A 72,089-nucleotide genomic window follows, 5' to 3' on the forward strand; every position below is an offset into this window, starting at 1 on the left:
CGGCTGCCTTCTCTCGGACCGCTCTCTCGTTGGCTGCTTCCCCCTTTCACCGGATGGCTCTCCCCCTCTTTTATAGACACCTTCAGCATGTTGAAGGGAAGACAGAAGGACGCTGCTGGGATTTGAATGCTTGGGACTCTTCGGCTGCAGGAACGGATGGGGGGTTGTTGAGGCGGGATGCGAACGGACGCTGCTGGGAAGAAACGCTCGGAGATGACGAACGTTTGGAAGCTGCGATTGAGAAGACTCCTCAGATGGCTGGAACTTATTTGCTGGAAAGGGAGTGGAGGACTCGGCTGGATGAAGTCGAATCGCTTGGGATGCTCTTCTTCATGGCTGGGACGCGTGGAATAAATTGGATGTTGAATACGGCTTGAATGTTCTTGAAACAGGGGAGACGAAAGCCATGGATGCGATGTGGCTTGAATTGAAGAGCTGAGTGCTGGGTTTGTTCCAATACTGAGGAAAATGAATGTTGCCACGGTTGGTTGGAGGACTTAAACATTTGGAAGTTGATACCAAACGGATACTAGGTTTGAGAAGCAATTGGATTGCTTTGGGACTTTCGAGACGGCACAGGGACACTTGAAAATGTTGGGAAATCACTTGCTTCAGCTCATTGATGGAAATTTTATGTTAGAAACTGTTGAGTCGCCTCATCACGGTCACTGGGGAATTCGTTGAGCTCGAACTACCAGGCATTGCGCTAAAATCCAGCATTTTTGGGTCTTTTGAATTACATGCACTCCGACACAAATAAAACATTAATTAATTAATTTTATTAATAAAGATTAGCTATAATACTAATTAAGATAATATGAAAATTTCACTTTTGTACTCTCATCAGAAACCTTAGCTGGTGCATGGTCTAGACTTCACTAAGCACTCAAGTATAAATAAGTATTACAACTCCCTAGCAGAAATCTTAATAACTTCAACTTAAATTGCATACTAACCTAGAATTTGGGCTACCTAGTAATTAAAACCTTGTGAGCTTTTGAAATTCTTATCAGTTATGTACTTGAAATTAGACTTTCATTTCGAAAAAAAAAAAAAAAAGGGATTGAAGTTTGTGGGTAACTTCACTGCAAACCCTCACGAGACAACACTCGTCCACTAGGGTAACCTAGGGGTTTAAAGGCTTGTTGCACGTGCTAAGTGCAATCGTAATGCTCTACGAAAATGAGTATTTATCTTAGTATATTTATATAATAAATTACACTTTTGCACTCTCATTTTATCATTTTCGCACTAAATTGCTAGAGACTAGCAATAAGCTAGTTGGGGGGTGTGATGAGAGCACAAAAGTGCAATCATTGTACCATCTTAATTAGTATTATAATTAATTTTTAATGATAAAATTAATGAATTAACATTGTATTTGTGTTTGAGTGCAAGGAATCTAAGAGACCCAATAACATTGGGTTTGAGCCCAATGCTCGACAGCCCGAGCTCAACAAATTTTCCAGCTGCCATGCAAGCATGAAATCCCACGCCGTCCATCAGATCACCTTCCAAATCAGTCCCACATCAAGACCCCGCGATCATTTCCTTCTCAGCCATCCGCCCAGCTAATCATCAACATCCCAAATAAATCCACTCCGTCCGCATCTTCAACGAGTCCTCCTAGCATCCCACGGATCACGGCACCATCGCAGCCGTCCATCTTTTCAGCTCCAAGGATCTCGTGATCGGCTCAACCTCCCATGCCCGTGAAGCATCCGCCCCCGTCCGACTGCAGCGTGATCCAAGCTCCTCTCAAATCCCAGCTTCCAGCCGGATCAGCCTCCAAATGATCCCGAGCGATCTCCAAGCCTCCGACGTCGCGTCCGTGATCCACGCCTCCTCCCAGGCGCCCGTTCGAAGCAGCTTCTTCCAACCGTTTGTCCGCATCGCAACGCCCGCATCTCCAGCATCCCACGATCAGCGTCAAGCTCCTTCCATCCGCAACGTCCCAACTTCATTCCACGCATCACCGGCAGTCTGCCCTCTCCTTCCGCCCGTGATTCAGCCATCCGTGAATCACCCCCTCCACGGATCAAGCTCCCGCGTCCGCGTCCAAGGATCCGGCCATTCGAGATGTCCGCCCGTGATTCTCCCCCACACGCCACGGATCAAGCTTCCACGCCTTCCTCCAAGAAATCCCCGCTTCTCCCTTCCGGATTCAAGACCCCCCTCTGCCTCTGCTTCCGCCCATAATACGGATGCTAATCCCGGCATTTCAGCCTCGTCCGTTGTCCATGACGCGTCCGTGATCCCGCCACCGTTTTGATTCTCAAGCCAGCTTCAAAGTGGGGGCGAGCTATAAAAGGAGGTGGTGCTCGGCTGTTGAGGAGGAGGAAGAAGAAGGGGGCCGGCGGGTCCACAGAAAAGAGAAGAACAGGGGAGAGGGCTCGGTTTGGGAGAGAAGAAAGAAAATCAAAAAGGAAATCAAACAGGGGAGATGGCTCTGTTTTGTGAAAAGAAAGAATAAAAAATAGGAAGGAGGAGGGTGGGAGCTCGGAGGGAGTGGCCGGCGGGTCCAAGGCTGGTGGTCGGCGGGTCCAAGGAAGAAGAAGGCTCGGCTACTTCGGTCCACAAAGAAAGAAAGAAAAAAACAGGGGAGGCCCTGTTTTCCGAGAAGAAGAAAGAAAGAAATTCTATTTTAATGTTTTTTTTCTTCTTTTCTTTAAGTGTTTAACCGAGTTACTTGTTCCTTGTTCTTTATATTTTATTTTATTTTTTATATTTTTCTTTTCTTTCTTACTCTTGTAAGCACTTGTCCTTTTATGCAATCCATAAATTTATTTTATGCAATCTATATTCCAGTCTGCAATTTTCCTAGCACTATTTTCATCCAATTTATGTTAAAGCTTTAATTTCTATTGTTTTTAATTTCTGTATTTTCAAGTTCCGCTCTTCAACTTCTGTAATTTTTCTTTTTATGCAATACAATTAAATCTTCCTTCATGCAATTTGTGTTCGCTTCAATCTTCTTATTTTTATCCATTTTAATTTATGCCAAAACTCTTCTTTGATTAATTAAATAAATGCTTTTCGAATTTAAATACCTGTCTTTTAGTTAATTTCAATTAAAAAATATTCTCCGGTAGACTAGAGAATCCATCAACATCCTCAAAATAATGTTTTTCTTCTATCATTCAAAAATCGATTTTAAATCCGAGTGAACATTTTAATTTTTATATAACTCCAATCGCCTCCCTGTGGATCGACCTCTTACAACCGCTATTCTTCGAGGTGGAAAGGTAAGAGTATAATTTAAATTCAACTTTTGTTCGTCGGTTCTAACAACGATCTGTCTAGCGTATTTTTAGGTAGGCAGGAATCGGACGAACAGCTGGCTTTCCGTCATCTCCATTTTTTGATAGGCATCGTAGTACAAAATATTTGCCGAGCTTTCATTATCAACTAGGACGCGTTTTACATCAAAATTATTTACAATTATGGAGATGACCACAGCATCATCATGAGGAGGTTCAACTCCTTCCAAGTCCTTGTCCGAGAATAAGATGGCTTCGGAGGTGCGTGGGCGCTTCGGAGGGGTCCTCCTCTCGGTTGGATCTTCAGCTGCGCTCCCTCCTCCAATAGTGTTGATGGTGCCGGCGATAAGCCCGTTGTTATTTGGATTTTCGGGCAATGCGGCATTTTCCACTGGCCTTCTTTCCTCATCCGGGTCCGCACGAACCGGTTGAGTACTCCGTGATGGATAAGCGCCTCGATCTCATCTTGGAGCTAGAAACAATCCTCTGTGTCGGCCGAGGTCCCGGTGGAAGCGGCAATACTTTCTAGGATTGCGCCGAGCTCCCGGGTCCCGCATCGAGGGTGGAGGTCGGAAGTAGTCTCGACTCTCAATCTCCATTAGGATTTGCGCCCGAGGAGCATTAAGGGGAGTATAATCCTCATACTTCCCCGAGGGCATTCGTGGCCGCGGTGGAGATCTCGGTCGAGGCGAGGATCTTGGTCGAAGCCATCCTCGCTGTCGGGGTGGGCTCCTCAGCCGAGGCAGGTTCTTATCTCGGCGAGGAGATCGGCTTCTCGAGCGACCGCGCTCTTCGCGGCGCTTCTTTTGCTTCTTTGAGGCCTGCTCGATCGTGCCCCGCCTGGAGGCGATAGCCTCCTCAGCCTTCGTATACTTCCGAGCTCGGGCCAGCATTTCAGTGAAGTCGGCGGAGAAGCTCTTCTCGATAGAGAAGAGGAATCTGTAGGAGCAAGCCCCAGTCTTTAGTGCCGACATGGCTATCGATTGGTCGAGCTCGCGGACCTCCTAGGTTGCAGCGGTAAAGCGGTCGAGGTATTCTCTGAGGGATTCCCCCTCCTTCTGCTTGACGTCCAGGAGAAAATCTGACGTTCGCCGCTGGCGCCGGCTGGCATCAAAGTTGGTAGCGAACTGCCTGCAGAGCTGCTCAAAAGAGGATACCGTGTTCGGCTTCAGTCCATAGAACCAAAGCCGAGCTGTTCCCCGAAGAGTCGCTGGGAAGGTCTTGCAGAGCACAGCCTCCGAGGACCCTTGCAATGCCATAAGGGCTCGGTAACTTTCCAAATGGTCGAGGGGGTCGGTGGTTCCGTTGTAGGGCTCCACTTGGGGCATTTTGAACCTCGGTGAGACCGGCTCATCCTCAATCTGGCGAGAAAATGGGGACTTAGTGGTAAAATCAAAGTCGCCCTCGCACCTTGCCTTCTTGCTGTGGAGCGCCTCAATCTGGTGCTCGAGCCTCTCGACCTTCCTATCGAGTTTTCCATCCTGGGGGATCGCCACGGTAGTCTGCTCTGGTGCAGGCTACCCCGGGACTGACTCAGCTTCTAATAGCTGCGGCCCATTGCCTAGGCCCCTCCCCGGCGGCTCTCTCCAGGGAGACGCTCGGGCTGAACCTTGGCAGCAGCATCGCTCATCGTTGTTGGCCCTCGAGGAGCCATGAAGATTTTGGCCTTGGGGTGCTAGTCCGTCTGGGGGAAGTACTGGCTGGACCTGGGCTTGTAGAGGCGGTAAGGGCTCCACACGTTGCAGGCCTTGGACCGCCGTGGCCAAGGCCTGAACTTGCTGTACCAGAGTATCGAACTGCTTCGACTGGACCTGGGGGACTGGGTCTGCCGGAGATCTCGGCGGCGATTTCTGGACAGAGTGCCCAGGGCTTGACGGGGGACGCCGAGAGACGTTGGAGGCTCCTTTGCTTCTCAACTTCATAACCACAACTCGGTCCCTTCCTCTAGCACCAGCTGTTGCTGGAATTTGGACCCGGAGGCGGCCGTCGACTGAGAAGGAGGAGCTCCAGCGTGAGATGGGAGGTGGCGGTCCGTCAGCGAGCGGCGTCCTCCGGAAGACCTGCAAAAAGCCGATGGCCGGGGTTTCCGGCGCCTGCCCTCCGATGTTTAAGTCAGAGGGAGCTAATGTGTAGAAGGAGGGAGAGAGAGTTCTCTCTAAAGTTTCAGAGTCCAACCCCTTCTAAGGGTGAGGGGGTTTTCTTTTATAGAGGGATACAAGTGTACCTGCGATGCGACGGGGCGAACGGGTTACCATCATGATTGAGCATGATCGTGTGAATTAATGCATTACCCTGGGAGATCAGGCCAGAGTCAGTGAGTCGTCGTGGCTGATCAGACGTGGCAGGGTAGCTCAACTATCTATCGTGGGGAGCCTGAGGTCCGTAGATGGTATTAATTGTTGAGTAAGCAGAGGCCAAGCGCATTAATTGTTGAGTGAGCCGGAGATCAGTAGAGGCCATGCGCATTAATTGTTAAGTGAGCCGGAGATCAGTAGAGGCCATGCGCATTAATTGTTGAGTGGCGGTGGCAGGGCATGGCCCCTGGTCGAGTTGTAGAAGGATGTGACCGCAGCAGGTGGAAGGTAAGGTCGGGCCTCCAAAATCGGGCTTCCGAGGGAGATCAGGCCGAGGCCGAGTGCTTGGATGGGACATCTCAGAGTCGAGCGCCTGGTCGGACGTCGGGCTCGGCTACACGTCTTAAAGTCGGACGCCCCCAGGTCGGGCACCTCCAGGTCGGGCGCCTTCAGGCACGTGGTGGTCATGCGCCCAGGTATTACGGGACGACTCATTTTTCCCCCAACAACTATAATCCCCACTTGTAGGATATTAAAGTACCAATATATAATCATCACTAGCAGGGTATCAAAATGCTAACATATAACTTCATTGACAGAGTATCGAAATGCCAACATATAATTTTAATTGACATGGTATCGAAGTGTCAATGTATAACCCCCACTTGCAGAGTATCAAAATATAAGTTGACTATAAATCCAAATCCATCTCAAATAAAAACTCTTTTTCTCAAAAACATATTTTCTATTTCAAATTGAAAGATACATAAAAAATAAAAAATATCAAAAATCGATCAAGCATAATCCATATTGAAATCAACATGTTCGACCATGAGTCCTATAATATACTAGAAAAAAGCATGTTCAATAATAAATACTATGCATCAAGTTCATAAACCATAGATAATTTAACTAAAAAATATTTTTTATTTTTTGATAAATCTAGAAAAAGTGTTGCATTATTTGTCTTGTGAGTACAAACAACCGTTAAATCTTCTAACTCTAAAATTCTCCCTTAAAACTTAATATTTAAAATTTATATTTTTATCAAAAAATAGCCTTGATGTATTTAAGAATAAAATTTTATATCCCAAACACTTTTACAGGCGGGCCAAAGTGGCAGTGTCCAATACCCTAAGTTGGTTCGATCAAAATAATTTCATCTAATGAAAGTCAAATTAGGGTACTGATGGCCCAATAGTGATGGAGGATAACCAAATCTAGTGATGTCCAGCAAGTCAAGCAAGGGGTGGGATTTTTTTTGGCAACATAGAGGAGGAAGGCCTCCTCTTGCTGTAGACAAGTAAGAGGAAGAGGAGAAGGTAAGGGGTGGCAGTGGTTTGGCGAGGTGCGGCGGCGCCACTGAAGGTCCAGCAGCATGTGGTGAAGCATGGCTGGTGATGGCGATTGGTGCAAAATGGTGCAGAAATCAGCCAAAAAATAGGGCTGAATAGGGATTGTTTTATGGCTCGGTAAATTCCAAGTTCCAGCATGCTCGCTAGGAGTTGGGACACCAGCACAGGCCAAGGGTGGAAGTAGGGGAGCGGCTGAGAGCCTCGGCGATGATTGCCGACGGGAGAAATGGCCGAAACAAGAAGAAAAGAAGAGAAAAGATGGGAGGAGAAATAGAGGAACGACTATTAGGTGAAATCCGGCGATTCCTTAATCGTCGATAGGTGAGAGAAGAGTCCTCATTACCTCGTCACAAGCAAGTTTTGGCAGTGGTGAAAGCGGATGCAGTAACATGGCATGGAGGACTATGGCAAAAGTTCTACAATAAATTGAGAGATAGATAGAGAGAGAGAGAGAGAGAGTTAGAGGCCTCTCGAGGCGGTGGGTGATGGGATAGTTAAATAGGCAATGAGATCTGCCGAAGTTAGTAGTGATGAGAGCACAAAAGTGCGATCTATACATCACTTAAATTAGTATTATTGCTAACATATAATGATAAAAGTGCTGCATTAATATTATATTTTTGTCGGGTGCAGATGATCGTAAATCAAAGTTAAAATGTGCATCGGGTTCAAAAATATGCATCACTGCAGGTGACCAACCAACCATATGGGTCAACCCCAGTTGCATACTAGAAGGAGGTTAAGTTCAACCTTTCAAGTTCACCGTAGCCAATTCCAAATAGCCCGTGCAACCGTCTACGACTTCATCCCAGCATCCACGCTCCTCCCTTCCGATCCATCTGCCTCTTCAGCGTTGGATTCCCCAACGATTTCATCTCTTGGAACCCGCGATCAGTTCTTTCTCCCGTGCGTCCACGAAGCCTCCCAATATCCCGAATCTCAGCTTCCGTCCGTTAGCTCCTTCCCGTGATGCATTCCGAAGCTTCCACGCTCCAACACTCTTCAAGATCAAGCTTCATTCGTCCAGGCCTTACGAGTCCAAGCTTCAGCTTCAGCTCGGTAACCATCCAGCGTATCATCCGAGTCCCAGACCATCGCGTCCGCGTGCAAAATCCAGCCGTCCGTGATGATTTTGTGCATCAGATCCCCCAGCATCCCGTGGAGCGTCTTCCCAGCATCCGATTCTTCCGGATCTACAGCTTCATCCAGATTTCATCCGCGTCTCAGTCCCCAGCAAAGATCCAGATGCCATCCACGCGTCCCAGTTCCAACGATCAAGCCCAGCCGTTCAGCATCCCATGAAGCATCTCATCCGCATCCGTCCGCGTTCAAGCTTCCGCGCCTGCATCCCAGAGCTTCCCAGCCATCCACGATTCAGCTTCCACGCATCCTAACCGATCCTTAGCATCTACGATCACAGCACATCCCAGCAGCCTCCCGGATTCGCAATCATCCGAGTCCCAGTCAGGTTTCCGCGTCCAATTCTCCCGCATCCACAGCCTCATCCAGCCGACGTGTCTCCACCGCGTGCGATCAGGGGAGGTCGAAGGCGAGGGGGTTATCTCTCTCTCGATTGGGAAGGAAGGAAATCATCCTTCATTCGGAAAAACAGAGCCTCAGCCATTTTGGAAAGAAAAAAAAAGAGAGGAAGAAACAGGGCATCCCCTGTTCTTCCGAAAAGAAATAAAAAAAAAAGAGAGGCTAATATTTTAATGGAGGGCTGATATCTTGTGAAGGGTGATGGAGGAACCTTTGATGTCTTATTTTCTTTCAAGTAAATTCTGAACATTGATCTCTTTGCTTTACATCTATTAAAATGTTTTTGATTCTTGCATGCTTATTTATGAGATAGATCTTTTATGGTTTATATTTCTTGATTCATGGATTGTTTCGATGTTTGATTTGTCGTAGACGTAATCGGCACGATAAATACTTAGATCTTGAATTCATGTTTTCAAATTATATACTCCATGATTAGAACTATTCTATCTGATTGATCCTTAATCAAGAATCACGGAATTTAATTGTTGAAAATAATATCATCAAGGGAGATTCCAGATCCCTACACCATCTTAATCTATCCAACTTCGATTCTCTGTTTACTGATTTATTTTCTATTTGCAAAATATTATTTTAAGCCGTAAATTCATTGAATTAATTAATCTAAAATTATATTAAATAATCTCATATATATTTCGTTCCCTGAGGATTCGACCTCGGACTTCCGAGAATTTACTACTTGTGCGATTCTCCTATACTTGGGAGATTAGTTTCGCGAAAGCATTTCTGTGACGTATCAAGTTTTTGGCGCCGTTGCCGGGGAACGGCTGATTTATTAGTATAATTTTAGATTTAATTAGTACTTTAGTAGTTAGTCTTTTTCTTTCGAAAACAAAAAAAAAAATTCTTTACTGCTGTTTTTTATTCCCTGCACAGTCTACATCAAACTCTGATATCAAAGTAATTAACCGTCTGATTGAACTCAAATTTGGTCTGCAGGTGCCGGACCTGTGTTTCTTTCATCTGAACGGTCTGATTGACATTCTGAAACTATTAAGACTATTAGATTAATACGAAACCTTGTTACTTTCTGTTTTGAATTTTCTGCATTTAATTGTTTTAGAATCAAAATTTTATTGTTATCATATCTCATTAACCCTTGTTGCTAATTGAAAATTTTAAAAAAAAATTTAAGAAAAGATCGAGGATGATTATTCAAAAATTATATTAAAAAAAAGAAAAGAGGAAAAACCTAAAATTTCAAATTTCAAATTTCAGAATTCAAATTTCAAACTTCAACTCATAAAATTTAAAAAAAATAAATAATTTGCTTTGATCACCTATTCAATAAAATTTAATGTCATGTCATAAAACATTAAAAAAAAAATCTCTTGATTGTTGCATATAGTATAAGGCATCAGCATAAAATATTCTAAGGGCTGAACCCATATAAAAAGATAAGGTCGGGATTTCATCACTCGTCCTTAGCCCAAAAATCACCCCATTGCATAAATATCCTAAGCTTAACTAAAATCAACTAGACGTTGGCCCCTAAGGACATTCGAGCTCAATAGAACGAAGACCACCGAAAGTTGCACCAATTTCGCTCTGTGGCTTAGTTGATGTCTAGGCAAGCTTTGTCCCTATAAGGGAGACAGTTCATCTGTTCGAGGCAAGTGGGTTTTAAGTGGGACCTTTGCGAACGCATCGTGACCCCTCCACTTACCTGGGAGCTTACCTGGTCAACTCGGTTCATTAGACCGGATTGGAGGCTTAGGTGCTCTCTTCAAACCAGTTAGGAGCTGTCTAGCAATTTAAGAAAAACATTAGAAATTGAGGTGTAATATTTTGTTGCATGTTTGATTGTGAATAGATTTTTGTTTTTGGGTGTCGTTTTAGGGTATCTTTAGTTGGTACTTATATTTATTTATAAAAAAAAAGGAAAATATTTTGCATGCTAAAGTGGAATAGGGATGACACCGGTCGATTAAGTCGTACAACTTTAGATCATCCCTTAGGACACATCCTTAAAATTCCTTCGCAGTATCTCACACCTTGTGAGATGGCAAATTTTCCTGATGATGTAGGAAGTCACTATGGTGATGAAGGTAGACCCCCAGTTATGACACTTCGACAATACTTACATCCCACTAGGACTAGTCAACCTTCATGCATGATTATTCCTGAAAATGTAGGACACTTTGAAATCAAACCAGGAGTAATTCAATTGCTGCCCAAGTATCATGGGATGGAATCCGAGAATCCTTATCTTCATCTTAAGGATTTTGAGGAAATTAGCATCACATTTAGAGTGCCAAATGTATCGGAAGACGTCCTTAAATTGACCTTGTTTCCTTTTTCCTTAAAGGATAAAGCCAAAACATGGCTGAACTCCTTGAGACCTAGATCGCTAGGAACATGGCATGATATGCAAAGAGAATTCCTGAAAAAATTCTTTCCCGCACAAAGGACTAACTTTTTGAAAAGGCACATTAGTAATTTCTAACAAAAAGACCATGAAACATTTTATGAATGCTAGGAGAGATTTAAAGATTTGCTTCTCTCTTGTCCTCATCATGGGTTTGAAACATGGAGAACCATTAGTTTCTTTTACGAAGGGCTGTCTCCACAGTTAAAACAATTTATAGAGACTATGTGCAATGGTCTATTTTTGGAAAAGCAACCCGATGAGGCATGGGACTATTTAGATTCTCTCGCAGAGACTGCACAATTATGGGATACAGGGGATAGAGTGAATAAACCTTTACCTAAGCCTACTAGCGTTGGACACGGGGGCCTTTACAATCTTAGTACTCAGGATGATATTCAGGCTAAAATGGCAGCCCTTACTAGGAAGGTAGAGGAAATTGAACTTAGAAGGATTGAACCCGTCAAGACCGTAGAACATAACAGCGAGTGTTGTAGGATTTGCGAGATGCCTGGCCATCTCACCACTGATTGCCCCACAATACCCGCATTCAAGAAAGTCTTGCACGATCAGGCCAATGTTATGAATACCTATCAAAAATCTTTCAATAATCCTTTTTCGGGTACTTACAACCCTGGATGGAAGAACCATCCAAATTTCAGGTGGAGGAATGACCAACCTCAACAAGTATATAACCCAACTCCTCCACCTCCGCAACCTCATTATGCACACGCACCCCCTCAAAAACCCAGTCTCGAAGAAACTTTGCAATCTTTCATGCAAGGTCAAGCTAAAATCAATGATGAATTAAGAAATCAACTGACAACGTTGACCACTGCTTTAAAGTGCTCAAGAGAAAGGTAAGCTACCAGCTCAACCACAACCTAATCCTCAAGTCTATGGCGGTAGCAATGCATCATCTTCAACTTCGCATAAAGAACAAGCGAAGAGTATAATAACTTTGCGAAGTGGAAAAGTTATTGACCGACCAGTCCCAGAACAAACTCAAGTCATACCTGATTCTGACCCTCCCGAGACAAAAGAAAAGGATAACGAAGAAACTGAAGCACCAACATCTACTGAAAAAATTGAATGTCCTTTTTCTGCACCATTTCCACAAAGATTAAAGCCCTTGCAAAAGCTTGAACCAAACTCTGAAATTCTTGAGCTTTTTAAGCAAGTAAAAATCAATGTACCTCTTCTTGATGCAATCAAACAAGTGCCTTTCTATGCAAAATTTTTGAAAGATTTGTGCACTGTCAAGCGTCGATTAAATGTCAAGAAGAAGGCATTTTTGGCTGAAAATGTGAGTGCAATTTTACAGCATAACATTCTTCCTAAATATAAAGATCCAGGTTGCCCAACTATCTCGTGCATCATTGGCAATTTTAGGATTGAGCGAGCATTACTAGATTTAGGAGCGAGTGTGAATTTGTTGCCATATACGGTATATGAGCAACTCGGTTTAGGTGAGTTGAAGCCAACAACTGTCACCTTACAATTAGCTAACAGGTCAGTGAAGGTTCCTAGAGGGATTATCGAAGATGTGTTGGTCCAAGTGGACAAATTCTATTTTCCTGTTGACTTTATCGTACTAGACACACATCCGGCTTCCAATTCACCAACTCAGATTCCGGTCATCTTAGGACGTCCATTCCTTGCAACTTCTAATGCATTGATCAATTGTAGGAATGGTGTCATGAAGCTTTCTTTTGGCAATATGACCTTGGAACTGAACGTCTTTAGTATAGGTAAACAACCCAGTGATCATGAAGAAAGTAAAGAAGTTGAATGGGTTGAAACCATTGCGGAAGAATATTTGTTAAAAAAAACATTTACTGAATCGGCCGACAATGGTTTAATAGATTGGTGTTCTGAAGGTACTGCTAATGATGTGGTCCCACCTGGTTTAGATAATTCGGATGTTATGATGGTCAATGGGTGGAGACCGAGAATAGAGGAATTTGAACAGTTGCCACCTCGAGAAACAAAGATAGTACCATCCCATGAACAAACACCTAAGCTCGAGTTGAAACCTTTACCGAAGGAACTCAAGTATGCCTTTCTTGGATCCGAGGACACTTTTCCTATAATCATCTCATCTGACCTTGATAATGCCCAAGAAAGAAAATTACTCGGTGTTCTAAAGAATCATAAGGGAGCTTTAGGGTGGTCTATTGCCGACTTGAAGGGGATTAGCCCTTCAATTTGCACGCACCGGATATATTTGGAGGACAATGCCAAAACCACAAGGTAAATGCAATGCAGGTTGAATCCTACGATGAGAGATGTGGTTAAGGCAGAAGTCCTCAAGTTGCTTGACGTGGGTATTATTTACCCAATTTCCGACAGCAAGTGGGTAAGTCCTACTTGTGGAGTGATTGATTAAAACCCCGTTTAATTTTGATGAGCTCAAAGCATTTGAGTATATCTTGTGATTACTAATGAATTCAATGGAGTGTTTCAGTGAAAATCCTGCTCAAGTGTTTCTAGACTTGGTTCATAGTATTTTGGATAAGTTAAGAAGTCTGCTGAACCAATGTCTGAGACTCGAGTCGACTCCCGAGTTTCACGAGTCGACTCCAAGCGTACCAAGGTCACTGGCACGAGCTCGAGTCGACTCCTGGTCAGTAAGAGTCGACTCCGACTGAAAACAGACAGAAAAGTCAGAGAGCAGTTTTCGGGTCTGAGATTTGAGTCGACTCCAGTGGAACGCGAGTCGACTCCGATGGTTGGCAGGTCGACTCCAAAGAAAGTAAGAGTCGACTCTCAGAAGAACACAAAGAAAAAGTCAGAGAGCGTTTTATGGACTCTGAGATTCGAGCCGACTCCCGAAGTACACGAGTCGACTCCGAGACTGAGCGACCATCAACAGACAGAAGATCAAGTTACTGCCTCTGAGATTCGAGTCGACTCCCAGACAGCTCGAGTCGACTCCAAGACAAGCTTCACGTCAAAAGGCAGAAGACCAACTTTCGGAAACTGAGAGCCGAGTCGACTCCAAGGAAGTTCGAGTCGACTCCAAGACTGGATGAGCCGAAAGACAGAGAATCGGGAGTTCGGGCTCTGAGATTCGAGTCGACTCCCAAGATAGTCGAGTCGACTCGTGTGGACAAAATTCAAATTTGGGTCCACGGACTTCAGAGGATGAGCCAACTCCAAGATTGCCAGGTCAGCGCCAGAAGTTGGCGAGTCGACTCCAGAACAAGACGAGTCGATTCCCAGTCAAGACGGCAACTTTAATTCAAACTTGGAACAGTTGCCGAGTCGACTCCGGAAAAGCTCGAGTCGACTCCTGCTACAGCAGAGTCGACTCCTGATCGCGCGAGTCGACTCCAACCCACCAACGGTCACATTGTCAGGCTGCGCAGAGTGTGCAGAACGGCCAGAAAAAGCAGAGTAACGGCTAGTTTTCGTGGGGGTTGGCTTAAATAGCCACAGAAGACTGTAGCAAAGCAGAGACTACAGATTCCACACCAAGCATTCAAGTCTTCAAGCTCTCTAAGTGCTCTTCAACAAGAAAAAGGGGAGATCTGCATTTACTGCTCAACCAACATCTTTCCAGCATTAAAAGCTTCCTCCTCCTGCTTTCAAGTCGACCACTCTTTCAAGAGGAGACCGGAGTTCCAGAAGCCACACCTCTTCACCAGCTTAAAAGCGTTTGAGGGCTTCTAACTCCTTTACGATTATATTGTTTTAAATCTGCTTTTTGAGAAACTATTTTCTGTTTTTCTTCTATCTCGTGTATTTACTTGATTCAATCGGGGGATTGAATCAAGGGGATTAAGGTTGGTTGGTAAGCCGGTGTAAAACCAACAAGTGTAAGGGTTTGATTGTGAGCCCGGAAAAACAATCGGGGACGGTTCTAGTCGGTGAGCCTGGGAAAACCGACCGAGTTCGTTGTGAGCTCGTAAAACAACAAGTTCGGTTGTGAGCTTGCAAAACAACCGGCTGTAATCCAAGGGGGTTATAGTGAAATTCCCAAGTGAGACTTGGGGAGTGGACGTAGGAGCAAGGGTTAGCTCCGAACCACTATAAAACTTTGTGTTTGTAGTGCATTGTCTCTCATCTTCTTCCCCACACATTACTCACAGCACTTAGCTTTAATTAAATAACTGGCTATAGTATTTAGTTAATCATTCACAAAGTTTTAATTAGCTAAGTTAATTTAAAAACCCAATTCACCCCCCCTCTTGGGTTGTCTATCTGGGCAACACTACTCAAGTCGTTCCTAAGAAGTCGGGTCTGACGGTAGTCAAAAATGAGCAGGGTGAGTTAGTTCCGACTCGCGTTCCGACGAGTTGGCGCATGTGTGTTGACTACCGAAAATTGAATTTGGTCACTAGGAAAGATCACTTTTCCCTACCCTTCCTAGACCAAGTTTTGGAAAGAGTTGCAGGACACAAATTCTATTGTTTTCTCGATGGCTATTCCGGGTACTACCAAATCGAAATTTCACCTGAGGATCAAGAGAAGACTACCTTCACTTGTCCTTTTGGCACATTCGCTTTCCGTCGGATGCCATTCGGGTTGTGTAATGCACCTGCAACATTCCAAAGGTGTATGCTCAGCATTTTTGAAGAAATGAACGAGAAATTTTTAGAAGTGTTTATGGATGATTTCTCTATTTTTGGCGATTCTTTTGATGATTGCCTGTCACATTTACAAGCAGTCTTAGCTCGATGCATGGAAAAGAATCTGATACTGAATTGAAAGAAATGCCACTTCATGGTGCCAAAGGGAATTGTCCTAGGACATATTGTTTCATCGAAGGGCATGGAAGTTGATAGAGCTAAGATTGACTTAATCGCCAAGCTACCTGCACCCAAGACGGTTAGAGATGTTAGATCATTTTTGGGTCACGCAGGATTTTATAGAAGGTTCATCAAGGACTTTAGTGTCATAGCTCGACCATTATGTAACCTCCTATCCCTTGATACACCATTCAATTGGACTGAAATCTGTCAAGAGGCATTTGAAAAGTTAAAGTCTATGCTTAGCACTGCACCCATCGTGCGACAACCTGATTGGTCATTACCTTTTGAGATCATGTGCGATGCTAGTGACTATGCGATAGGAGCTGTCCTGAGACAACGCAAGGATAATAAGCCATATGTTATTTACTATGCAAGCAAAACTTTAAACGATGCTCAAGTGAATTACACTACCACCGAGAAGGAATTGCTTGTAGTAGTATTTGCATTAGACAAATTTTGCTCTTATATCCTTGGTGCTCCTATTGTTATCTTTACAGATCATGCAGCGCTAAAATATTTATTGGATAAGAAAGAGGCCAAACCACGCTTAATACGATGGATACTTCTACTCCAAAAATTTGACATCACAATCAAAGATAAAAAGGGAGTGGAAAATGTAGTTGCTGACCATTTATCACGGCTAGTTGTTTATGATTTGGTGCCACAGTTGCCCCATCAAGGACTCGTTCCCTGAAGAGCAATTGTTTGCACTTTCTACTATGCCATGGTATGCTGATATTGTAAACTTTCTTGTCACGAACCGGATGCCGGAGCATTGGGGATCGAATGATAAGAATAATTTCTTGCGTGAAGTAAGGAGTTATTATTATGATGCCCCCTATTTGTTCAAGTATTGCAATGATCAAATCTTTAGAAGATGCATACCGGATCATGAGATACAAAGTGTACTCTCTTTTTGTCATGCCAGTGCTTGCGGAGGACACTTTGCATCTAAGAAAACGGCAGCTAAGGTGTTGCAATGTGGTTTTTATTGGCCTACACTATTTAAAGATGCCCACGAGTTATGTAGGACATGTGACCCATGTCAACGAGTTGGAAGTCTAACTCGTAGGCAAATGATGCCTCTTCAGCCCATTACTGCTATTGAAATTTTTGACATGTGGGGCATCGATTTTATGGGCCCATTCCCACCATCTTTTGGATATGAGTACATTTTAGTTGGTGTTGAGTATGTATCCAAATGGGTAGAAGCTGTGCCTTGTCGAACAAATGACCACAAACCAGTTTTAAAATTTCTTAAAAAAAACATATTTTCTAGGTTTGGGATGCCCAAGGTTATAATTAGTGATGGAGGAAAACATTTCTGTAATAAACCTTTTGAGATCCTGTTACGAAAGTACGGTATCACTCATAGAATTGCAACTCCTTATCACCCGCAGACTAGTGGCCAAGTAGAGTTAGCCAATCGGGAGATTAAACGAATTTTAGAGAAAACGGTGAATCCATCATGCAAAGACTGGTCTTTAAAACTTTCTGACGCATTGTGGGCTTACCGTACTGCTTATAAAACTATTCTTGGTATGTCCCCGTATCGGCTAGTCTATGGCAAAGCATGTCATCTACCTGTTGAAATAGAGCATAAATCGTATTGGGCCATTAGAAAATTAAACTTTGAGCTATCAGATGCTGGTTTAGCTAGAAAAATACAACTAAGTGAGTTGAATGAAATTTGTCGGGATGCGTATGACAATGCTAGACTTTGTAAAGAACGAATGAAAATTAGGCATGATAAATCAATTCTAAGAAAATCTTTTGAACCTGCACAAAAAGTTCTTTGTTATGACTCTCGCTTACATCTGTTTCCTGGAAAGTTACGATCAAGATGGACAGGTCCTTTCATTGTAAAAACTGTTTTTCCACACGGGGCAATTGAAATTGAGAATCCACAGGATGACAAAATTTTTAAGGTAAATGGACACAGATTAAAACCTTTTCTTGAAAATTTTGCAGATGAAGAGGACTCCTTTTCCTTGGAGGAGCCTTCTTATGACTGAGCATGACGGCCAAGGTATGTGTATATTAGTTAGAATTCAATTTTTTTTTTCTAGTTTTCTTCTTATTTTGTAGGTCTTCTTTTCTAAAAATCAACAGCTCAAGGTATTCTTCTGCTCTCTATTATTTTCTCTATTGTCTCTCATATATAGTTTTCTTGCATTTTTTTACATTGAGGACAATGCAATGTTTAAGTTGGGGGGAGGGAAATATTTTAATCAAAAAAAAAAAATTTATTTTTGCATTTGATTTATTCTATTACTTTTTTTTTGAGCAAATGCACATGTATTTTCGTATTGAGTTTGTGCAACTATTAAGGCAAGGAACACATGCATACTATGATTGATCAGAGACCTATTATTAGATCCCCACATGTGTACTTAATGATAATAGGAAAGCCTCAGAAGTTCACATTTGTTAACTGCATTTTTGTTAGCCTTATCCGTAAAAGAAGTACGAGTATCCTTGTTCGTACCATAAGGTTCATGATTTGGTTTTCACATAAAGATAGAGGTTGAATATCCCAGTTAGATTACTTAGGTGCCTTATAATCCGACCTTGGTTGACCTATAGTCACGATGCAGTCACATATATAATAAAAAAATATATATATGGTACAATCTATCTTCTCTTTTCTTGCATAATTATAAAAAAAAAAATCCTTATGATGACAAGTCTGGCCTCGTGGCGTAGTCTGGTTCGAGTAATTAAGTCCGAGGGGTGTTTCACCTAATGTCTTGAGCCAACTGGATCGGGGGTCATTGGCTGAAAGCTCGCTACATAGACCTTACTAGAGCCTAATGGGGTTGGATAGCTGTAGTCGTCATGGGTATTGAAAAAATAATAATAATAATAATAAATAATAATAATAAAAAATGAAATAACAATAAGCATGAATGAGTTGGTCAGGCTGAACCTAGTGACATGTGGTAATGACTGGTTGGACTCTATTGTGTTGGACCTCTGTGTACCCGGGTTGTTTAGTTGGGATTGATAGCTCTTTCTTTACATGCCAACCATTCTTGACAAATTTAGACAACATGTGATATTCTGAAAATTTGATGGATCAGGTTCTAACAAATTATAGAAAATACTTGTGAACTTGAGTAGTGCACCTAAAACTCAGGCGGTACCCTGTTGTGGTGGAGGTATTAGTACTCTGAGAAAGTCATGCGATTTGATGCACACTCAACTTTTTTTTTTCCTTGCTTTGACAGTTGCCATGCTTGAAAATATATATCAATTAATTACATGTGTATTAGCTTAGGATTTATTTCATATTTTTATTAGAATCTCATGTCATTCATGATGTTTATGGGTAACATCCCTGAAAACCCTCACGAGACAACACTCGTCCACTAGGGTAACCTAGGGGTTTAACGGCTTGTTGCACGTGCTAAGTGCAATCGTGATTCCTACGAAAGTGAGTACATATCTTAGTTTTATATCTTTAGCTTCAATAAAAAGTTATAGGTTAAACCACACCTTTTGCACTCTCATTTTATTATCTGCTCGTTAATTGCTAGAGACTAGCAATAAGCTAGTTGGGGGGTGTGATGAGAGCACAAAAGTGCGATCCATACATCACTTAAATTAGTATTATTGCTAACAAATAATGATAAAAGTGCTGCATTAATATTATATTTTGTCGGGTGCAGGTGATCGTAAATCAAAGTTAAAATGTGCATCGGGTTCAAAAATATGCATCACTGCAGGTGACCAACCAACCATATGGGTCAACCCCAGTTGCATACTAGAAGGAGGTTAAGTTCAACCTTTCAAGTTCACCGTAGCCAATTCCAAATAGCCCGTGCAACCGTCTACGACTTCATCCCAGCATCCACGCTCCTCCCTTCCGATCCATCTGCCTCTTCAGCGTTGGATTCCCCAACGATTTCATCTCTTGGAACCCGCGATCAGTTCTTTCTCCCGTGCGTCCACGAAGCCTCCCAATATCCCGAATCTCAGCTTCCGTCCGTTAGCTCCTTCTCGTGATGCATTCCGAAGCTTCCACGCTCCAACACTCTTCAAGATCAAGCTTCATTCGTCCAGGCCTCACGAGTCCAAGCTTCATCTTCAGCTCGGTAACCATCCAGCGTATCATCCGAGTCCCAGACCATCGCGTCCGCGTGCAAAATCCAGCCGTCCGTGATGATTTTGTGCATCAGATCCCCCAGCATCCCGTGGAGCGTCTTCCCAGCATCCGATTCTTCCGGATCTACAGCTTCATCCAGATTTCATCCGCGTCTCAGTCCCCAGCAAAGATCCAGATGCCATCCACGCGTCCCAGTTCCAACGATCAAGCCCAGCCGTTCAGCATCCCATGAAGCATCTCATCCGCATCCATCCACGTTCAAGCTTCCGCGCCTGCATCCCAGAGCTTCCCAGCCATCCACGGTTCAGCTTCCACGCATCCTAACCGATCCTTAGCATCTACGATCACAGCACATCCCAGCAGCCTCCCGGATTCGCAATCATCCGAGTCCCAGTCAGGTTTCCGCGTCCGATTCTCCCGCATCCACAGCCTCATCCAGCCGACATGTCTCCACCGCGTGCGATCAGGGGAGGTCGAAGGCGAGGGGGTTATCTCTCTCTCGGTTGGGAAGGAAGGAAATCATCCTTCATTCGGAAAAATAGAGCCTCAGCCATTTTGGAAAGAAAAAAAAGAGAGGAAGAAACAGGACATCCCCTGTTCTTCCGAAAAGAAATAAAAAAAAAAAGAGAGGCTAATATTTTAATGGAGGGCTGATATCTTGTGAAGGGTGATGGAGGAACCTTTGATGTCTTATTTTCTTTCAAGTAAATTCTGAACATTGATCTCTTTGCTTTACATCTATTAAAATGTTTTTGATTCTTGCATGCTTATTTATGAGATAGATCTTTTATGGTTTATATTTCTTGACTCATGGATTGTTTCGATGTTTGATTTGTCGTAGACGTAATCGGCACGATAAATACTTAGATCTTGAATTCATGTTTTCAAATTATATACTCCATGATTAGAACTATTCTATCTGATTGATCCTTAATCAAGAATCACGGAATTTAATTGTTGAAAATAATATCATCAAGGGGGATTCCAGATCCCTACACCATCTTAATCTATCCAACTTCGATTCTCTGTTTACTGATTTATTTTCTATTTGCAAAACATTATTTTAAGCCGTAAATTCATTGAATTAATTAATCTAAAATTATATTAAATAATCTCATATATATTTCGTTTCCTGAGGATTCGACCTCGGACTTTCGAGAATTTACTACTTGTGCGATTCTCCTATACTTGGGAGATTAGTTTTGCGAAAGCATTTCTGTGACGTATCAAGTAGGAGGTGAATTTGGTCTCCATTTTTGTTTCCGTCTCCATTTTGCCGGACTTGGCTAGACTGGCTAGTCAATGGACCAGGCTGGATCTTACAATATTGTTTCATTTTGTTTCTTATTCAATTCACCCAAAAAAATATTAGTTGACACGGGTTATAGAGATGGGAGTATTAAGTTGGGTCATATTGCATCGTGAAGAATATATGCTAAGTTAAAGATCTAATTCTATGATGTGAAGAAATCTTTATAGATTTTGAGCTAGACATAAAATATAATTATCCCATGAAAATGTTTGAGTTATAATTGATACCATAAATCACATGCATGGATATTATTGTGATTTGCGAATTCCTTCCATTGCTATGTTTATGGTGTCAAGACAAGATGTACACTTATCAACTACTGTATGGTGTTTGCAATCATGCTCCCAATTATTGAATCCAAAATGCACAAATTTTGTACAAAGTATAGCAACCAACATGGTGATAGAATCCCACAGACACTCGTTACAGTTGCACAAATATTGAATCAAATTTGCAATAGTTTATAATAGATTATTGTCACTACTATGGTTATTCTAGCAAACACTACTTGAAGTAGCATTGACTGGATCTCAAAGCGAGGTCCCTAATGGTAATTGCATAATTACTTCTATTATAAAGGTATAACTATCAAACATAATGCGCCAAAGTTCTACATAGATTACAATAACTAGCATACGGATTTTTATTACTGCTATTGTTACGCTTGCATAGTGATATAAATTGCACAAGTTTTGGCATAAATGTAGCAACATGCATGGTGATAGAATTGCATAATTATTTTACTTGGAATTATGCAAATACTTGCTCAAATTTTATAGAAATAATGATAACCCACATGGTGAATACACAGGTCTCCTATTAGATTGCACAATTATTGAATCTAATTTGCACTAATTTTGCCTAGATTATATTTATCAACAAGTAATGAGTCATCATGATTATTTATGTTCCAGTTGCCTAAGTGTGAAACTAATTTGCACGAGTCTTGTCCTAGATGTGCAACCTTATGGTGAAAGTTAAACAATTACTTATGTTTAACACTAAATCTAGTTTGCACATATTTTGTGCGGATTATAGTAACTAGTATCTATCATGCTTAGTAAAAAATATGTGTAATGAGTTCATATAAATTACTATGTATCAAACTTATACATCAATGTAACATCTAATAATGCTTGATAATAATTTTGTATGGTATGTTTATATGAACTGTGTAAATTTGTAGCCATATTGCATGCACAAACATTGCAATACCCTAGCAAACATGACAAAATTATTAGATTAGATTAGGGTAGTATTCAAGTAGGCATGAGAATAGGAAGAGAAGAAAACTATCTAGAGTAAGAGAGATGTAAAGAGAGAAGCATCAAAGGGTTTGTCTAGAGAGGGAGGCATTCAACCAATATTATAGGGGTCCTTACAAATAGATATTTCAAGCCTTTGATAGAGCCTCAGTAGAGGGAAGAAAGAGTTTGGATCCTCTCCAACTTAGGAATTGAAGTTGATGGTCTAGTTTGGCAAGCATGACTATCTGTGTATCGTCGAACAGCCTGCCTCATGCCATCCCATGATACACAGACATGATTGCAAATCCGACCATCCAAATTTGAGAGGATCCAGACTTGAAATATATGAGAAGAGAGAACAGGGGCAAAGAAAGCGACAATGAAAGAAGAGGAAGGAAAAGATGTGGTTTAAAGCAAGAGTCATGAGGGGAGCTTGCTTTATTAATTTTAGAGTTTTTTGTATGAATACCCTTCTAAAAATTTAAATTTATATGAATATCCTCTTAAAATTTATAGTTATTTTTGTACCCTCATGAAATACTGTTTTTACACAAATGCTCGTAGTATAAAGGTTCTTCTAACACCGTTAATAAAAACCATATTTATTTTAATTAAAAATAAAATAAAATTTTGAAATTAGTCTTTTGTCCTCCATCGCGATCGTTTTATAAATGTTTCTTTTTGCATATCTATTCATTAAGAATATTTTAATTATTTTAATTTAAAACCATTAATTTTTTATCGACGTTAGATGGCGTACGTACATATGTGAAAATAAGGATAAAAAAGGGCAAAATAGCAAAACAAGTGTTTTACGAGGATATACATATAAATATCAATTTTAAGAGGATATTCTTGCAAAATTTGATCTTTAGGAGGGTATTCATGCAAAAAATCCTTAATTTTACTATTTTGAATCATATGTCAAGCCTATTAAATATGGTTCTCTTTTAGCCAATTGCAAGTGCAGGATATATAGGCCAATATGGAAGGTTCACATCATGAGCATGGCAAGGGTTTAGGGGAAATCTTATGAAGATAAGACAACAGGTATTGAATTTGTAAATTAAATAAAACAATGCTAGATTTGCCAACTAACAAAATTATATTTTTCTTGCAAAATTCTGATATCTAAATAAATTAATTTTGGAGAATAATTTTTTCAAAATAGGAAAAATTAGGTCAATTTTTATCTTGATAAAGAATTTGGTAATAATAATTTAACATTGTATATCATACTAATATTATTGTATAAAATGATATTATAAAAAAGGATTTATTTAAAATTGTATATCATACTAAATATTGAAATTTGTATTAATAACCTTCTAAAATTGATATTTATATGTATATCCTTAAAAATACTTGTTTTGCATGTATATCCTTTATTTTTCTTTTTTCTTGCATATGTGCCCACACTATCTAACGCCGTCAAAAAATTAGCAGTTTAAAATTAAAAATAACTGAAATATTCTTAATAGGTAGATATGCAAAAAAATATTTATAAAAATATATATGCAAATAATACTTTGTGAAGATATTCATGCAATTTCACATATTTAGGAGGGTTTACATACAAAAAAAATTAATTTAATTTTTTCTATTTCAACATATTTTAACACTCAGATTTGTCTAGTGCCCGCTCTTCAATGTTTTCCATAAAAAAGTTACTTAAGAAAAAGATTGATTCGATATAGATAACAAAAAGAGTTACAAAAGTTCTTTCATAAATTATGGAATTCTACTTTATTCTTCTTCATTTATAACGACCACTATATCTTATTTGATCGAAACATAGCTTATTATATTTATTGTTATAGATGCATATATGAGGGCATATATTAGAAATAGAAAAAGACTAGAATCTATTAAAGACGCATGTTAGATTGCAATAATCAAGCTTCATTACTACTGCTATGCTTATGGGTGGAAAAACAATATTAATCATCCCCAAGCAAAATCATTAAAGAATTTCGAACCTTTCAGACTTATTAACAACCTCTATAACCATGTGGTAGAATGCCACCCTTTACATTGTATACCTTAAGCTACTTTTTTTTGGAGTTTCAATTTTCTAGAAGAAGAAAAGATCTAGTGTATGGGGCTCATCTTGTCATAGTAATTCTAAATCAGCCACTAGCCTACACATGAAAGAATTTTCAACTCTAAAGATAAACATTGCAAATCTCATACACTAAAAGATAAATATTACAAATCTTTCGCAGCATTTTTTTAAAAATAGTTTTAAAGTTAAAGGCATCACCTGATCATCTTCGTGTTAAAAAAGATACAATAAAGGGTTGTCTATGGCAGAGAAGGAAGTCGAGAAAATGATTTTGATTTTGGACAGAGAAGTGAAAGAGAGGGTCGAAAGAGATTGAAAAATTTCTCAAAATAGGTCTAGATATCAGTTTTCAGTGAAACATGTTAACCTATTACCTGCTTCAGAAATAAAAGATACTTTTATAATTTTAATTTAAATAAATATGATTTTGGTTAATCATGTTAGCTAACTCGCTATGTCTAAGGTATTCATATAAAAATAGTTTTTTGTAAGGGCATGCATGTAAATATCAATTTGGAGGGCATTCGTGCAAATTTCAATATTTAGAAGGTATTTATCCAAAAATCTTTTTTTTTTGTATGTATACCCTTTTGAATATAAAAAATTACATGAATATCCTCCAAAATTACTATTTGCATGTATATTTTTATAATTTTTTTTTTGTATGTTTACCCATTAAGAATTTTTTCGTCATTTCAATTTTAAACTACTAACTCTTTAACTGCATTGATGATATAAGTATATATATATAAAAAAATATACATGTAAAATAAATATTTAACGAGGATGTTAATTTTGAAAGAGTGTTAAGTAAATTTTAATATTAAAAAGATATATGGGCGCGGATCGGCTATTACCGCTTCACAGTTATTTTATTCTATCTAATCACCTATCCACCCGTTTTTGGTAGTGATTTTAATCTCTGCTCCCTACCAATGCTATTATGAACGAAACACCAAACTTGTGATTAGATAGGCGCGTTCCACGCGTCTGTATGGTATTAAAAGAGGGGCACGGATTGCTTGTGACAGGGGACTCGCTTTCCCGTCTCGGTTTCTTGCGCCTTTATCTATCGCAAGCACTCCATCAGTAGCAAGCACTCCGATCCCCCAAAATTCCCCTCTATTTCCGTTACGTTCTCCCATCGATTTCTTTTCTGGGCGAGGAATTATTCTCTTGCATCCATTGATCGATCGATCGATCGATCCAAGGTCGGTCAGATTTTCGTTGCTGCGAATCGGTACGTCATCTTAATTTCTTGTATCCCATTATGTTGTCATCTCGATCGATCTGCGATGTTCTTTCGTCGTTCCTCCGTCGTTTTCCTGACATGGGAATTTGCCTGGGCAATCGCAGGAGAAGGAGATCCATGGCGAGGAGTTCTTTTAAATTGGAACATCCTCTCGGTTTATTGCCCTATGCCCCTCTTTTTCCAAAAAATTCCTAATTGATGTTGCTGTTTGTTATTCTTTCTCTTTCGTTTGCATTATTTTCCTTTTGTAATCTTTGTTTAGAGTTTGACGTATGGTTCGCCATGTGGCGGTAGATCTTGTATACTTCTAGGGTTTTCCCCCGTTAGCTTGTTGTGGAGAATTTGCTTGTATGCTAGCTATGGTGGGTTCTGTTTTGGAATTTTATGAAGGAAGAAGGATTTGAAGTGTATGAGGTGATCAAGGTTGTGAAATATATGTTTTAGACTAGTTGTAGTATCAATATCCGTGTGTTCTGTTGTAGAGCGATGCACTAGAGAATTAAGCTGTAAATTGGGTACAGGTTTGGCAAAGCTAGTATGAAATTGAAACAGAAAGAACCCGATTATACTCACTTTGTATGTCTTTTGTTTATATCATTATGAAGTTTGAGGTTGCTATACTTTGAAAAGGATTTGGAGAAACTTGCATACCTGCAAAACAAAATTATTGTGTTCAATGAACGCTGATTTACTGGAAAGAATGATGACTTGTTTTTGTTTTTATGATGGAGGTACTGCATTGACAGGGACCCTGTCCTCATGTTTTGTTGGTGTCCTTCCATTTTCTTCCGACTATGCTTGGTCAGCTTACAATGATCCGAGAATACTTGTTTCACATTCTTACAGCTTTCATGAGTATTCAGCAATGATAGATAGAGTTTGCAGGCTTTTAGTTTGTCTTTTCAACATCATTTGTATCTTCATGATTTCTTATGTTGTTATATATACTGTTTCATTATTTAAACAAAATTATGGTTGCGGATAAAATTTGGTGATTGATTATAAAAAATTTCCACATTATGCCATCATGTAGCTTCTTGGATCCTATTTGAAAGACATAGCGTTCTAGCAATGATGCAGTTCTTAGCCTTTGAGGTGCTCCTTTCTGCTATTTATAACACCAGAGACTCTTCCATTCCATATTATTCTTTGCAGTTTGCAATGCAGAGGAAAATTCACGCTTCTTTAATTTTGTATTTGTAGATTACAATGATATGTGACTCTAGAGCCTTAAGTATTTCAAGCATATTTAAGTTATTAGTATGTAAATTAGATCTTTTTTTTTTGGGGTTTAATTTCTATATAGCATGGCAACCAGATAGTGTTTTTTAATAAAATTTTGAAAGTATGCAGTTTAGATTCCTTAACCCCCTGTCAACATACATTGTGAACCCTTTCTTGAATATCTATGCTAGGATTTTGCTTCTTTTTCTACCTTTTCTGCCTTGTTCTCTTTCTTTTACATTTCAGTCTTAGTCAAACGTTTGATGCATGGTTTACCTCATGGCTGACACAATGTTGGAATTTTTTGGTGTTCTCTGGTAAAGTGATCTGGAGGTTTTGCATCGTGTACTCCAGATGCTTGGTTGGCTTTTTGCTTGAAAATATATCAGAAGGATTTCAATTCTATCAAATAATCAAGATTGCTGAAAACATGATTTATAAGTTTTTAATATCTTGGTAATTAGTGATTATTTGATGATGTGGTGTGTTAAACAATAAATTAGGTACTAGCTTGAGAAAGTTGGATCAAAATTGAAACAAATGAACATAATGATGCTAACTCCATATGGGCTTTTCTTGAATTGCCTTTATAAATTTAGGGTTAACCTTCTAAATATTACGAGAAGCGTAAAGCTGTATTGAAAGTTATGGATTGTGGTAGTCTACACTGTCATTATGTTGAGGTTTATAATGAATTTGCAAATTCTACCATGTGTATGAAGACTGATTTACTGAAAAAAAATGGTAAGATTTTCTGAGAAATGCACCTGTCATTGTTTGTATGATGCGAGTTATATTAGTAACATCTTTTTCTTTTGTATTTTCTTTATTGTCCTGTTTCCTTCTACCTATGCTCTATTAGTTTATGGTGGTCCAAGGATGCTTGTCTCCTACTCTTACAGCTTTTCTGAGTACTTTAGATAAGTGCAAGCTTGCTATTTTTCGTGGCCATTTTATATATTTGTTCATGAATGGTATGATTAATCAATCATTGTTTGAATATACTGTTTAAATTTTGAAACTACATTAAAGTTGCCGAGGGAGAAATCCACTTGATGCTGTGATGGAGCTGCTTCGGTCAATTTCAATACATATTCATTTTCGGCAATGGTGGAGTTCCTACACTTTATAGTGTTTCTTTTTGATATGTAGAGCTCTAGAGATTCTTCGATTTGTTGCTTTGCAATCTGTAGTGCAGAGTAAAAGTTGATTGTTTTATCTTTTTAATTTCTTGTAAATTACTATGGTATGTGATTCACTAAGCTTTATGTATTATAAGCATATATAGTATTGCAACTGGATTAAAGGTTGAAAATATGCAGTTTAGATCCCCATCCCACATCCCCACTAACATCATGAACCCTTTTATTTGAAGTTCCCATTATATCATTATCCAATGGAAGCATTTGTTAGACCATCTAGAAAATATGTTCTACTATATGATGCAAACTCTTATGATGTTCTTGTGCATAAGCTGTGTTTGACCTTCACCTCTTCCGCATTCCAGACATTACATTTTTTTATCCCATCAAAAAATGGGTAATATAGTATAGGTTTTGAAAGGGTGCATGAAGAGAGAAATGAGAAAGATTATGCTATTTTAGAGTTCTCGATGAAATATGACCTAGTATTAGCTAACATTTGCTTTAAAAGGATTCTCTCTAGATAACTTTTAAAGCGGGCATAATACTAGTCCATAAATTTCTTTCTTGCTAGAAGGACTGTTCAAGTTTTGTTTAAAAGTTGTGTGGCTATAGCGAGTGAGAGTTTAATCACCTAATGTAGATTAGTGGTTTTTGATGTGTGTATTAGGAAATGGAAGAGAAGGATTAAAAAAAAGGAACCCGAGGAATAGGTCATAGATTTTGTTAGGGGAGAAACAATATTTAAGGATAGACTATTGAAGGAAGAAAAATGGGTCTAGATTAGGAAATCAATATCATTTGGGATGAGATGGTCAATAGTATTAAGAAAGTAGCTACAATGGTATTAGGAAAGTCAAAGGGAAAATTGTCCTATGGTAAGGAAACTTGGTGGTGGAATGAGAAAGTTTAGTTGGCAATGAATTCTAAAAGGAGTGATATGGAAGACTAACTAAATATGGGAAAAGAGAAGCATATGAAAACTATAAGGTGGCTAAGAAAGAAGTTGAGAGGTGGTACAAGAGGCTAGATTCAAGGTCTATGAAGAGTTTGTCGCAAGTTAGTAAATAAAGATGGGGTGAAATATATCTATAATATTGCAAGACTAAAAGAAGGGAAAACTAGAGACTTAACTCATGTTAGATGCGTCAAAGATGAAAATCAAAATGTTTTGGTTTAGGAGGACGAGTTGAAAGTTGAGTTGTCAAAACATGGGTAACTCTAGGATGTTTGGCCTTTAACCACAAGGTGAAGGCATAAGTCCTTCCTCACATCTGTCATCATTTTTTATTTAAATAGTTTTTAATTAAAAATATTTAAAAATATGATTGCATCTCATTATAGTTATATCATTTATTAATTTAATTTTTAATAAAAATTACATGTCTTACAAAAAAATAAAAATAAAAACACGTGCATAGCACATGCAGTTTAGGTTTAACCTTGCATGTTGAACCCTTTTCTTCAAATTTTATATCCTTCTCTAATGGAAGCATTTTTAATGGCAAGTGGAAAGTGTATCTTTTAATTGAAGTTCAAATTATATCCTTCTTTAATGGTAGTGTTGTAAGTTATAGATAATTTTAGCATTAAGATTAAGCTATAGGATAGAAATGTTCTTGTTTTGTTCTGCTCCATGTTCCTCATTTTTAGACCCTTTCTAAATGGAGGATAGTGCGTATATCCTTTCAAAGGAGGCAGAACTTCCAAGACATGTTTGCCCATGTTACATGGACACTCTAATTCTATAATATTCCTTGATGTGTAAGTTTTTTGGATGCTTGGACAAGATATGTTTTTTGAAAATGGTTGTCTTAGAACAATGTTTTAGAGTGTCCTGCAAGGAATAACCTGATGCAGAAAAGTTGGCAGTCTGTCCTATCCTCTCCATATCAAATGATGTAGCTTTAAGTACTCTAATAATTCTGGTGAAATGCCACAACATTTTATTTGTATTGTTTCTAAATATATTGTATCATATGGGCACATTATTGTGTCAAGTGCCAATTCTGGGTTTTTTTGTAGTTGAATTTCTGGACACTTCGGTTAGTTTAAAGCAAGTGTCCAAGTAACACTACTTTGCTGCTTGCCTGTTTTATTTTTATGTGCAATCCATAATAATATGCTGAGATTTTATTATAAGAAGCCGATTATTTTCATACTTTTCATTCTGATAGTTGGAAAACATTTAGTAGCATTTCTGCATGTCTAGGGTTGTTCCTGAGAATAGCTCATAATTTTCTATTTCTGAGCTGTTAATGATATAATTCTATAGTATTGTAAACTAGTATATGATAAAATAACTACCAGGTGACATATATTGCAAGCAGAAGTTCATTCTCACTTTATAGCAACTGGATAATTCGAAATTTCGAATGGATCCATAGATATACTATTTTTTGAAGTAATTTATATTGGATGCTTGTTTAGCTTATTCTTTTCCTCTTGTGGATATTGCTGAATTGTATTGCCATTGTTGTAAACCTGAGCATAATGTTGCATATTTGTCTGTCCTCCCCACATATTCGAGATGTTCACACAATCATTGACTGACTGTGGTAAACAATATTTGCGTAAAAGCTTTTGAACAGTTTTGGTTGGTTATGTTTGTACTGAGTATTTCTGGCTTCTTAGGATCTCAAACTAACAGTGAAATATGTGCACTTGAATATGAGTATATATTGATACATCATCGGGTCTGATGCACTCAATTTTAGTTGGGGTGCTGCTCTGCAACAATGACTACATGGGACTTGCATGTTTGTTTCCACCTGACATAACACATGTAGGGGGCATCTGATTTATAATACGTTGTCTGTTAGTCCTGCCACATAAAACCATGTTAAATAATAAATGTTGCTTATCTCTACTTATAGAGTAAAAGAATGCTTGATTTAACTAGAACAACAATGAAATGAGCCGCAGAATGTAACAGGTCTGAGAATTTGCTAGGCTTAATACTGTATTAAAATGGAGCCTAGTAGTGTGGCCCTACTGAGTCTACACAGTCTGGCCAAACCAGGCCAGTAAAGAGGGAATTAAGTTGGATGCTAAACTAGGACTTCTAAAAGTTTGTTATTTGGATACCTTCAATTTTCAGTATTTTTTCTCTAGTTTTTGTTAGAGAAAACAGAGTCCAGGGCTTGCCTGCTACTTGTAGTCACAGAGCTACAGTTCTGTTGGTAAAGTTCACAGCATAACCCTTGCATTTTATGAAGGAATTTGTTTATCCTGTTATTCTCTCATCAGGATGTCATCTGTCAGGATATAACCATTTTAATCTTTTGTCTTCTATGTGGTTAAAGTAGTCCTACAATCAGCTGTTAGTTCCAGATTTTCCATCAACTTTACATATAATGGATTTGTTCTTTTTCCCATTCTAGTGTCATTCTAAACTATGCCTCTGTACCTCAGAGAGGAGACAGGCAGAAGCTGCTCGTATCAGAGAGAAGTACCCTGATAGAATTCCTGTGAGTTACTCTTGCATTCTTGTCTTACATGTTCTATGACCAGTCTGTTTAGTTCCTTATCTAATTTTTTATTAATATAGGTGATCGTTGAGAAAGCTGAAAGGAGTGACGTACCAGACATTGACAAGAAGAAGTCAGTTAACTGCATGCACATTTAGTATTAAAGGAACTTTTAATTATTCATGTTCATGCTTATTATTATAACAACTACCATTATGTAGAACAAAATTTATTGTCATGACAGTTGTTTACATGTCTGGGACTCTATTCACCTTTAATAGTGATTGCTGAAATTTATAGTGGCTGAAGGGCAAAATTAGACTAAGTTCTTTATCTTAATTTCTATCTAATACGATAACTATTTGTCTGTGGAAATTGTACCTTTTATGGTTGCTTGTGCTAATTTGCTCTGTCAATTTATGACTTGGTTCCTTTGTTTGATTGGTTGATATCAGATTCGTATAGGATTTCATATTCAATAGATTTTGCTGTACGTTCTGATAATGCTGATTAAACATAGACACATCAGACCAAGGTCTGCTATCTTGGTATCGGGTACCGTACAAGTATCTTACTAGTTTGGTACAGTATGGTAGATATGGTGCAGTATATATCTTGTACTGAAATAATTCTCTAATCATTTTTTTAAACTTTTTAGCTTGGTAGGGGTTGGAACACCTCAGTCGGAACCTATACCAACTCGAACTTGAGTTTCACATCCATTTCCATCTAGTATGGTATGGTATAGTGGTCCATGCATCAGACAGGACAGAATGGTATGTTTAACAGATGTTTTTTTAGATGGAAATGTGGACAACTTGTTGGATAATGGTGGTCAGATAATCATCCCAAATGCAGTAAGACATGTTAGATAATTTCGGAACATATGATAAGTTGATAATCGAAGTGTTTAGGACTCTTATGAGAATGCTAGTTAAAAAGATTGGATTAAGCTGCTGGAATGCTAGTTCTTCAGAAAATGTATGAGTAGACTGTGGTCAGTACGGAATTGCAAGGACAAAAATGGAATGGAAGGGTGATTATTTGGTGGGTAGATGTGGATTTCATGTGTTGCTCTGACATGTGAATAGATGTTTGATCAAGGTTGTGCATGATTTAATCAGGTACAATATGAAAGATGGAATGATAAGGAAAAAGGAATGCTTTGGCTTTTAAAGACTATTTTCTTGTGGAAACTTGAAAGTCATTTTTACAGAGAAAGGTTAAGAAAAAGAATCTAATTCAAAGGTTAAGTTTTAGGTTCTGGGTGCTGAATGCTAGCTGTCCATAAAATGGGTTGGCAGACGACTGTTAAATAAAAAGAGAAAGGTGGATGGAGCGGGTTTTGTCTAAAAGATAGGGTGAAATGTGGATCTGACATGTTGGATTTTGCAGATCATTGTGTACCCATGGACAGATATCTTATCAAAAGAAGGTTTGAAAGGTTATGTGCTGGTGGATATTTGAAATAGTTGTCCAGAAAATAAGTCTACGTTTTGATTGGGTATGAGTTTTTTTAGGGATATGGAAAAAGTTATACTAATCTATACTAGTATAAACAAGTATAAACCTTAATGGTGTTATACCAAGCAATGGTTGCAGTTATTCTCTGTGTTTGGATGATGAGAGGGGATTAAAAAGTGCTGTTTGATGTTACTTGGGGATAAATGGACAAAAAGTGATTTTTTATGAAATTTGGACAAGTTTGCACTTCAACTACATATTTTTTCATAATATAATAATATGTTTTAAAATATATTATGTATTAGAATATTATATTATCATACTATATTATACATTATACTATTATTTTAGGTCAATTCGGCCCGTACCAAACCATACCAATGCTGGCCTGGGATGGTTCAACCTCTCGTGTAAGGTCAACCGCCAGTTTATAAAATTCCTCCCCCTGACCTCTTTTATTCGGCTTTGAAAGCCCTCCTACAGATTTCGTGCCCATCTCACCATTGTCAACTGCCACTATCCCACTCAGATAAGTCCCATCTCTCCCTTCCTCTCCTCTCTCCCCCTCGCTCTCCATCTCTCTTTATCTCTCTGCCCTACATCCACGTGGCCCCTCCATGGATTTTGGCCCCCCTCTCTCCTCTTCCTTTATCTCCTCCCTCTCCCCCTCTTCATGTTTTCAGAATGTCTTGGAATGGTATGGTACAGGCAAGGTCCGCCGAACCGAGCCGATCTGGTGCGAAACCGAGTTGGTTCCCCTTTCAATTCTATGGGTCGGAACTGTAAAGGGATAGACCGGAACCGATCATTTTTGGACTAGAACCGATCGAAACGGGCTGGTTCGATGCCGACTCGGTGCGAACCGGTCGGACCGACTCAATCCGGTTTCGAACCGGGTTGACTGTGGGCACTGTGACATTATTACCCTATCCGAATTGATTGTGGGCACTGCATCATTATTGCTCTAGCCGTACCGATTCCGGTTCGATACCGAATCTATACCGATCGCCGACTGGTACGGGTCGCGATACCGGTTCGGCGGTCCTTAGGTACAGGTTTCTACCATACGAAATCGGTCATTGTTCGATATGACCTTCGGTATAGATTCGGCAAACCTTGCATTATACTATAATGTTATAATATTATATGATATTAATATTATATAATACATTATTATTATCCATAATAAGGATATGATAATATTTAGTATGATATTATATTCAATATTATTGATGTTACAATATAATGTATATTATATTATATTATATTATATTAATTATATTGTTATATTATATCTATTATATTTCATTCTATTATATTATAAGGGAACTTTGTCTACATTTTGTACATAGATGGTGTCAAGCCAGGATAGAGGGTTGTGGTAGGTTGACAACTAGCTTAAAACTATAGTCACATCATATGAACATGCATCCATGTAAGACTACTATTAAGGTATTCTTTAATATTGATGTGTTGCATCAAATCTCGATGTTGACCCTAATGGTTTGATTTTGATGATGCATAACATTTGAGTTTACTAATTAGTTGCCTTGAGTATGCTCGAATGTTTACAGAAAGCCAAGAAGAAAACTTTCTGTAACTCTCAAATGAAGTTTAATTATCCAAAGCTCTACATAAAGGAACTCAACTCTAAAAATACCTTGAAGCAATTCTTGAATATTCACATGCAAATACAAAAAATTTCGACTTGAGCCATCTCAAGAGTCGACCCTTCGATTGCAATAATTCGATATTGGCACACTAATACAGACTGATATGCCCTTACGAGTCGACTTCAGCAGATCACAAGTCGACCCTAGAACAATCTCAGAAGATAGATAGAAAGCCGTAAAATTCATCATATTGGCGAGTCGACCCATGAAGAACACAAGCTGACTCCAATCAAATTAGAGTCAACTCTAGAAGCAAGCAAGTCGACCCCTGAATGGCTATAGAGAAAAGATAGAGCTATAAATTTCACCATATTGGCGAGTCGACCTATGAAGAACATGAGCTATCTCCAGTCAGACAAGTGTCGACCCCAGAAGCAATTGAGTCGATCCCTGAACGGTTACAGAGAAAAGACAGAGCAGTAAAACTCAGTTTATTGGAGAGTCGACCTATGAAGATAATGAGTCGACCCCTAAACTAAAAGAGTCGACTCCACAATGGTCGCAGGAGAAAGAGCGTAGCAAAAACAATAGCAAGTTCGAGTCAACTCCCTCTGAAAACGTTGAGTCGACCTTTCTGTGCTTGACAACAGTAACAGCTAGTTTTTTATAAATCAGATTGGTCATTTTTATCTCACAACGACTCTTTCAACATGTCTAATAGCTAGGATAGTCTTCCAACCACTTTTAAGTGGTATAAATGTATAAGAACACCAAAAAAAAGAAAAAAAATGAGAAATAGATTAAAATTGAAGAGCCAAAGAAAAGATGAGAGCTTCGAAAAGAAAAATATTCAAGTATATTCATTGAGAGCTGAAAGATCACATCCTTTACAATTGAGAGAGTTGGTGAAGTGCATTCAAGTTCAATTAAGGGCAACCAACGGATTCAAAGCTCCAGTTATTCGTTGTATTTATCTTTAAGGAGCAGTATTTTATTGTGTTTACATATTATTCTTTACACTCTATTGTGACAAGTTTCAGGGATTGAAATTTGGGAAAAGGTCCATCCAAACCTTGAATTGGATTGTACTGAGCCTGGGGATCGGCTCGGTGGTGGGTTTAGTTGATTGCGAGTGAAAATCAACCGGGTTGAGTTTTAGCCTGGGTAAAATAATCGGACTATAATTATGAAAAGATTATAATAGAAATTTCCAAAAAGGGTGTCTTGGGGAGTGGATGTAGGTGCAGGGTTGACACCGAATCACTATAAATTTTGCTGTATTTGTGTTGCATAAATTGTTTGCATTGATCACAGGCATATTTACTTTTGTAAATTACTTATTGCAACACATTCACTCATCGAGTTTTATTTTGCTGCATTTCACTTAAAGTTTTTGAAAAGCCCAATTCACCCTCCTCTTGGGCTGCATAGCTAGGCAACACCCGAGTATAGTGGAAAGTGAGCAATAGCTGGCTAGGGCATTCTTTAGAATCAGCCTGGGTCTGGATGTGTCAAATACATGTATGGTAACTTTAATGCATGTTCAGGAAGTTGGTTTCTAGGGGAGGCCTTGGCCCATAGGGGCTTCCTTCAAAACCTCCTATTTTGGCTGCTCCCCTCCCACTTCTTCAATGTATTTGCCAAGACCATGCATCATCTAGCTTGTCTTGTTATATTGCTATAAATTTTTGTGTTCTATGGATGGGATTCCAGCATTTGGCCCATTGTTTGAATATTGAGGGTGTAGTAGGTGCTAATGTTTTCAATAAATAATTCATGTTCCTTGCCTTTCTTCTACCATAAAAATATTGTTGTAATATCGTTGCGGTATGGTGAACTTTTCACCTCTTCATTTCCTGTCTATGGAAAATGATTTCAAGTGGGCGAAACAAATCACCATTTGAGCAAGAGACAATTTTGGATATTGTTTGCAGTATGGTGAGTTTGGAGGGAACAGAAAGCAGGGTTTCCAGGTTCCACCTACTGCTTAGGTACCTTGAGATGTGGTGTTTCTGCTTGGTGACCCATAAGATTTGGCCTTGCATTTCTACATGCAAAAAATTAAGGGAAAATTTTCAACTTACAAAAAAATGGAGCAGGCAAAAGATGCAGGATGAGAGTTAAAATTTTCCATGTGATTGGTTATGGGAATTTGAGAGTGAATGTGCTTGCTTTTAGAACTCCTAATGCTACCAGCTGCTGTTTGGTCAAGACCTTTCCCCTTATCCTCTTGTCATCTGCTATTACTAGTTGATGGTAATTTAAATCTCATGTTAGATTTCTTTTGTTTGCTATTATCTTGCGCGACTAAGATTTTTGATGATGCAGGTACCTAGTTCCTGCTGATCTCACCGTGGGACAATTTGTGTATGTGGTCCGCAAGAGGATCAAGCTCAGTGCTGAGAAGGCCATCTTCATTTTTGTGAAGAACACTCTACCACCCACAGGTCAGAGAAATCCACCTGCAACATCATAATGCAGTTTCTGTTCTCTGGTTATTCCATGTTGGGATGATGAATATTTTTATTGCAGCTGCAATGATGTCTGCAATATACGAGGAGAACAAAGATGAAGATGGTTTTTTGTACATGACTTACAGCGGGGAGAACACATTTGGATTGTTCTAAGCCAATGGAGTATCTCTGCAGATAAGACCTGAAAACCTGTATATTCCATCCAGTCCCCCTTGTTCCTATGATGTGTTTTATGTTGTGTCGTCTGTCTTCAAGAATCCCAAGGTTCAGGATATCTGAATTTGATGGCTACAAAGTTTGTTCAACATTAAAGCTTATATTAGATGTCATGGGTTTTATTATTCATGTTCTGCATATGCAGCTTTTTTTGTTATGGTAACGTGATTATTATGAATATCATAATTTGAGGCTGATTTACATGTCAAGCACTATAAAGAGAAATCCACTAGAGCCAAAAAAAAAAAATTAAAAACTAAAAAGAGAGCTTCAAAGAGAAAATCGTTCAAGAGCTTTTATTGTAAGCAAAATGATCATATTCAACGTCAGAGAGTTGGTGAAGCATCTTTAAGAGCATTCAAATCAACCAACAAGGGTCTAACTGTCTTTACCATTGTGTATTTATTATTTTAGAGTTATATTCATTGTAATAGTTTTTACTTCTTTTTATTTTTTACTGTAACAAGTTTAAAAAACTGAAACTTGGAGAAAGGTCCATCTAAATTTTAAATTAGATTATGTTGAGCCAGGGATAGGTTTGGAGAAGGTTTTAGTTGATTGGCCAAAAACATCAAATTGTCAGAAAATAATCGGCAAATGTTTTGATTGATTGATTTGAGAAAATTAACAAGGTTGGTTGTGAACTATAAATAATTGGCAAAAGTTTTAGTTGATTGACCTGAAAAAATGAACTAAGTTTTGTTATGAACTCAGAAAATAACTGAGCTATAATTTGGGTTATAGATTATATTGAAATTTTTACAGATGGTTTAGGTCCAAAAATCTACGATGACGACATCTTCCTACCATGTCATAGGTATTGAGAGCAAGTATCGTAATTGCCAAAAGGGCACGCTAAGCTCCCTTTGTGTTCCACCCTGATTATGTGGCATATGCTGGAAAGCCATTGATGGACCATAGCAAGGCAGCATGTAGTTGAAACATTTCAATAAGCAGATGTACAGGCAACAGAGGCAGAAACTGCTGCTGAGATATAAACTTTTATTGAAACGGTGTCTGAAATCTATTGTATGGCTATTGCATAATTTATCCTAAGGCAATGGTTTAAAATTACTGCTCTAATACTGCCACCTAAAACTAGATTTAAGACAATGGTTAAAAAATCCATTGCCATAGAGCACTTTATGCAACGATTTTCTTAGCCACTGCTTCCCGACCATTATCTAAAACTATTTTTGTTGTAGTGCCACATCGCTGACCCTTAGCAGTTCTAATGGTTTGCTTATGTGTAGTGTAACCATTAACCAGATCATGATGTCTTTTGGCTTGTGGCTTGTACCAATGAATCATGGTCAATCATAACTAGGTTCCAATTCCTTGGCCTACATATCTATGCTATGGTTGAATCCTACCTTCTTGGCCTACGTCCCCACACATTGATTCATTACAACCAAACTTTGCGCCCATCCAGCAAGGGTTACGTGACTCTCATCTACTTTGTTTCGATGTGGTGCTTGCTTTTGGATGCCAGCTGGATTATCAAGATAGGGTGTAAACAATGGCCCCACATCTCATCAACCGATAATCAAGAGGCTAATGGGATGTCAGCCCTCGATATCTGTATAATCGAATATCCACAATCTCGGTCTAGATTTGCTAAGCAATTGTTGCCCTTTTCTTGAAGCATCACTTCTGCTATCAGTAATGTGCTTATATCCTCTTTAGAGATCCTGTTATACCTCCTTAATTTTGTGCATAGCGTAGGTAGTATTTTTCTAAATATTTTCTATTAATGGCTCGGCCTTGAATTTCACAATCAATATTTTTCAGCATATATACTCCTCTAGGCTATACTTGATCAATATATATTGTCCTTCCCAATTTGGGTACCATTTTCCAAACTTTAAAATCTTATAGCCTGATAGGAAGAACTGTCTTCCATACTAAATTTCCAATGTCAAAGGATTTTGGCCGAGCTTAGTTGAATATCTTCTTACAAGGTTATACACACACACACACACACACACACACACACACATAGATACCTACACACACACACACACACATACATACCTATATATATATTACTACTTTTCATTTTTAGATTAATTCATTACTTCTTTGATCTTCTTGTGGCTTTATGTGTAGTAATGAGATTCATGCTACCCATAATCCATATGATGATCTTTGACCACTCGAATGATTAGGCTCCATATCTTGTTGGATCTTTACATACAACTAGGATCATAGAGGCCCAAGCATAAAACTTCGATGTGTACGATATCCAAGTGCAATGTAGCTTCTCTCTGATTTGGTTGCCCCTCAGCCCTGATCTTTGACCACTCGAATGATTAGGCTCCATATCTTGTTGGATCTTTACATACAACTAGGATCATAGAGCCCCAGGCATAAAACTTCAATGTGTACGATATCCAAGTGCAATGTAGTTTTTCTCTGATTTGGTTGCCCCTCAGCCCTTTCAACCACAAAGGCACCATGTTGCTGCCTGTCTACAAAAAGGATAGTTGATGTCCTTGACCAAAGTGTATACCTCGGTCTAACCTCTCGTACATAATTTTGTTATCTTGGCTAAAAATTCTAAGGGTATCATATAGTTTCCATCCATATTTCCTTGACTAGTTGCGATGAAGTCATGAGGTGTAAATATCTTGACATTCGGCTCTAAAGATTGATAGACCTAGTCACCTTCCTCAGTTTTCTAATTAGCCAAGATGACCACAATCTATGTCATAGCATGTTGTAGTTGGGGACTTTAGTCTTTTACAGTAGAATCAAGCTTCTCTGCTTGTTCTATTATTATATTTAGAGATATCTTATTACACTCTGTCAATGACTTCACCATGACAACTGCTTGTTATGAGGACATCTACAATAGTTTGTGGCTGCATTCCTCTAGATAAGACTAAAATTGCATAACTACTTCCTAAAGAAGATCTACTAGAAGATAGGTCAACATCATTCGGCTAGCTAAAGTACTTGTTTGCATAACCATTTCTTCAATAGCATCACAATAGCTACACTGGATCCCATCGAGCATGCTAAATGACTTGTTTTCCCATTTCATGTTCTATCGAGATGTGCCACAAAACTCGTTGGTAGAGAAAAAGGGTGATAAATCAGATGGTCGAGGATAGATGTTTGCATAGGCATGCCATCAATATCGGATCAGCCGAAAAAATGGTAATTGCTAGGAGAATAGAGTAGAGTGGCCCAAGTGTCTTGATCTTCAAAAAGTTTCACCACCATCACATCATTGTTCGAAGGAGATGGATTTGAATAGAAAAAGAGATATAGCACTGGGCTATAGTAGCAGAGATTCTAAGTTACAGCTACTTCCAGGATAGAAACTACAAGTAGATTTAGAACTAAGATAAGATAAAATTTATTGATTTGCATTGTTGAAAAATGTTCATGCATAGTATAAATCCATTATCTATACTAATACCAAAATAGCTATAATATAACTGTTGGTCGTTATAACTATCCACATTGCCATGATCCTAAGCGGATATAATAGTTTGCTCACATGTAATGTAACCGTAGACTAGATCATGATGTCCTTTAGCTTATGGCTTGTACCAATGCATCATGGTTAATCACAACTAGGTTCTAACTCTTTAGCCTACCTATCTACGCCATGGCCGAATTCTAACTTTTCTATATATGTCTCCATACTTAGTATGATTCAATGTAGCCGATCTGCCCCTACCTAGCAAAGGGCATGTGACTCTCATCTACTCCATTTTCCTCAAAATTTGATTCACATAGCACTTGCTCTTGACCACCAGCTAAATAGTCGAGATGGGATGTAAACCACACCTCTATGACATTGATTTGTATAGGTGGATTGCTTGTATTGACTATTTAATGTAATAGTATAGCTAATATCAGTTCAATGTCACCATCTCGATGGACGAGGAACACTATATAGCCGCCATACACCTCAATAGCCTTATTGTGTGATACACAAGCTCACTCATAACTAATATACTTCGAGTACTTAGAAATAACTAATCCTCTGGTAAATACTTTGACCACTTGGATAATGATCCTAGAGCACTTGCGGACTCTATCCGGCTCTAAGACCGATGTGTAACACACACTTTTGTATTGTTTAAGTTAGCATGAAGAAGAAAAATTCATATATATTTCACATAATATTTATAATGACATGCAAATCATTTTTTCAAATTCCTCTACTCGTGTAAGTATATTGGCACTTGTCAAGTTTGTCCTGACTATTTCACATAATATTTATAATGACATGCAAATCATTTTTTCAGATTCCTCTACTCTATCATATGTGTGCTGGACTATTGGTACCTAACCAACTGTTGTCTAGTCAGGACAAACTTGACAAGTGCCAATATACTTACACGAGTATATTAACCCCCATCAAGTTGGTCTTGATTGGAAAATAGGGGTTCGCTACCAATGATCCAAGTAATACCTAGATAGAACGCACATATAAAGATGCTAATATACTTGCGAAAGTATAATAGCCCTTGTTAGGTGAATCTTGTCACAGAATCCTCTCAACAGTAGTATCACTTCTGTTTCTATCTCTTCCCACTGAATAATGTTCATTGTTAAGCTTCTGTTAACTGAAGTAGTTGCACTGAACTACTTCTGAACTTATCCTCTCTCCTTTCGGTTCCCAGCCGATCCTATATATTGTACTCCTTATCGTTTGTAACCTTTTGAGAGATATAATAATAAAATCCTTTTAGCAGGTTCTTTATGGTATCAGAGCTTTTCTTGTTCTTACGAACATCAAAGGTTCTCTGATTTCTTTCCATGGCAGAATCCAGCACCTCGAGTCATCCTGTCTTGCACACGCCTGTTCCTGCTAGCAACATGGTGCCACTAGTAGCTGTGAATGCTTCCTCACAGCTTCCTCTCAAGCTCATGCCGACGAACTTTCCTTCTTGGCGTGCTCAGTTTGTTTCTCTTCTTGTTGGGTATGATCTCATGGGATATATTGATGGTACCATCAAGCATCCGTCTATTGTCTCCTTCTCTCAAGATGATGCATCAGCTGTTGTTCAATCTCACTGGCTTCGGCAGGATAAACTAATCCTTCATGCCATTCTTTCCTCCGTCTCAGAATCGATTATTCCGCTTATTGCAATGTGTGAAACCTCTCATGAGGCGTGGATGACTCTCACTCGCCTGTATGCAAACAAGTCTCGCTCCCATGTCATGCAACTCAAGGAATCTCTATCCTTGGCTCAACGGGGATCATCATCTGTCACTGAGTATTTGCAACTGGTGAAGGGCCTTGCTGATGAGCTTGCTGCAATCGATGCACCCTTATCTTCTGATGATCTGACACTATATGTTCTCAATGGGCTTGGTTCTGATTTTCGGGACATCGTCGCTCCTATTCGTGCCAGGGAAAAAGCTTTCTCTTTCGAAGAACTTCATGATCTTCTTGTTTCTCATGAGATGTATCTACGTCATCTTGATTCTGCTACCAATTCTTTAGTGGTAACAGCAAACACTGCCACCAAAAAGCCTTTCTTCCACAAGCAGTCTCATCGCCAGCAAAATAGAAATGTCCATACGAGTCCTCAACGCTTCTTTCACTCAAAGCCAAATAGATCAAACGTGGTTTGTCAATGGTGTAACAAAGTTGGTCATTCTGCCCGCACTTGTCGGCAAATGCTTAAAGCAAAGGGTGGTGATGCGAACGCCAACTACACTGCAACCTCTGATGCTCCCAATCAGAAGAAATGGCTCATGGACTCGGCTGCTTCTCATAATGTTACATCTGATCTGGCACATATGACTATTCATTCTGAATATGATGGTACCGACGAAGTCGTCATTGGTGATGGATCAGGTTTGCCTATCACTCATGTGGGATCTGTTCTTCTTCCCTCATCTTCTTGCACATTTCGTCTCTTTGATACTTTGTGTGTTCCTGATATTAAGAAGAATCTTATTTCAGTCCATGAATTTACCAAGACTAACCATGTTTCTATTGAATTCTTCCCTTCCTATTATTTGATCAAGGATCTAAAAACGGGAGTGCCGCTTCAAAGGGGTCGTTGTGAGGATGGTGTCTACCCACTACAGTCTCCTTCTCGGCCTACTGTGTCTTCAGTTTTAGCATGTGTTAGTGAGAGAACTTCGATGGCTGGCTGGCACAAGCGTCTGGGTTATTCGAGTCTGCGGATTGTTTCTAAAATCCTACAGCTTTCTTCGCTTCCTGTTTCTGCTTCTCCAAAACCTGATACTATTTGTATTTCGCGTCAGTGCAATAAAGCTCACCAACTGCCTTTTCGCAGTTCTTCTCTTACTAGTTCCCAGCCTCTTGAGTTTCTTTACTCCGATGTATGGGGACCCGCATCTTGTTCTTCGGTTGATGGTTTTCGTTACTATGTTATTTTCATTGATCACTTTACTAAATATTCCTGGTTATTCTCTATCGCTCGAAAGTCTGATGTTGCCGCTATATTTCTTCAACTACGAGCTTTGTTAGAAAAACAATTTGACAGGCCTGTTAAAAACCTGTACTCTGATAATGGTGGAGAATTTGTAAAGCTTCAACCATACCTTCCCACGCATGGTATTGGCGGGTTTACCACCGCGCCTCATACCCCCCAGCAAAACGGCACTTCCGAGCGTCGTCATCGTCACATTGTAGAGACTGGTCTCATGCTTCTACATCAGGCTTCAATGCCTCCGAAGTTTTGGTCTTATGCTTTTCAAACCGCAACCTTCCTTATCAACCGGATGCCAACTCCTCTTTTGCATTTTCAGAGCCCTTTTCAGGCCCTCTTTGGGCGTCTTCCGAACTATCATTTTCTTAAAACATTCGGCTGTTTGTGTTTCCCATGGCTTAAGCCATATATCTCTAGTAAATTGCAGCCCAATCCAAGCCATGTGTCTTTCTTGGGTACTCCTCTAATCAAAGTGCCTATAAATGCTTCGATTTGTCTTTCCAGCAAATCTACTTGTCCCGCCATGTTGTCTTCTCTGAGGAGATTATGCCCTTTGCTTCCCCAGCATCCTTATTTCAGTTTGTGCCAGCCGCAACACACAGTACCATCGTCAACTCTTCATCACCGGCTACTTCTGCTGCAGGTATTTCAGAGGTCCCTCCAGTGGTTGGGTTCACTCCTCCGTCTGACTCCAGTATGTTGCCTTTGGCCTCTTCCGTAAGTCCTAATCTATCTTCTTCCTCGCCTTCCTTGGAGACTCCCATTTTCGTTGCTGATTCTCCATTGTCTCAGTCTTCTCCTTTGTTACCCATGCAGCCTCGTCGAACCGTTGTTACCCGTTCAATGAACAACATCTTTAAGCCTAAACAATTTTATGCTGCTTCCAAGCATCCCTTACCTACTTCCATGGAACCCACATGTGTCTCGCAGGCTCTGAGAGATCCCAAATGGCGAGAGGCTATGTCTCTTGAGTTTAATGCTCTCGTTCGTCACGGTACATGGGAGTTGGTTCCTCCCTCCTCTTCCCAGAATATACTTGGGTTTTTCACATCAAACGGCTTCCCACTGGTGAGGTTGAGAAGTTTAAGGCCCGTCTGGTGGCGAAGGGTTTTCATCAGCACCCGGGTCTTGATTACAAGGAGATGTTTAGTCCCGTTGCTAAGCCGGCAACCGTTTGCATCATCCTCTCCTTGGCTGTTTCACAAGGCTAGCCTTTACATCAACTGGACGTTAATAATGCCTTCTTGCATGGTACTCTATCGGATGAGGTTTACATGGCTCAACCTTTGGAGTTTGTAGATCAATCTTTTCCTCACCATGTTTGCCGTCTCCGGAAGTCGATTTATGGTCTCAAGCAAGCTCCCCGTGCATGGTATCATGAGTTGCGTCATTTTCTATTAGGCTTGCATTTTATCAATTCTTGTTCTGATTTCTCTTTATTTATTTACAAGTCAGACGGGGTTATGTGTTATTTCTTGGTGTATGTTGATGACCTTATCATTACTGGGAATCAGCCTCAGTTTGTCTATCAGGTTATTGATCAGCTCAGCAAAACTTTTTCTGTTAAGGATCTTGGCCGACTACACTATTTTCTTGGCGTCGAGGTTATTCCGGATCGCCAAGGCCTGTTCTTATCTCAGCACCGCTATATCCGTGATTTGCTTGAACGGGTTCATATGGATGGTGCGAAGTCTGTGCAAACTCCGTTGGCAACCAAGCCTTTGCTGCATCTTAAGGATGGCATTCCTCTCAACGATGGTCATGTCTATCGCAGCACGGTGGGCGCTCTTCAATATCTGCCGTTACTAAACTTGCACAGTTTATGCATCGTCCCACTGTGCCTCATTGGACTGCTTTGAAGCGTCTTCTTCGTTATTTGAAACAGACGATATTTCATGGTGTTCTGCTTCAGTCTTCATTACCAGCCTCGTCTCTTCATCTCCGTGGGTTCTCGGATGCTGATTGGGCTGGTGATCTCTCAGATCACACCTCCACTTCCGCTTATGTTGTTTTTCTGGATCATTCGCCAATCTCTTGGACCACTTGGAAGCAACGCGCTGTTGCTCGTTCCTCTACTGAAGCTGAATATCGTGCCTTGGCAACGGCGACGTCTGAGATGGCTTGGGTTGTCTCTCTTCTTGGTGAGCTTGGTATCAATCTCTCACGACCGCCAGATCTTTTTTGTGATAATGTGGGTGCTACTCAGTTGAGTCTGAATCCTGTGCTTCATTCACGAATAAAACATATCGCTGTTGATCTTCATGTTGTTCGTGATTATGTCTCCAAAGGACTGTTGAATGTTTCCCATGTGAGCTCTCATGACCAGCTTGCTGATCTTCTGACGAAGCCTCTTGCACGCCGGCGGTTTCAGTTCTTGCGATCCAAGATTGGTGTTGCTGATGGCAATCCCATCTTGAGGGGGCGTGTCACAGAATCCTCTCAACAGTAGTATCACTTCTGTTTCTATCTCTTTCCACTGAATAATGTTCACTGTTAAGCTTCTGTTAACTGAAGTAGTTGCACTGAACTACTTCTGAACTTATCCTCTCTCCTTTCGGTTCCCAGCCGATCCTATATATTGTACTCCTTATCGTTTGTAACCTTTTGAGAGATATAATAATAAAATCCTTTTAGCAGATTCTTTAAACCTGACCGAGAAACAAGAGGTTTGGCACCAAAAGATTCGAGCAGTTAGATGTGATTTGGAAACTAGGAGCTATAGAGAGACAGGAGCATAAAGTTGTGTTAATTGATTGCACACATCCGAGTTCCCGAAGGCAGAATTTGGCTCTCCCAGACTTCCAGTATCCAAAACTATTGTAAAGATATAATGGTAGTTGCATTTTTTGATGGCTGCAGGCAAGGGATGGGCCATGAATCCCCCGCCAAAATTTGAAAAATAATTGCGAGTGAGAAAGGCCAACATCCCATGCCTAGTGGCATTAATGCGCCATTAAATCAGCTGGGAATCAAATGCTCCCGCGGCATCTCAATGTTTCGAGTTTCAATAAATATTCCAACCTCCACCTTGTTCGGTCGTTGGCTCATTCAATGCAGTCCTCACCTCCCACATTCTATTAAAGAAGCCTACAAACGTTCCCCTCTCTGCTGCATCCTCTCCCTCTCTTCCAATCCAAAGAATGGCTGAATAATTCCATCTTGCAATCTCTTTGTTGAGAACGTCATGTTCTGTCAGTTCAAGAAGTTTGCTTTTCTCGTTTTTTATAATTCCTTTTTTATTTTCCTAATTTATGCCAGTACATTCATGAGATATAACAGTTTCTTCCTTCTAAGATTTTCACTTGGTAGTCTTAATCATTTTCCTGAAAAAAAAAAGATTTTTACTTTGCAAGTTTCCATTTCGTCTTTTTATTAATTTTCTTTTACTTTAGGGTAGTTGATGTGGATATGACAGTTATTTGTTTCATCTTGGAGAGGTGTGAGCCGCAAGAACGGGATATTGGCCCGGTTCAATTTGAAAACGCTGCTCCTTGGCTGGGAGCTCTGATTTTTGATTGAGCCGTGCCAATATCACGTTTCACTGCTCATTGTTGCTACTAACCATCATTGACGCATTGAGTAGGACCTCAATCTTTTGCTCTTAATGCGAGCTTCATGAAATAGTTTTATTCCTTTGGGCAGAAATCTTTGAGATTTTGGGTAAAATTATGAAATCATTCTTTTGATGTCAGGTTCGAGCGGGTCAACTAGCTTGATTGTTTCTGCATTATCCCCATGGAGGTAGGTACATGACTGCAAAATCGGTGAATTGATCTCAACCCTGCTAAGTTTGAAAACAATGTTGCCCTCCTCTATTTGCCTTGAATTCATAATTTAGATGCCTCACAATCTTTTGTTAGTCCATGGAAAGCAAGTAACCTTTATAAAGTGAGTTTGAAGTCCTATTTTCATGACTAATGCAAAGAAGTCAAGGAGGTTTAGTAAGTGTTAGGTATCACTCTACTTTTGACAGCCATATATCATATCTAAATTTGACAGCCATTTTTTTTTTAATCTGCATGCTTAGAATTTTTATTGAGGTAGTAAGGCAATCTCTCAGTCAGCTATTCGAATACTGTAGCTCAGGTAAAATAAAATTTTTCATTGGTATTCTATAAATCGCTGTATCTAAAACAAAGCAAGAAATCTTGCTCTTAGACTTTCACTAATTTTCCCAAATTTTCCTTTCACTAGTAACTCTGTGAAAATTGTATTGAGATATTGGATAAAGTACTCGTTCTATAATCATTTCTACAGAAGTACTTGTGAACTACAAAGAGGGCCGTCCTCATCAAATTTTTTTGTACTGCAGGCTCTATAAAATTTAATTTATTATTATATTATATTATATTATATTTATAGTATAGTAATATATTATGAAATGATATGATATAAGATGTAACTATGAAATTTATTAGTGGGCATTTTTGTCATCAAAAAAAATTCATTAAAATCAAAATAACTTTTCGATATTAGTCATAAAGTACTTTCGGGGAGAAATTCTAAAATAGAGTTTTTTCCTAAGTAGACTTTTTTCAGTTTCTGACAAAGCTAAAACAGTTTTCTAACAAACCTAAGACAATTTATCATCCAAAAGTACTTTTGGAGGGCCAAAAGTACTTTTGGAGGGCCAAAAGTACTTCCTGGCCCTCCAAAAGCTTTACCAAATTGGCCAAAGCTATCTGAAATAGAAGCAAAGTCATAATTGTTGGAGACTATCGGATGTGTTAATTTAAACTCAAATCTAGGTTTATAATTTGAGTATGGATCTTTTGTCATTGCTAATAAAGCCACTAGTAAAATGTCATATTGAGTAGAGATGCTTATATAAGTTATCACATATAGCATTGATAATAGATATTAAGAAACATGGTGAAGAAAGATCTGGAGGTTAATAAAGTTAATTCTACTCACAGTGATATTATCTTAGAGACTTTTGTTGCCCAAGGTGACAAGCCAAGAGAGCAGGGGTGAATTAGTTTTTCTAAATTTTTAGTCCCTTAATAAAGTTGATAGATGAATGAATCATTTAGTTAATACTGATTAAGTGCGTGTAGTGAAAGTAGAAAGACACACAAGGCAAACACACAAGAAGTATAGTGGTTCGGTGCTCTCCTAAACACCTACGTCCACTCCTCAAGCGTCCCCTTGGAAATTCACTATAATCCCGCAGATTACAATTGGATTATTTTTCAGGCCCACAATCCAAAAATCTTTACACTTTGGTTTTCCGAGATCACCAAAAACGTATGTTGGTTTTGCGGGCTCACCAACAACCTATACTGTTGGTTTTACGGGCTCACCAACCAACCTTACAAGAGATTTAAAAAGAAAGAAGTTTGAAGCTTCTAAATGAGCAAATATAACAAATATGAACTCAAAGAAGAGATGAGAGATAGCTATCGCTTTGGGATGCTCTTTTCTTCTTTGTTCAGGTTACTTCACTTCACAATGGGTTGGTGGAGCTGTTGAATGCACTTTCAGATTGCTCAACCACCTTCTTTTTGGGATTTGTATTAAGCAACTTGATGAAGAACACTAGGGCTTGCTTTAACTTGAATCCTCTTTAATTTCTTGCAAAAGGATACCTTCCTCTGATGAATAGTGTCTCTTAAATACTTTTCAACCACTAATGGTCACTTTTCATTGGTTAGATTTGAAAAACTAGTCATTACTAACCGTTGGAAGCTGAAAAAGTACTTATGCAGAACTAGCCGTTATGCCCTTGCCCGAGCTGGGGTCGACGCAAACTTTCCTGGGGTTGACTCAAGTTACTGTTCATTAGTCTTGGAGTCGACTCAACCTTCTCTGGGGTCGATTCAAACTTCTTTGGGGTCGGCCTTCTCAGGAACCACAGAATTCTTGTTTTTCGGCATTTTCACTGGAGTCGCTCATACTTTCTTGAGGTCGACCCATGCTACAGTAGGGTCGACTCAAGTTCCATTGGGGTCGACCTTCTCAGGGATTCCAGAGACATGGATTTCAAGCACTTATCTTGGGGTCGACTCTTGTTCGCTTGGGGTCGGCTCAAGTCTTCCTGGGGTCGGCTCCATCTGGGGTCGGCTCAAGAAAACTTGGGGTCGATCCTCTCAGTAAAATCCAGAGAGTTGTTTTCTTGGACACTTCAAGTTGGAGTCGGCTCATGGAAGCTTAGGGTCGGCCCTTCTCTTGGGGTCGACTCACGGAAACTTGGAGTCGACTCCACTTACTGTTCATCTGAGCCATTTTGTGCCAGATGGTTTCAAAATGTGCCAAAGTCGACTCCACTTCTTCTGGGCTCGACTTAACTCACAATTTCCTGTATCTTAAGGTTAGGTTGATTCATATAATCAGTAGAACATATTTCATGTAATTTTGAGTGTATGCCACGGTAGAACTTCACACCCTTAACAATGAAACCTTTAAGAGTATATTTCACTTGAAACTTTGCCGAAATAGATTTAAAGGCTCTCTATCATTTTTCTATTACACTTTTATCTCGTTGTTAATCATTGGGAGTCGTCTTGATCTCATTCTTTCAATGTATTAAGAATGTGGTGTTCATTAGTGGTGTATCAAGTTAAGTCATATTATTAATTTAATATTTTCTCAATTGTTGTGTTAATCATCGAAATAACACCATCATCCTCAACTTTTAACCCATTGAATTTGGAGTAAAACCTTTTGGAAGGAAGATCAATTTAGATTGTCTAATCAAATTGCTAAGGAAATCCAAGGTTAACTCACTTTAAATTAACCCTAGATATTTTAGATTCTAAAAAGATTGTGGAGATCATGCAATAACCTTAAACTTGACTAATGGCCTAAGGGTTAATTATGGTAAGTACACTCTACATCAATTGAGAATAAGGCGATTTAGAAGTTCTGGTTTAGTTCTATTTAAAATTTTGATTTTTTAGTCTCAATGCAAAGTGATATTTCGGTCAGAAACTATTTAGCGGCCTTAGTACACTCTACCAACAGAAATGTGGTGGTTTGAGTTAGTTTAAAATTGGTTATCAATAATACTTTGATCTGAAAAGTATTATGTTAGAAGACCTAAGTTAGGAAAAGAGAATATTGTGATTCTTTGGCTACTGAAGGTAGCGATGCAATTTTCACTGGTGGGTTCTTCTATTGTTGATATTTCTTGAGAGAATCTTGGAATCTTAAATTTAGCATTAACAGATGATGGTTCCTTGGTCAAACTTGGACTAGAATGTTTTGACATAGATCTCCTACTCCTAAATCTAACATAGTTAATCTATCTATTTGAAGAGGTTTGGGGTTTTCCTAAGATAAAGGTTGATTATTAAATCATGGGCAAAGTTAAGAGAAAAAAGAAAGTTGCAAATCATGAAGAGCATTTGATGCTAAAGCTTTCTCCTATTTCTATTAAATCGATTGTGATTTTTGTGTGGAATTAATCAAGAGTAATTAAATTCTTGGGGAAAGAATTATGGCATTTAAAACTAAGGTTGGGAGGCTGGTGTTCTTTTGAAGGAAATAAAAACGACATGCTATGTATTATAGACGGAAAGGATCAAGTTTAGAGATGCCTAACTTTGTATGTCATAATTCTTTACGTCAAAATCTTGTAAGCAGATACTCTGAAGGGAGACTATTTGAGAGCTCAATGATGATTTGATAGTTGAGTACTTTCAAAGTCTGAGCTTTAAATAAGTTAATTTCGAAAACGAAATTATTTTAAGGAGGAAGAATGTAGTAGCCAACCCTTGGGCTTGTGGGCCAGCCACGATTTGCCTTGGGCCTGGCCTATTCAGGCCAGCCCACAAGCCTAAGGGCTGGGCTACTACGGATACAGTTACTATCTTGAATCCGTTGTAATTTGGTAAAGTTACAAGAGAGCCTAATGAAGCACTCTTCCTCCTTTTATTATATAAGAAAGAAGATATTTTCTAGCAATAAGAACTTTTTCTTAGTAGTTTCCCATCCTAGCATCTCCCTCCTTGGTGGTTGTTGGGAGTTCTCCCAGTGCATAACGTCATATTGTCTTCACAACTTCTTTTAGGTAGTTAATTTTAGTAATAATCTATCCAGATATGACATCTTATATGAACAAACATTGTCGCTCTACATGTCATGCATAAGGAATTGATTTGGTCTTAATCAACACTCAATATGACATTGTTGACTACTTATTATAGCTGGTCAATGAACAAAAATTTTGGGTGCAAGCAATGCCCCTTGCACCATAAGCAAAAATAAATGACAATAATATTAGGTTTTCTGAATACATACCCAGCATATATGGCCTATTGCATATTTATCCTCTGAAAATTACTAGTGCATATATTTTCCTTAAATCATATTGCTTTTGCAAAGATGCCCCCTTCATTAGATTTTTGGATGATGGTGTTAATGAATAATCATTTGAAGTATCAAGTAGCCTTATTACCATTTTGTATTAATACCCTTGAAAAATTATACAAAACTATAACTTTTTGTAAAGAAACTGAATGTTAAATTTTTCAAGGGTATTGATACAAAAGGTATTATTGTCATTCTACACTTAACATAGTTACTTATTAACATCATCATGATTTAAGGAGTATATATTCTATAGTGATTTCAGAAATTAAATGTGTAAGGTATATGCGCACAATCTTATAATATTTTTATTAAGCCAAATATACATAAATTTATTTATGGTCAACTATAATAAATGATGAATCGATCATAGTAATAGGCCACCATTCATGGTTGATCGACTATATTTAAGCATATCGACCATGGTATTGGTCGATTAGAAAGTATAATACACTTCATGACCAAAGGTACATAGTGATTACCAACCGCTAGTTCTTAAAACTTAGTGAGGTGCTCATAACATCAATTTACATAAAGATCGATAGCATCTAGAATGATCATATGTGGTTCATTCGCACTACCCATGTCATTATTTTTGGTCAATTTGGAAATCATTTAGGCTGATCATCATTTTCAATTGGCTATTTTTGATCAATTAGTAGACTATTTTTGATCTTGGTCCATTGGTCATTTTTGACAATTGGCCTTTCTTGGCCACACTTGTTCAAGTATTATTGATAAATTAGTTTTTCTTGGCCTTGGTCCACTAAAATAAACTATTCAATGAGGACAAAAGTTTTAACTAAGAAACGTTTGACACTACTAAGTATAAATTTAGTAATCAAATACGAAGTTCTTCATGAGTTATCTGTTGGATGTTCTTTTTGGTGATGAAACATTGTATCTTTGTTAATTTTCATCGCAAAAAATTTGGCTCCAAATTATCTCTCAGTAGTGGTGAAAAATTTTGGGATCATTTAAGAGTTTTTGTAACAAAACATGTTAACAACTAATATTATAACTTTTAAGAATGATGTATTATTGTTACTAGTTAGCTTTTAATTTTTGTGATAATTTTATAATCATTATCCAAACATGTTCACGACAACATAAAAAGGTGACCACCTGCTGTGATGCCCATGTGTGTATAGCCCTCTCAACCTATTTGTAGGACTGGTTCACTTCTGGAGCTCCTAAGTCCCCTTTGACCTTCCATAGAATTCTTGATGGTTTGATTATAGACCCAACATTGATAGCACCAATGTTGTGAACATCGGGCATTGGGAAGACAAGACCAAGAACTTCGCCCACCTCGCCATTCTTCTGTCAGTCTTTCTACTCCTCCGGCGTCTTCATTGTCTCCATTATTAATCACCACTAGCCCCATGTACCTCTCTGCCGGAACGGTGACAACAAATGTGTCACCGGAATGGAGGGTCACTGGATAGGGATCTCACCAAATTGGAGGGTTGCTAAGGTTGATGACCAATGGGATAGGAGAGTTGGGATTTTCCCTTAATTCCTAATCAGTCCTATTTATGCTGAGGGGTTTTGGTCATTTTGAGTGTATTGTTAATGGCAACGTAGATGAGACAAAAGAAAGGATTACATTGACTCAAATCAATGGTCTAGTTGAAGCTTTCTAAAAAAAGTATAAATGTAAAAGCTTAAAAGTCGAGGAGTGTAAATGTAATTATATTATTTTGTTTTAATCCTATGGAAGTGAGCGCTTCTTAATGCTAGATTTGCAGCACTTTTGATTAGTAAATTTTACTGTTGAAAATCTGATGGTAACGGAGCTGCAGATTGGATGGTTGCCTATGTGGCCATCCATGCCGAAAGTACCTTATAGGCCAGAGAGAGGGAGTTGTCTCGGGTGCTCCATAATCTTTTGTTTTCTAATTTTATTGGTGTATTCGTACATGTAACGTATGAATTATCTACTTTAGCAAAAAAAAATAATAATGGTAGAACAAGATTAGGTCGTATTTATAAATCATGCTTCTTTTCGTATCATATCATCTCATGTTACAAGCTTTTATCCAAGTGGATTTCTTTAGTGTTGAATACATCCCTTCCCACATGGATGAATTCTTCTAAAGTTTTCTAGTAACCAAAATATGTTTATAGTCTTAGTATAACTATTCTTACTGTATAACGGTATAGCCACTCAATGTAACAAAAAGTATTTTGCAAGTCTTGCATGTTCACTTTCTACTATTTTTCTTTGTGAAATGAGTACCGGTCAGCCAATCTGCTAAGGGAAATGAGGTACAAAGAGGAAATGGATCTATGAGAAGTACAAAGAAATGGCCTCTTTTCTAAATCTTTAATGAACAGAGGTCGGTCAATCTTGTTCTATGGTAAGTAATCACAGCTCAATTCTTAGAATGTGATCAATAAAAGTGTTGTTTGTATTCTTGGAAATATAATTGTTAACAATATTTTTTCTCTGCTTGTACTTTCTCATTTAACAGACTCAGCTCTACAAGACTACTCTTCAGTATGTTAATTGTTAAAAAGATTCAAGTCTCAAACTCTCTCTTCAAAAGGTTTTGAGTTTTACTTATTGATATCCTTATAATTTAGAGAAAGAATATTGTTAACGATTATATTTCCATCAACTACATCAATAGTAGGTTACATTCTAGGGCTCGTTTGGTTCGTGGAAAAAGAAGAGAGAAAAGTGTGGTCAACGGAAAAATAATGAGATGCCTCTAGTTTGGTTGGAATTTTCAAAAGAGAGATAGAAAAGTTGTATTTCCATGGGAATATGATTTCCACATTTCATGAAAAAGTCTTTCCTATGAGAAATATGGAAAAGTTACTTTTCCATGAGCCAAAAATCACTTCATTTTTAGTTTTTTTTTCAAAAAGACCCTTCAGCATTAAAGAGTCATTAAAGACCTAATTTTTATTAAGGGTATAAATTACACATAACTTTTTCGGGAAAGTGGATGGTCAACCAAACATAAACATTCTATAAATCTGTCATTTTTCCATGGCCAACCAAACATGCTAAAAGTAATTTTTCAGGCATCCTCTTTCTAGAAATCTGCTTTCCAGAAATCATATTCCTAGGAGGAAAAATGCTTCCCACGAACCAAACGAGCCCCTAGTAATAACTGACACAATTTGCCTAAAGCCTTCCCCCTTAAAAATCTTAAAGTTTCAGTCCTTGTCGATGTTGCAAACCATATTAGCAATACTACTATATGCATGAATTAGGGCCTTGAACTCTGTAGTAAGTTTCTTCACAAAGAATCCCATAAAATTTAAATAATCCGCAAAAGCTAAAAGACTTGAGAAGAAGCTGGCGAGTTAAGCAACAGGATGGAAGAGGTTATCACAGCATCGCTTCCCTATAATTATCTTGAGCAGGTAATCCATTACATGTCTTGGACTTCTTCCATTATGAGAAAAAAAATGTTTCCGTTGCAAGAAAATAGAAAGGCATTATCTATTGTTTTTGACAAAAACTCACTGACATAGTAGCTAACTTCATCTGAATTTTGTGTGCCAACTTCAAATAGAGTGGGAATAGAAAAGTTAGATAATTACATATTTCTAGGTAATCTAAGATTGTTCTATTGATTCTTTGAATTTTTCCATCCACTCGGACTTCTGGAACAGCTCGGCACTCTGGGTAATTCCATGTTATATCCTCCTAATTTGCTTCCATAAATTGGATGACCATAAAATAAATAAGCATAGGTATAAGTAAACAACTTACTTCGTAGACCATGTCTTCTGCATTAATTATAACATATGACCTTAGTGAAAAAAATAGGAAAAATTATTGAGACATCATTTCAGGTTTGGCTAGTTACACTTAGATCCCAAATGTTTAAAAAGTTTCAATTAGCCACCAAACTTAATTTTGGTTGCAATGTGTCTCAGCCATCTATTAGCACCTTAATATTGTTAACGGAAAGTTAGATATAACTAAAATTACGCTCACTTCCATTAAGAGGGTTATCAATCGAAATGAAGCTTTTTTGGGGAAAAAATTTACAAGTCTCTCAAGCTCCTCATTGAGCCTTCTCCTCCCTTCTATCTCCTGTGCCATTCCAAGTCCTAATTGACTTCAGATTCCATCTTCATAAGCGTAGTAGGATTCCATAAACCTAAACTCCTCATCAGCTAGGGCACGAATGTGCTAAAAGAGGGAGTCACACTCTGGACATAACTAGGTAGGATTTTGGCATTTTCTTTTTTAGTTTTCTTTTTATTTTGATAATGTTGGATGTTGTGTGAATCGGTGTTCCTAATTTGGTGATATAGTTTCATATTGCTTAAGGTTGTAGAAATTGCAGTTAGATTTTAGGGATTGAAGTTTTTTTATGGTTAGTTGCTCAAAAAAATATTTTTTTTTAGGGATTGTTGTAATTGAACTTGATTTTGGTTTTTAGAGATTGTTGTCTTGAGGCCACCTTCCATGGAGATTAAATGACATTGTAGCCTTTGTCTGCGAGCCACTTAAGGGTAGATAAAGCCTTTGTCTGTAGGCCACTATAGAGAAGATGACCCACCTTCTAAATCCTAAAAACCTTATAGTTGATCCGAACTATCCCAATAGAAGGTAGATTCCTAGATTGTTAGGACTTGTTGGTCTCTTGACAATCTACAGACTGTCCACCTTCTTTGTTTATGGGGACTCACTTGCACTTTCTATCCCAATATAATGTTTGTAAACTATCTCACTGACATTCGGGTGAAGACCTATCTGCCTAGATAGGGGCGACACAATAGACATGTTATAATACTTGGAATGTGATAGAAGTACATGCATTGTATGACATGGATTATTGTTGTTTATGTGAGACCAGAAGATAGGACATGGATTGAAAGTGGTCCTTATCTTAATAGGATTTCTTGTATGATGTGGGTCATAGTTGTTTATATGAAAGTGGTCCCTATCTTAATAAGATTTTTTGTATGACATAGATTGTAATTGTTCAGGTGAAAGTGATTCCCATCTTATCATCCTTTGTCTAGTTATTTATTACTTACTTTGTAGTTGGTGTGTTTTTTCATATGCCACACAAGAATAAGTAGCATTAACAATAATTTTTCCTGTATGCAGCATGGATGACCTATTTAATCTAGAAATCCACCATGGGAGTTGCCTTCATTTATCCCCCACCATGCAGTAGTCGGTGGCAATGTCAGCTACTATAACAATTGTGATTGAGATGAAATGAGTTTGGTAGAGTTGGAAAATCTCATCAAGGAGCTATATTACTAAAACATAGAGCAATTGTACTATTTAATCCCAGGATTGACTTTAGAAGAACGACTAAGGCTACTACTAGTGGCCGGGATATACTTGATATGATAGAGCACTGTGGTAGTTTATGTAGAGCATTACATAGATGAGATAGAGTTAGACCTAGTAGAGGCACCCCTTTGCACTTCCTTCTACCCAACAAAAGAATGATGAGGCAGCTACAATCTCAATCAAAATAAATCATAGCAGGATGCAAAGATGGACCAGGTTGTAGAAGGACAAGAATAAGGGTATGAGCAAGGGGAGGGGTTAGTGGATATTAACATCCAAGGGTATGTGCAAGATCATGAAAAGGGAAGAAGGCTTAGTAAGAGGCCAATGGAAGAAGAAGTGCAAGAGAATGATGCAGTTAGTTCCAATGACAGTGATGGTAGTCTATCATTTAGTGACTTCAAGGAGTTAAATGAGGAGGGCAATGAGCTGTTCGAAGAGTATCTTGATCACTTAGTTATTGATACAAATATATAGTATTCTCAAGGAGAAGGAGTTGTATGAGAATAGGATTTGGTGGGCAAGGAGCCTGAGCTAGGTGACAATGATGAGCTCAGAACCATTGGTAGCTCATTGAAGGGGAAGGTGATATTTGAGGTTACTAGATTTTAGTGAGGACATAGACTACAGTAAGCTTATAAAATTGAAGCGTAGAATGCTATTTGCTTCTTTTCATGTATTTAGGAAGGCATTGAGGTAGTATTCCATACAAAAAGCTTTGATTATATCTATAAACATGATAAAACAACCAAAGTCATAGTTGTATGCAAGAGGAACTGTGGTTGGAGGATTCATATCTCATCCCTATAGAGGGAAACCGTATAACGGATTAGAAAGTTTCATCCCAATCATAAAAGTGGGAAACACTTTGAGAATCACTATGTGAACTACATATGGTTGTCTCAAACCTACATAGAGGATATTAGGTTAGAAACCAAATAGAGTGTTAAAGGTTTTGTTGCAAAAGGGAGAGGGAGGTCAAAGTACAGATATCCAAACCTCAAGCATATAAGATAAAGATAAAGGTGTTTCTAGTCATACATGAGTCATATAGATAGTAGTCTAGGAAGCTATGGAAATATTGTGATATTATTAAGAAGACTAACCTAAGCAATACCATGCTTATAGGCACATTGTCCATGGAAGGACAACAATCCTTCTTCCAAAGATTTTATATATATATATATATATATATATATATATATATATATATATATATATATATATATATATATATATATATATGTATATTATCTTGATGCATGCAAGAAGGGGTTTCTAAATAAATGCAGACCCATTATTAGCTTGGAGGGGTGCCACTTGAAAGGAGCCATGGAGGGACAACTACTATCAATTGTTAGAAGGGATGAGAATGATGAAATATTTTCCATTACATGGGCTACGGTGGAGGTCAAAAACAAGGAGAGTTGGAGTTGGTTTATCACTAACATGTTGGGAGATATAAGGATAGTGGAAGAAAGGGGGTGGGCCTTATATTAGACAAGAAGAAGGTGAGGCTTAGCCATTCAAATTTTATTATGTTAGCCTCTCTAATATTCCATATAATAACCTTTTATCTACTCTTTCTTTTAGAGGTTAGTGAAAACCTTTAATAGCATCATGCCAAATGTTGATCATAGATTTTGTGTGAAGCTTTTGCATATAAACTTTAGAAAGTTATTCAAGGATAAAAACTTCTAGGACGCCCTTTATGCAGTAGCAAGGGCTTCTACGAAAGCTGAATTCCAAATGAAGATGAAGGCACGACTGAGTTGGATCCAAAAACAATAAGGTGGTTGCTTTAGCAATAGTTGTCTTTATGGTGTAGGCATACTTTCAATCCCAAACCAAGGTGTGACATGATAAAAATATATGTGAATCATTTAACAGCTACATCATGGAACAACCACCGGGTGCCCAACCAACCTACTCTAGAAAGTTCCCACGCAGTCCATTGAGGTCCCAATCTTCTCAATACACTATAGGAGTCATTTATGTGGGACAATTCTTGCCTGACAAGTACAATCCATGGGACAATAGTGCAGAATCTGTAGCAATAGGCCAATAATTTTTCGACTGGTCAACTGAATCACCAAGGAGTTTTGGCATAGAACGGTGACCTCTATCAGCCCTAGAGCCTAGAACAAGGATAGAAGCATGACCTCTCCTTTCTCAATACAAGCTCCGACTCTAAAAAACTCTCCCCCAAGTCGGTTGAGAAAAATTCCTAACTGGAAGGCTAGCCTCAAACATGATATCGAGGAGACTTGTCGCCGGATCAAGGTCTTGCAGGAGTAGAGGGCTAATGTAGAAGATGACTTGAAAGTGACCAGCGATCCTCCTTTCACCAGAGAGATCTTGAAGGAGCCCCTACCAAAAAAATTCAAGATTCCACAATTTGAACATTATGACAGCACCACTAACTCAATAGATGATCTAGCAAGCTTCAAGGCTCTCACGCTGATCCAGAGAGCTAATGATGCTATAATGTGCTATGCTTTTTAGGCTATCCTCAAAAAGGCTGCATGACTTTAGTTCTCCATTCTACAACTAGAATTTGTTGGCTCCTTCTGAAAGTGAATCCTAGGTTCTTCGGTATTAAGCATGCTGAATTTTTTTTAAAAAAAAAAACATGGCTGAAACTGATCGGGTTGCCTACGTACCCCTTCATAAGGGGGATCAAGCCATACGTAGTTCTTTTTAAGTTTTAAAACGCAGCGAAAAAACCGAATCAAACAATTTAATTCATGCATGCTTACAAGATCAAATCTAGAAATCAGCACCTTAAGAACACATAGGATTATGCCGGAATCGTTTAAACAATTATGCTAAAACTTTCATGCATGATTAACTATTAGATCTGAAACTTAAAAACTCTATTCCGATTAATCTCCGAATATCCATCGAATGGATTCTGGAGATAACTCCATGAGGAGCCCCAAAGGAGGGTAAAACCTCGGAGAATCAGACCTAGATCCTGACTCCAAAATAAAATATTGATGTGGGATTAATACCTTTTATGATGGAAGAAACTTATGGATCTGATCTTTGACTTCGCAGCCACGTACACGAATGGCCTCTATGAGAAGTACATGCGAAGCCCTAGGTAGATCGTCTTCCGCGGGAGTGCTAGCTCGCGCAGGAACGTTGCAATGGCTGAAGCTTTCTCCTTCTAAACACTCAACCTTTGATTGTTCTTCAAGTAGATGGAGGATGGACGTGAGGAAGAAGGAGAAGAAGGGATGGAGGCCCTCAGAGAATTTTTTTAGAATTTTTTGAAACCTTTAAATATGGTATATCTTGAACCCAAGGCATGGGGATTTTTTATAGCCAAAAGACCACCCCACGCCTCACACCTAATTTAGCCAACTAATTTGGCTGATAAAATTTCTAAAAAATTCTGGTGGTTTGGCAGCTAAGAGGAGATAAACATATCCAAATTTCGTGCATTTTGGATCCCTAAAAGATAGGAATTCATCGTCCAAAGTTCAGCTGCAGACCACCCTATTTCATGCACCATGCAATCCCTACAAATTAGGAAATTCATCTAAATCTTTCTAGAAAGATTTAAGGCGCCATTTTTATAGGAAATATAGCCCCACGCCTCCTCTTTCTCACACCAATTTTTGGCCAAAAATAAAGAGGATAGGCGTAGAAAATATTGGGGATAAATTAAGGTGTCATTCTTCTCCAAGAAGACAAGGATGGATTTCTAAAATTTAGGAATTCTTCTTCTTATCCAATTCTGATTATTTGGACTCATAATCCTCATCAAATAAGGTCTTCTAATTGATTTGGATCAAGCCCAATCCAATTGGGTCAAGTTCCATCAATTGGGTCAAGCTCAATCTACTTGGGTTGAACCCAATCCAATTAGGTCAAACCCTGATGCAGCCCAAATTGAATCCTATTCAATTTGGCTCAACCTAAGCCCAATTATTCAATCAAATTGAGTTCATTAGCAATCTAATTGCTAATTAGTCCTCCAATAATGCAATAATTATTTTAATGCAACTTTTGCTTTGGATAATTTGTCAATCGAATTGACCAAATTACCCCTGAATGATTCTTAATCATCAATCAGCCATTTGATCAACCTAGAAACTTCTATGCGTGTGACCTCATAGGTTCGAACCTAAGTCGGTAGTATAGGAACGTCTTCCTATACTAATCGATGTGACCATCTAGTAATGGTATCCGACGTCCGGATAGGCCGAATATATGCGAAGCAAATATTCTGGAACCCTGGACTATGGTTACTGTATAATTCAATCCCTTTGACTCCTAATGCCAGGATGACTTAGAGCTCACTGTCAACCCTATAATTAGTACATCCATTATGTGATTAACTTTAGATATCCCGTGACTCCTCACTGGAATTACCCTGGCCAAGATTTTGCTAAATTAATCACAAGACATTATCTTCTGTTTCCAGGAGGCATCAATTTCATCTCGACTCACAACTGACTATGCAAGTACTTGACTGCACCCAGTGACCTTCCATCACTGAATTAGAAATTCAGGTAGTCCGGTACCAAAGTATAGTGAGTTGCTTGCTAGTCACAGGTTGCGATCTCAGGTCAGAGGGCCAAACTTATACACATATCCACTTGGAACATCTCTTGACAGTAGAGCATTCCGAAATTGGTCACGTTCAGTGAAATGTACTCCTACACTTTACCTGTATGGCATACCAGTGTCTCCACACTCCTTGGTTAAGAGAACAACCAACGTATATGTCACACAACGACCTAATCTTGATAATGTTGTCGTCCTAGTAACAACATATCATTTGGTCGCGAACAAGTTTAAGGACTCAAAGATAAATCCTCCTTTATCATAACATAAGTCCTAAGGACTTCATCATATAAGAGTTCATTTGAAGATGAAATGATGAATAATGCCAAATAATACTTTATTAATTTGTCAATTCATTTACAAAATTCAATCATCAATATGCTGACGATTGACATTTAGGATACAATTTCCAACACCTTCAACCAAGTTAGTCATTAGCAGAAGAAAATTTTCACTGACCTCTTTGCCCTTAGGCAGAGGGAGGATGAGGTTCTCCGAACTTACATCAATCAAATCAACACTGAAACCTTGGAAGTGCATGAGCTGGACCAATCTGCTGTTGTGGCTGCAATGATGAATGGATTGAATCTTATTGCATAAGAAGCCCTCGAGATATTTAGGTGAGCTCCTCTCCATAGGCCCAAATCATGATGGAAATCTAAAGTTGGGGGTACCTTTGTCAGCCTCGGAGGATGAAGACTCCAGCAAATAAAAGGGATCCAAACAAGTTCTATTGGTTCAACAAGGACCACATGCATGACATTGAAGAATGTCTCATGCTAAAGGGATGAGATCAAATCTCTCAGCTGACGTGGGCATCTTCATCTCTATATTAGGACCCCATTAGAGATTGCTGAGTAGGAGGGTCAACCCCCAAATGGGCTAGATAGTAACAGACTAGTCACTAGAGTGATTGCCATAATCCATGAAAGATTAACAGCAAAGGAGAGTCTATGACTCAAGAGTTCCAGAAGCAAGGCCAAACCCTTAACAAGGTCAGGACCACCAAGTAATGAGAACCTAACAATTGAGCTTTGACACACGCAAAGTCAAAATAGTAAGACTTGTGAAATTCACTCCTGCATTTTTGTTGCTTATGGAATTGTATTTCCGCTCTTCTCTAGTACAACGCCTGGCACTAGCACGACCGGCCTACAGAGACACCCCAGAAGTAACCAAAACCTTTGTTCCATGGGCCTATGTAGTTAGGGAGCTAAATCTAGAGAGCCAAACTCCAAGTACTAACATGGAGACACCCTAGAAGTAACTAGGATCTCCGTTCACCTATACAGATAGGAAGGAAAATATGAAGAGTTAAACTCCAAGTACTCCCATGAAGACACCGTGGAAGTAATTGGGACCTCCATTCTATGAACCTACATAGCTAGGGAACTAAATTTGGATAGCCAAACTACAAGTACTTCTATGGAAATACCCCAAAATTGAGTAGGACCTCAAAAAAAATTCTAATTTCAACCAGGCTTAGATGGAAGAAAGTACACTCAGTTTGATCACCCAAGCGTCGCCGACTAGAAAAACCAAACTGATCTTAAGTCCTATTTTCGATTAGGCTCAGATGGAAGGAAACATACTCGATTTGATCATCCGAGCATTGCTAACCAAAAGAACCCAACCAATCTGAGTGACCATCTTTTCTTCCCTTCTACTGACACTGAGCGAGCAGCAAGTGTAGGCAATAGTTTCCGTAGGGTTGGGTTCTAGCCTTCATTAGGCTTGAATGGGAGGAAACACGCTCTATTTGATCACCCAAGCATCACCAACCAAAGAGCCCAACCGAATGCCAACTCAAAAGCCCACAAGAGACTACGCTATGCTCCAACAAGGCAGTAACTTCAACACATTTTTTGGTTAGCAATGCTTCCATCAGCCTCAACCTTTATTGGAATTATCTCCATGACTATCTCTAGAAAGTATTATCCCTAAAATACTTATGGCTATCTTTTCTTCTCGACTAGTTTGTGCATCAACTCAACTCATCCTGCCATGGTCTTGCCTTATTATGGTCTTTGGGTTTATCTTTCTTTCTTGACTAATATTCAAGAGCATTATGGTATTGTGGCCTTATCTCGAGACACTTAAGTGATCCTAGATGATTGTCTTTCATCGATTATGACACTATCCCAACTATCTGGTCCGATTTGGCCATCTCAACGTCTTGTGGACAGACCTGACACAAGCAATCCTGACAACGTAAATATGAGAACCTTTTTTTCATTTCATCCATAATATCTAATTACATGATAGGTCCAAGATCAAGCTAGGCTACCAACCAAAAAAAGAAGAAAAAAGAGGGGGAAAGAGAGAATAGAAGAATGACCATCTCCTTCAAATAGTAGTGTGATGGTGTCAAAAATTTTTGAAGGTCAAGGCCTCTAGATTCACGCTACTCTCTATTCTCCATTCGACCCACATCTTTTCAAGTAGCTCAATACTGATGCCACATCTATGCATGCGTGCAGGCCTCGCCCTGTCAAGCTGAATGGCTAATATACTTTAAAATGTGTCACAACTTTAGGGATGATCATGTCTACTATTTTAAAAAAGCTCAACTATGGGTTTGATTAATCTTGGATTAATAGGAATTAATTTAGATATTTTTCTTTAGTTTTGTTCCATATCGGATAATTGTAATGATTGGAATCTAGAAGACAACCTAGACTGGTTCCATAGGTATTTTTGCTTGATCAGAGGATTATCTAAGCGTTCTTACTTTTTTTCCTTCATTGTTTAGTCATTTTAGATCTAAGGAAAATGGATGGAATTTATTTTAAAATTTGGTATTTGATGTATGATGAATTGCATAGTTTTCACTTGCATTATGGGATGATGTTGAGGAGGAGATTTAATATAATTAGCATCATTGAATAAGGGTTATTGGATTGGTGGGACCTATCCAGGAATAATCATAATAAAGGACTTCCATGTTTATTGGGAGGTCATGATCTCACTTGGGATCTCTTTTCAATAAAATTCCATGCTTATTAGTTTTAGCATAAAAAAATGGGCTATAATTGGTGGGACCAATCTTATATGGTATGGTGGTGGAATGTAATGTGAATGTATATAATTTTATTTTATTTGCTGGCTTAAATTTTTAATTCTGGGACATCAACTGTTAGAATTCTTCATGAGGCCATTGTACAGGCACTTTCCTTTTCACTTATAGGTCCACCCACTTTTTCTGTATTTTTTATGAGAAGATTGTGGCCACCTGATCAAAATTAAGAGTCGCATGGTGACATGGATCAACTACCATATTGATATGTTTAGTGGTTATATCTATGGTACTACCATCACCCTATGGTGTTTGGATTTACTGCTTTGATATTGATTGCTTACATTAATGCATGCAGTTTTTCCCATCTAAATATCATACATTTCATATGTGATATGAAATAGTTATTGAATGCATGCATGCAAGATATAATTATGGATATTATTTGCATAATTGTTCCATATATATTATCATATGCGTTGGTGGTATTGTTGCCCAGATATGCAGTCCAAGAGGAGGGTGAGTTGGGTTTTTAATTTTCTTTTAAACTAGAATGCAGCGGATAAACTATAATTTCAACTTGAAGGATATAATGTGTTTTAAGCAATGAATGAATAAAAGTAGAAGTTAAAGTGCAATAGTGTAAAGAGAAAAGCACACACAAACATAAAGAATTTATAGTGGTTTGGTGTAACCCACACCTAAATCCAGTCCCCAAGACTCTTGAAAATTTTACTATAACCATCCAGATTACAGTATGGCTGTTTTATGAGCTCACAATCCAACTCGCTATTTTTTCGAGATCACAACGAACCCAGTCGGTTTTCAAAGGATCACCAACCACAATCTTAACTTGTTTGTTTTCTGGGTTCACAAATAACCCAGTCGGTTTTTTACAGGCTCACCAACCAAAACCTTACACGATTGTTTTCCGGGTTCACAAACAACCTAGTCAGTTTTCACAAGCTCACCAACCAAAACCTTAAGTTTGTTGAATTTTATGATTCAACAACTTTCAATTAAAGTTTGGAAGAACCTTTCTCAGTTTCAGAGCAAATATAATTGTTATAGTAGAAAAAAAGCTAAGTGATAAATGATGTAACAAGGTAAGTAAAGCTTCAAAAGAAATGTAACAATGAAAGTAAAATTAAAGTTTTGATGATGGTCGTTGGCTGCAGCTGAAGGTCTTGAATGCACAGCAGCAACTTCTCTGTTGAATATTTCAACTAGTTTCCTCACAATATGGTTTTTCTTGGAAGGCTCTTATATGAGAATTTTTTTCTTTTGAAGCTTGGATTTTGGGTGATAAGATATTCTCACTTGTTCCTCTCCCTCGTCTTGTTTTTTCGTTGGTGTTACTTTGAATTTATAGGCTGTAAGCTTTTCAAGAAGTACTGGATACCAATCACACCAAGAAACTATCCTTTGTTCACCCAGAAGAAGCAATGTGGAAAATAGCGGTTGGAGCTGTCAGGACGCCATGGGTCGACTCACCAGGTTCGGAGGTCGTCCTGTGTACAAAAGGAGACGGCTCACTGAGTTTAGGAGTCGGCTCTTTCTTTCAATCCATACAATGTTCCGTGTTTGCTTCTAGGGTCGACTCGTCAATGTCGGAAGTCGACTCATGTAGATATTGGGTCGGCTCATCAAACACAAGAGTTGCCTTATTCCTTTAGTGCTAATAGGTTACCTACGCTCCCCAAGGGTCGACTCAATAATGTCGAGGGTCGACTCATGTATAAATTGAGTCGCCTCCGCAAGCACGAGAGTCGGCTCATGTACTTGGTCTCAGGCGATGATTATTTTCGGTTTCTCTTAAACTACATAAGGGTCGACTCTTTAAACACAAGGGTCGACTCACTCAATTTACAGATAGAATTTTCAAGTTTCTTGATTTTGTTTTTCTTGATTCTTTGGAGTTTGTAGGTGCAACTTTCGTCTAGAGATCTATCCCTTTACATTTCAGCCAACATCATTAGAGTACACATTTAACTCAATTTTTTTTGTGATCATCAAAATCAGTCCTTTAGGATTAACAGGTATTTTGGTGATCATATCATTAAAGTGTTAGATGTATGCCCTAGAAGCCAATTTTGGCTGACACATTATTAATTCTGAGACATAATTTGTACTTGACTTTATTATTATTGAATAAATGAAAGGCATCTTTTTCATTCATATTGTTATTGTGTCTATGAATCGTCCAAGAAATTAATAAGATGATGATGCATATTCTCAAGAGTTGAGAATTTGAGCCATGTATCATTAGTGATTAATTTCTAAACGCTCCTAATCGATGGATCATCACGAGGACAGTGATCGATCTGACGAGATCAGTGCACACATTACTTTTCCTGTGGATGGACGAGACTCAAGTCCACGGTGTAGGAACACTGAAGTAATAGTGCAGATGCTTGTTAGAGAACAAGGGTACTGAGCGTGACCAATACAAGAAGTCACTTGGATGTCTATCCACTCGTCAGTGACTTACTTGATGTTGCAGTAGTGTGACTGGTCCTTTGACCTACGATGCTTCGGCTACTCACAGTGAGGTTATTGTAGTTTGACTGCACACATACATGGTCTCTAGCCATATGGGTCCATGCAGTATAGATTGGCTACAGTAGGTTCACTATAGGAGTAGGGTATGCACCTATAAGGAATCTATCGACCTTGATAGATAAGAAGAGATCCTATATGATTTATAAGACTGAGTTCGTAAGACCTCGGCCGGGGCAGTATGCACAGTGGAGAAAGAGTTTTCCACTCTCAAACTTAAGTCGAATAAATCTTCACATACGACAGACGATGGGGTTTGACGAGTTGTCCATGACCCCCATCCTGTAGGGATCCACGATAGTAGGACTGTATCACATATTAACTGCACCTAGAGGTTCATCATTCTATTCTGCTGGGTAGCCACTACATGCTGCTAGGTGTCACTGGTGGATGGTGAGACTCACAGGGAATATCTCGATGATCGATAAACCCTAATGAGTTGAGTTAGAATCGTTCCATCCCATTAAAAGGAGTTTTCAATGATATTGAGATAAAGATCGCAATATATCTCACTACAAATCAGAATAGAACCTATGGGGTCACACACACTAGAAGTATTGACCGATCCGATGGTTGAAAAGTGATTATGAATCACAAGTAATCAATTCGATTGATAATAAGTTGAAGAAGAAATGGGAATTGATTAATTGGACTTAAAACACGAATCCTACTTGGAGTGGGATTCCTAGAGTCCTAATTGGATTAGGACTGGGAGTCCTACTTGGAGTAGGACTGGGATTCCTACTTGAAGTAGGATTCCCACAATCCTAATTAGATTAGGATTTTGAATTTATTTTGGATTCCTACTTAGAATAGGATTCCTAGATATCCTAATTGGATTAGGACTTCGGATTTAAATTAGAGTCCTAATTGGATTAGGACTAAAATTAAATAAATCCTAATGGGATTAGGACTTCTTAAGTCCCAATTAATTATTAATCTAATGAATCAAGATGACTCCTAATTAGATTAGGATTGAAGGGTTCAATTGAGTCATGGTTCATTAAGTTCTAATTGGATTAGGACTTACCTAGATTAAACCCAATTGGTTCACCCTTGGACTAAGCCTAATTAGATTAGGGCTTAACCACATTAGGACCTCTCAATCCTTACTTAATGAGGATTAGGGTTTACCATGAGGGAGGGGTTTTTCATCCTTGGTGCGGCATGAAGAGAGGGGCCGGCGCCCCTCTTAGGAAATAGATCTAGGGCTCCTAAAGGAGCCCTAGATGCTTTATAAGGAGAGGGGCTTGGCGGCACCTAGGTAATGGAAATCCTCCTCTTCCTTGTGCCGTACGCCCCCTCTTCTTCTTCCTCTTGGTTCATCCGCAAGCAAGGAGAAGAAAAGAAGAAGGCCTTGGCGGCTTCCTCCTCCTCCTTTCCTCCTTCCAACGCAGGGAAAAGAAAGAAGGCTGCAGGGGCTTTGATCCTTCTCTGATCTTCATCCTTCTTCTTCCTCCTCCCAAGCACAATCAAGGGTTGATTCAAAGAGAGGACATCAGCCATTAAAAGAAGTCTCTGCAAGGGAGCTAGCACCCCGGGGAGATAAGGAAACCTTGATCGGTCCTCTACTTCGTGTGGATACCCGTAGAGGCTGGACGCTTGTGCGGCTTCAAGCGAGCCTTCTTCCAAAACCACGATCATCAGGTTGCGGTGATCACCTACCCGCACAAAGGTGAAGATCTGATCTTCCTAAAATTTTTAAAAGTTTTTAATCCTTATCTAACTACGAACGGTTTTTGAACAACGTTCATGCGATGAACGGTTGATCCCGCGCATGCCTCTTCCGCTGCCATCTGAATTTTTTTAAATTTTCTGCGGCATGGGCGGGTTCTAACAGTGGTATCAGAGCCTAGGCATCGTAGATTAAGGTAAGGAATAATTATCTAAAGATATCTTAGATCTGAAATTTAAAAGGTTATGCATGCTGAAAATTTTCTGCATGCAGATTTTTCAGGGGTGCTGATTTTTGCATGCTGATTTTTATGTAATAAAATGATGATTCTAATTGCATTGTTAATGAGATTACAAAGTTTAGAATCATGATAAGCATGATCAGCAACCTATGTCATAACATAATCAATTAAGTTTCAGATCTGAAAAGTATAATTGCTGCATGTGGTGATGATCATAGGATTCAAACCCTTTTGGTATCAATTGTAAAGACCTGCGATATGATCTGCAATGTCATGTAATTTTTCAGATGCTTGCATGCATCTTATTTGATATTTTGAGAGGCCTGCGTGCCTCCTAAAAGGGGATGTAATTTATTATTATTTTTATTTTATATGTGGTTGTATTTCTGTGATGTGATGTGCGTCAACGATCAAGTCGAAGATAGTCATGAGATGAACGGCAATCTGAGCGGTTGATGGCGATTGGATCAAGAGTTGTTCAAGGATCGAATCAAGGAGGCTTGGAACCAATTCAAGAGTTGAAGACCAGTTGATCGATTGACGTGCATGTGCTTGTAATATAACCTAATTAGAATCCATGATCATCACCTATTTAAAGTTTAGCTTTATTTATTGCTGCGATTATAACTGCCTGCGATGTGCCGTTTGCATGTGATGTGAATGAGAGCGGGGTAGATAGGTTTACATGTGATGTAGCAAACCCAATTGAGACCTAAATTAAAACCTCCTCAATCAAGTCGAGAGTGAACCAACATGAGCGAGTCATATTAGATTAATTGATCTAATTGGTGTCTAGGAAAGCATGAAAGGTGGTTACTTAATTAGGACCTTACTCTCTGAGTAAGGGGAGCCTCCCAGCTGCTTACCTGGCCAATTGATCGATTACCTCTTATGAAGAGCTCAAGGTTGCAAACACTGAGACCTGATTAATCGATATTAAGTCCATAGGTCTTCCACCGTAGTAGAGTTACTAAGGTCTTTCTGATGTTGATTTGTCTCGGCTGGACACAGTGGGCAAGTTGCATCGGGGGGCTGGACCTCTCTATAGACATGAGATGTTGTAGGATAAAGGTGGGGTTAGGCACCAATAACTGTTAGGTGAGGATCCAATGACGACTTTATTTCTACGGTTATACGGTGGGTCTGACTTAACTAAGGAATGGGACCAATAACTGTTAGGTGAGGTCTTCATGACTTAGAGACCAAGTAGCACTGCAACATGTTTAAGAAGCATTGTACAAGAGTTGTACACTCATTTGTTTGTGTGTCACCAATAACTGTTAGGTGAGGTGGCATGTAAATTGGTGGGACCGCAGTACCCACTAGAAATCCTAGTCGTGTAGGATTTCCGTTTTCCTACCAGGGAAGTGTGAGGAATTCGTGAAAATAGTGGGAGGTACATTTATTCTAAAAGATCCTAGAACAGATTAGGATTAAGTACAAAAGTCTAACTAGAATCTTTACTCTCTGCAGATCATAATGTCAGTCTCAAACCCTTTGACTCGTATTCTTGAGACCAACCGATTGACCGGTACCAATTACAGAGACTGGCTTAGAAATCTCAAAATTGTTCTGAGTTGCGAGAAAATAGGCTATGTGCTCGACAATGACATCCCCACATTACCAGCACGTCCGACTACTGATCAGCGTGCGACGCATGAAAAGTGGACAGACGATGACATTAGGGTCAAGTGCTATATCATGGCATCCATATCCAATGAACTCCAATGCCAGCATGAGAATATGAAGACTGCTAGGGACATACTGGCACACCTGCAAGAGTTGTATGGTGAGCAGAGTCGCACAGCTCGTTTTGAAGTATCCAAGAGGCTCTTCAAAGCAAAGATGCGCGAGGGGCAGTCTGTTCATGATCACGGTTTGACTATGATCAAGGACCTAGAGGAGCTTGAGAAGCTCGGTATGAACATGCACAAGAAATTGCAAGTAGATCTGATCCTTCAATCCCTTCCTGATTCATTTGGACAGTTTATAGTAAACTACCACATGAATAAGATTGAATGCACTAAGACTGAACTGATAAATATGTTGGTAACTGCTGAGGGAGCCTTGAAAGGTTCAAGGGGCAATGTCCTTGCTGCTGAGTTGACTTCTAGTTCCAAGAGAAAGTCTACTTGGAAGAAAAAGAAGCCTGCTAAGAAGCAGAAGAAAGACAAGAAGCCAAAGAAGGAAGTTCAAAAGAAAAAGGCTAATGATAAAGAAAAATGTTTCCACTGCAATGTCGACGGCCACTGGAAGAGAAACTGTCCTTCATACCTCGAGAGCCTGAAGAACAAGAAAGGTGACACACCTTCAGAAGGTATAGACTTGCTCATAATTGAAACTAATCTAACGGTTTCTTCTACTTCTAGTTGGGTTATAGATTCTGGTTCTAGTGCTCATTTGTGCACTACCATGCAGGGTCTAAAGAAAAGTAGAAGGCTGGCGGAAGGTGCGGTAACCCTTCGGATTGGCAACAGGGCAAAAGTTCCTGCTGTGGCTGTGGGCACCTACCATCTGCGACTACCGTCTGATTTTAGTTTATTACTTAGAGACTGCTATTATGTACCTGCTGCTAGCAGAAATTTGATTTTTGTTTCAGGTCTAGCACAAGAAGGTCATGTTTTTACATTTGACAAAGACTGCTGTTCTATTTATTTCAGAAATAAAATAGTCGCACGTGGTTTTATGATTGACAGTCTCTATCATTTGCATATGGATGTATCTGTAAATGTGTCTGAGCAAGAAGTGAGTGCCAAAGGATTCAAGAGATCCAGGGATGAGATAAACCAAAAATATTTGTGGCACCTCAGACTTAGC

The 72,089-nt window shown here is 38.9% G+C and overlaps 1 protein-coding gene and 1 pseudogene across 5 annotated transcripts; one reads left to right on the forward strand and one right to left on the reverse strand.

Moving 5' to 3' along the window:
- Window positions 1-10,894: 10,894 nt before the first annotated feature.
- Window positions 10,895-10,992, reverse strand: LOC120105165 (annotated as a pseudogene).
- Window positions 10,993-25,348: 14,356 nt separating this feature from the next.
- LOC103697397 (autophagy-related protein 8C) lies at window positions 25,349-44,358 on the forward strand. 5 transcript variants are annotated; one of them, XM_008779244.3, is made up of 6 exons: window positions 25,349-25,566; window positions 25,683-25,732; window positions 31,359-31,414; window positions 31,495-31,547; window positions 36,820-36,938; window positions 37,024-37,321. In XM_008779244.3, the coding sequence occupies exons 2-6, from the start codon at window positions 25,696-25,698 to the stop codon at window positions 37,116-37,118; spliced, it is 360 nt and encodes a 119-aa protein (XP_008777466.1). In that variant the 5' UTR covers window positions 25,349-25,566; window positions 25,683-25,695; the 3' UTR covers window positions 37,119-37,321. The 5 variants fall into 5 exon arrangements, with proteins under 5 accessions (XP_008777466.1, XP_008777468.1, XP_038973308.1 ...); XM_008779246.4 differs by lacking the exons at window positions 25,349-25,566; window positions 25,683-25,732 and adding an exon at window positions 25,744-26,379; XM_039117380.1 differs by lacking the exons at window positions 25,349-25,566; window positions 25,683-25,732 and adding an exon at window positions 26,392-27,912 and having other exon boundaries at window positions 31,328-31,414.
- The last annotated feature ends 27,731 nt before the right edge of the window (window positions 44,359-72,089 follow it).

The sequence above is a fragment of the Phoenix dactylifera genome, unplaced genomic scaffold (genome assembly GCF_009389715.1).
Source record: "Phoenix dactylifera cultivar Barhee BC4 unplaced genomic scaffold, palm_55x_up_171113_PBpolish2nd_filt_p 000213F, whole genome shotgun sequence".
NCBI lineage: Eukaryota > Viridiplantae > Streptophyta > Magnoliopsida > Arecales > Arecaceae > Phoenix > Phoenix dactylifera.

Excerpts from the sequence above, each read along its gene's own strand:
- LOC103697397 (XM_039117378.1), top strand. The coding sequence starts at position 41,961 with ATGGCAGAATCCAGCACCTCGAGTCATCCTGTCTTGCACACGCCTGTT.